The sequence below is a fragment of the Squalius cephalus genome (assembly GCF_949319135.1).
Source record: "Squalius cephalus genome assembly, chromosome: 8".
NCBI lineage: Eukaryota > Metazoa > Chordata > Actinopteri > Cypriniformes > Leuciscidae > Squalius > Squalius cephalus.
In genome coordinates this window covers 18,008,338-18,080,426 of record NC_137129.1, presented here as the reverse complement: position 1 = coordinate 18,080,426, position 72,089 = coordinate 18,008,338, and the positions used below count along the sequence as shown (strand labels likewise).

Below are 72,089 nucleotides of genomic sequence, written 5' to 3'. Positions count from 1 at the left end.
ACCCGTGCGCATTGGAAATACGAACCTGTGGTGACATTTCTACAAAATTAAATTACGTTGCTTCTTGCTCATTTCGTGAAACTTTCAATGTGAAATGTCCAGAGAGTGGCACTAAAAACATGTTTTATCCGAGACAGATGAATGTAAATCTGGCAAAGTTTATTGCGGTGGTTGCATTTTGTACATGGATTTTTGTATAATGCTTAACAGTATATTTGATATTTGTCCATGTCAACATACAAATGTTACTTCCTGTCTTTCTCTTTTCATACCAATTCAAGTTAGAATGGTTAGTCATTGCCATCTTGCAACTGTAATAAAAATGGCATCAAACGGAAAAAAGACACTTTAAGTGAACATAACTTTTTGTTAACAAACCCTCCAGAAACCCTTATTTGTAGGAAGAACGATGAACTAGTATAAGAGACACAATGACCAAATTAGAGAGAACTTCAGATAGAGGCTTCAGATGTTAATTAATATTAATCAGTACTTAAATGCATAATTACAGTATAACAAGGACACCTTAAAATAAAGTGTAACAAAAAGTAGTCTGCAGTAATAGTATCTATAAATTAATATTGTGATATTATTAAAAAATGTTCATGTTGTTTCTTTAAGGATTGTTATCTATGTTGTAATGGACTATGTTTCTTAGCAGAAGCTTAATGCAAATTTTTTTAAATAAGCTAAACACAAATTATTATTGTAACCTGTATATTCTGTTATGTTCAGTTTGAACCCTGTTTGCTTTGCCTTCTCCGTTCTCGCGCATGCGTCGTGGCGCTCTCATGAACTCAAATCAGAGGCCCACACGGAAGAAAATGAATAGTTGAATAAAGTCGTTATTTTTGTTTGTTTTTTGCGCACAAAAAGTATTCTCATCACTTGATAAACTTAAGGTTGAGCCACTGTAGTCACTTGGACTATTTTAACAATGTCTTTACTAACTTTTCTGGGCTGGCAGATGCAATTACCTAGCAGCCTATGAAGGGGTGAGCCAGCTCTCAGATTTCATCAAAAATATCTTAATTTGTGTAAAACGAAAGTCTTACAGGGTTGGAATAACATAAAGGGGTGAGTAATTACTGACAGAATTTTCATTTTTGGGTGAACTAACCCTTTAAGCCCTGAGTTCTGTGCCCGGACTGTGACTGTGGAGATCAGCCTGCCGCAATGGACAAGCCCTCACCTGCAAGGAGGACGGGAAAAGACATCGCCCCGGAGCCTGAGCCATTGAGAGAGTCTGACCAGGTGTGTGAGCCCACAACACCATGCGTCACCTAGGGAGTGCTTGTGGAGTTCGAGGTCTTGGAGGGAAGCCCTGGCCACAACCGTGCCGCTGTGGATGTGAATTATATGGCCTCTGAAAATTATTTGGAAGAATTATTGGAGGTGTTTAAGGAAGATAATTCCCTGTTTCTCACACCCCATGCTGGTCCTGCCAAGCCCTGAATCTCCTGTTGCCCACTGCTTCCACCCAGCCCTGAATCTCCTGTTTCTTTGCTGGTTCCACCCAACCCCATGTCTCCTTTGCTCCTCGTGATGCCTCCCAGCCTCCCTCTCCCACCTCCTCTTCCCAGATCAGCCAGTTTCTCAGCCCCGCCTGCGTTGGTTCCCTTCAGCCCTCTCCGTCTCCAACGCCTTTTTGTGAGGAACTGCCTCGGAGCTTCAGTCCTCCAGCTCCTCCCAGTAGGGAGGTTCCCCTGGCTCCACTTCCAGCCTACGAGCCCGTCAATCCACCGCAGCTTGTTGAACTGTCAGCTCCACCTTGGTGCCTCTTTCCCTCGGCTTCACCAGAAACCATCATCCTGATGGCTCCACTGGGCTCCCTCATCCCACTGGCTTCGCCTTGGTCAGATGTCGTCCTCCCTGCAAATGGATCTGTCGGCTCTGCCTTCCCCCCGGCCCCGCCTTCATCCTTAGTCCCACCAGCTCTGGCTCAGTCTTCAGGCTTCCTGATTCCACCTTTGAAGCCAGTTGCCGCAGATCCACCTCTGTCTCCAGTGCCAGCGATGTTGCGTGGGCTCTTTGGCTCTTCAGCTCCACCTGGGTCTCCATCTCCATCGATGGTCCCCAGGGTGTCTTCAGCCAAGGATCCTCCCTCCCTCGACTCCACCTTGGGGCTTCATCCTGGCTGGTATCTGGGTGACCATTTGGCTCCTCCTTCTCCTGTTTCCCCTCATGGCTCCTCCCACCTTTCACTGTTTGTACTGTTGACGGCCATTGTTATGTTACGCCCCTCTTCAGCTCCACGCCCTCCACCAGAGCACCCTCCTCTGTTGGACTGTTTTCTTTGTTTGTTTGTTTGTTCCATGTATGCAAGCCCTGTGCTCTCCTTATTTCTTTGTCTGTTCTTGTTTGTGTTAGATGTGTTGTATTTTGCCACATTCTCCTGTGTTTGTTATTAAAGACTGTTTATTTTGATTCTCCTTTGTCGTGCGATTTATATACACAACCATCACGTAACACTTATTTTATTCAGTGTGTTTATTTGCTAAGTAGCTGTCTAAGTGGTATAATACACATTCAGACAGTCATTATCACATGGTAAATCTGACGAGGTGATTGAGATCCTTAATTTGAAGCAAAGGCAGGGTCTTTGTCTGGGTTTATTTCATGTTAGCTGACTACATCTCTTTAAATTCTGAGTAGCTTGTATCACTATAAACGATACATTTTCAAAGGCGCTTCCTCAACTCTGTAAAGGATATTAGTCAGTATTTGCAGGGACTATTTAACAAAGGACTGCTTATTTAATGCGTTGCATCTGCAACTCAGTGTTAATGATATATTCCTTTTTTTACCTTTGTCTTTGTCTAGCCTTCCCTGCTTATTTACAGCTGAGTCTCGAGTTGTTCTTTCATTTGTTCATGGACTTTAAATAAAAATTATAATTTTATTATCTATATTTCATCATAAGGATGTCTTATTTACATTCTCTTAAAGATGCGTCCTTTCTTGGATCAATGAGACATGTTTTGTGAAGTGTTTCTAGATTATGAACATAGCTGCATGTTGCTAATGATGCTATTCATTAGGTGGCATGTTGAGCTCATTTATCTTCACTGTGATTTCTGCAGTTAGAATGGCCTTGCCATTCAATAGAATGAGGTAATATATGACTATTCCCAGAATGAATGACCTCTTACACTTTGATGTAGAGTGCACATTTTGCTTACTATTTCCAACATGTGCTCTGTTCATTTGGATGATGCTGATGTTATTGTATATGTGGTTGTTTTGTCAAGAGACTTGTTGTTTAAAGAGTATGTTCTGTGTTTCTTGAATTCATTCAGCTAAATCCTTTGTGTAAACAACCCTAATTTCTATTTGGGTGTCCTCTACCAAATAGAGGAAAGGCCTAATTAATAAGCTAACAGCCACTTTAAAGTGATTCAAGAAAGTAGCCCTCTCAATTAAAAAAGAAGCACTTCAACTATAGCAAAGAAACAATCCTGTGCTTCATCAGTGTCATTTAGAAAAGAGCCACCTGTTATGTGTTTTGATTTGATCATAGCATACAACAACTACAACAAAAAGTTAATTACCAGCCTGGTCTCATTGTTAATACGTAGGTATTAATACGTAATTTTCAAAGATAGAAAACGTACTTTTTTGTACGTTTGGATATATGCTGAAACGTATAATATGGACGTATCTGCAACGTTTAAACGTAACATTATTACGTTTTTTCAGCTAAAAAACGTAAACTATTTACGAATATTTCATATCATAAAGATATCTGTATAATTTCCCTTTTACCATTTTATAGATTATAAATGTAAGATCCCTTAACCCTAACGTTACTCCCACACCTAAACATACCCATTTTATAGACAATATTAAAAGGATAAAACGTAACTGTTAATGGACAGATATGTGTAGGGAAATGGCAGTTTTATTAACAATAGCCTATAGCATTAAAATATAGTTTGAGCCACTAATCCTACCCCTACCCCTAAACCTAACAATTTCTTAAAACTACGTAACATTAGGCTACAATTAAGTTATAAAGAAAAACAACAGACAGACACGTATTCACAATAATGTATTTATTGAGAAAATGTCAAAACCGGTACCAAAAGTCGTTCACATGACGATGTGTCCCAGTCCTCTCTGGCAGTATAATAGTTTTGTATGAGGTAACGTTACAGAGCAGAATTTTAAGTTATTAATCCATGAAAATGTTAATCAGGTTTCGCTTCGCTGTTCGCACTGTGAAGGCGCGCGCACTTCTCTATTTCAAATGTACTGTAGTACACAAACTTAAACACGGCATGTCGCAATCTGTGACGAAGCATGCGAGAGCCAATGAGCGTTTGATAGCACTGCCGTAAAACAAGTCCTAACGCTTCGGGCGCAATTTTTTAATTTGAATTCAACACGAGCGCGGGATTTGACGTTTACGGTCTCTGCTGAGAAATGGAGATGAAGATCACTGGATAAAGGGCTGAATTTGGATCTGTTTCTTATGGATTCTAAAGATCTGGATTACATCAAGCTAATAAAATTTACGTCTTTTGTGAATTTATGTTGTGTTTTAGTGTATTATGGGTCTATAGGAGAAAACGCATTTTGTGTCTCACGGTAAATAAACCAAATATTACAAAATGGTTAAACGATTAAAGAAGGTATTTTAAGGTTTTAAAGTGTATTCTTGTTTAACACCATGAAGGCTAATCCTCCAAAACGAGTTTGTGGGTCATTATACGAAAACGTGCCATTTTGTGTCCCTCAGAAAAAAAAATGCTCTGTAAATCTTAATAAACCATAAAACAAATATAATATTTTATGATTTAGTTTCCATAATATGTAAATTAATTTCTGTTTCTTTTGTTTTTAAAGGATTTTAATCACATTTTTGTGCAAAGCATCTTGCGGAAATGTTGAAAATGGCCTGTCCATTGTATGATGTATGATTTTTCTACTTGCTATGGAGGCCAAAAAAGTCAAACTATCATAAAAAAACATACCGGTATACTTGTATAAAGCCTTAAGTGTCAGTTCATTAGTCATGAATGGATTTTATTCTTAACATTCTTAACAATTTTGAAAAAAAACACAATTTAGTCGGGTCCCTAGGTTCTCGTCAACCCTGTTACTTTTTATGAAAACACCTCTTTAAAGATAATGGACTGTTCCAAAAGTTGCATCAGTTCCAGGCAGTGACATCATCTGCCTTTCATGATGTTGATGGTAGAAGACAAGTAAGTTTTCTCTTCTTTTAATGAATCTTCTTTGAGTTTATGTAATGTCTGAAAGACAGGGACACGCTCATTGTGTCAGCCCTGTTACCAGAAAAGCATACGTTAAAAAGTTATTTGTACATATTTAAAAATGTACATATATGACAACATTTAAGCCTCTCATTAAGGCACATAATGTGGTGTCATTACCTATACCTCATGGCTAGTAATGGCCGCCAATAACATTTTCCATTCCAGGGTAACAGGGTTGACGAAAGTATGCTTTTGTTTGTCTTACCCATGTTGTATACCCAAGAAGGGTTAAATCAAGGGCAACTGGACTTGGTACTTTCATATTTGAAGATGTTTTGCCTCTCATCCAAGGGGTTTCTTCAGTTCTAAATGACTGATGGGGAGTGCCAGGTATTTAACCTCTGTGGGGTTGTCACCCCTGAGCCAACCCTTCTTGGATAACTATGACCTGGATGACTGAGAATTTTCACAGACGTACTTTTCTTACTAATAATATTTACATAATATACAGTGTGGAGAACAAGTATTTGATACACTGCTGATTTTGCAGGTTTTCCCACTTACAAAGCATGTAGTCTGTAATTTTTATCATAGGTACTCTTCAACTGTGAGTGACGGAATCTAAAACAAAAATCCAGAAAATCACATTGTATGATTTTTAAGTAGTTAATTTGCATTTTATTGCATGACATAAGTATTTGATACATCAGAAAAGCAGAACTTAATATTTGGTACAGAAACCTTTGTTTGCAATTACAGAGATGATGCGTTTCCTGTAGTTCTTGACCAGGTTTGCACACACTGGGGCTGTCGCTGGGCAATACGGACTTTCAGCTCCCTCCAAAGATTTTCTATTGGGTTCAGGTCTGGAGACTGGCTAGGTCACTCCAGGACCTTGAGATGCTTCTTACGGAGCCACTCCTTAGTTGCCCGTCTGTGTGTTTCGGGTCGTTGTCATGCTGGAAGACCCAGCCACGACCCATCTTCAATGCTCTTACTGAGGGAAGGAGGTTGTTGGCCAAGATCTCGCGATACATGGCCCCATCCATCCTCCCCTTAATACGGTGCAGTCGTCCTGTCCCCTTTGCAGAAAAGCATCCCCAAAGAATGATGTTTCCACCTCCATGCTTCACGGTTGGGATGGTGTTCTTGGGGTTGTACTCATCCTTCTTCTTCCTCCAAACACGGCGAGTGGAGTTTAGACCAAAAAGCTCTATTTTTGTTTCATCAGACCACATGACCTTCTCCCATTCTTCCTCTGGATCATCCAGATGGTCATTGGCAAACTTCAGATGGCCCTGGACATGCGCTGGCTTGAGCAGGGGGACCTTGCGTGCGCTGCAGGATGTTAATCCTTGACGGCGTAGTGTGTTACTAATGGTTTTCTTTGAGACTGTGGTCCCAGCTCTCTTCAGGTCATTGACCAGGTCCTGCAGTGTAGTTCTGGGCTGATCCCTCACCTTCCTCATGATCATTGATGCCCCACGAGGTGAGATCTTGCATGGTGCCCCAGACCGAGGGAGATTGACCGTCATCTTGAACTTCTTCCATTTTCTAATAATTGCGCCAACAGTTGTTGCCTTCTCACCAAGCTGCTTGCCTATTGTCCTGTAGCCCATCCCAGCCTTATGCAGGTCTACAATTTTATCCCTGATGTCCTTACACAGCTCTCTGGTCTTGGCCATTGACAGGTTAGAATCTGTTTGATTGAGTGTGTGGACAGGTATCTTTTATACAGGTTACGAGTTCAAACAGGTGCAGTTTATACAGGTAATGAGTGGAGAACAGGAGGGCTTCTTAAAGAAAAACTAACAGGTCTGTGAGAGCCGGAATTCTTACTGGTTGGTAGGTGATCAAATACTTATGTCATGCAATAAAATGCAAATTAATTATTTAAAAATCATACAATGTGATTTTCTGTATTTTTGTTTTAGATTCCGTCTCTCACAGTTGAAGAGTACCTATGATATAAATTACATACCTCTACATGCTTTGTAATGCCTGGTTCAGATTACACGATTTTTTTGTCTGTTACGATAGTCACTGTGTCAGATTACACGATTTTGACTCCTAAAAATCTTGTCATGTCGTGGACAAGAAACATGTCAGACTACACGTTGTTTTCCGACCAGTCATCGCGAGCCGTCTCACACACACACATTCACTCGCACATATACACGCACTCACTCACACACACACACGCTTACACACTCGCGCACACACACACACACTCACTCACTTGCACATACACACTCACTCACATACACGCACTCTCTCTCTCTCTCTCTCTCTCTCTCTCTCTCTCTCTCTCTCTCTCTCTCTCTCTCTCTCTCACACACACACACACACACACACACACACACTCACACACACACTCGCTCACTCACTCACTTGCGAACACAGACTCTCACTCACTCTCCCTCACTCACTCGTGCGCCGTCGTCGTGGAGGACCGTTAAAAAATTAAACATGCTAGTCTTTCTGTCGTGATGTCGTGAAGCATCGCAGACGCGACGTAGGTTGTCGCCCACTATGACACACTTTACGAGATGAAACTATCGAATCTTGCGTCCCGACGCCCGTTGTCGTTTGCGAATCCCCACGACACCCTACGTCAAACGGATCGTGCCAAAATCGGGCTAAAATCGTGTAATCTGAACCAGGCATAAGTAGGAAAACCTGCAAAATCTGCAGTGTATCAAATACTTGTTCTCCCCACTGTACATGTTTTTACAGTTTTCATCCCTAAAAATCATGTTTTTTATTTATTTTACTGATAGGTAGGCTAAAATGTGTTGAGGTTACTATCTGGGGCCGTATTCACAAAGCATTTTATCTTACCACTAGGAGTACTCCTAAATCGCACTAAAATATTTTAGCTAGGAGTTTTCTCTTAAAAGTTATTCACAACGCCTTTCAGACCTACTCTTAGTAAAGAAAAATGACAACTCCTAAACTAAGAGTGAGTCTTCGTTGCTATGGATGACGTCATTAATCATGCACGAGCTTGACTGAAGTGACCACCTTGATTGGCTGATGATTGTAACGCGGGAATGATTCCAAACACCTCCCCTACGATGATGTGTGACAGGTGACAGGTCTGAGAATGCGTGCGCTACACAAGTAGTGCGAAGGACGGAAGATGATGAATAACTGAATAAATTAATAAAGAGTAAGGCAAAACAAATAGCCTAGCAGCCTAATGAAACGTATGAATTGATGCAATATCTTTGCAACATTATTGAATTAATCTGTCACTATGCCTCTGCCTACGTTTGCAAAGAGAAGAACATTTTAATTTGATTCACAATGATACGTTACAATTAGTTTACATGCAATGAGTAGCCTAGTTTTGGTTGTTGTTGGTGGCGTTATTGCATCCCTATGCCTACAATGCAAAATTGTTCCCTCGCGATTGGAAGCTCCTGTAGCCGCCGCATACGCATTTCAAAACATCGCAACGTGAAATGCCACAAAAAGCGGTTTGTGAATAGGTCTTAGTGAGTTAGGAGTCCTCTCGACTTATTTTAAGCTGTCCCAGACTTAGGTGCTACTTTTAGGGCTAAAATGCTTCGTGAATTACTCTTAGTGAAAAAAATTCGGAGTCCTAAAGTTAGGAGTGACGCGCCCATTATTTTTAGGAGTTGCTCCTAATTTCGCCAGTTAGGAGCTACTTTTAGCCTTAAAATTCTTTGTGAATACGGCCCCCGATATATACTGATAGACACAAGTGTGATCAGTGGTTTTTGCTTATTCTGTTAAGGCCAAACATGTTCAATTGGTCATTTAATTGCAATGTAATGTTAATGTTTTAATAAAACAATTGCTTTACATTTACATCCGCAGAATCATCATCATTTTTCATAATTTTCATGCGAAAATATCTCAATAGAGCTGTCTCCAAAATATGCTGATTAGTCATGTTGAATTAAAGGTTAATGAATGTCCAATTAAGACTACATTGCACCCATAACTGTAACTCAAACAAGCAGTATAACCAATATGGTACTGTAACTGTTGTCAACCCTGTTACTGATGTGTCAACCCTGTTACTTGTATAATATTCTAATATCATTTAAAAAATGAAAATAAAAATGTAATCAACAAATTGTAAATGTTTAGTAAGAGAGGCTAATAATCCAATCAAAATTGAATTGAGGTGTTTTATTTTTGTTTCCATACATTTTTCTTAAAACAGAAGATGCTGTGAGGGTGTCATTTGGAAATTAACGTGGGGGGGGGGGTTATCTTTCACAGTATATCAGATTTGTTCTATATATGTATTTAAAACCTTTTCAAAAAGTAATGAATATGTCGGTAACAGACCAAACACACACATTTACGTTGGTTATATGAAAATAAATAAATAAATAAGATAGCCTGAGATGGCACGGCACATTTTCCTGAGAGGTAAGGATCTACTTCATCCAAAAAGGGGCTTAAAGATTTTCAAAACAGTACTTTGAAAATCAAACATTAAAAGTGGGAAAGCAGAAGGCACGAACAGAGCGAAATGTTATTATATGAACTTAATGTTAAACCTATAAATAAATGCGACTGAAAAGTTAATTGATAAGACAATTGAATGCAATAGAGTCAAAACATTAATACCACAATTTTAATATGCATAAGTTAAATAGGAATATGTACAAATTTGTACGTCGGTAAAGTTGTTTATACGTAAATAAATTAAGTTTTTTTTGCTGTCAATACGTAAATATTATACGTTTTAGTGCTGTAAATACGTCAGTGTTATATATTTCTGTGTGTATAAAACGTAAATAAATATACGTATGGTAGAACTACACTTTACGTAAAAATACACACGTATTCTCATGAGATCACGTTGAAATTACAGCACCCCTCTGAAAACCTGAAAACATTTTAGTTGGACATTCATCTAAAAATGTTTTAAATGTTAATATTTGTTTCGGAATGTTCAGAGAACAATCAAAAGTAATGATCCCATAATGTTTGCAAAATGCTAAAATGGAATGTTCCCTTATATTCACATTACAAAAAAAAAAAAAAAAAAAAAAAAAAAATTAAAACATAAAAAACTGGACGTTTTGAACGTTCAGAGAACATTTGTAACATTTGTTATGTGGGATATAATTAGTCATAATAACTTACACTCTGAAGCAGGAGCAAGTAAGCAATGTTTGGGTTCATTTATTTCTGTAGTCAATGATTTACACAGAAAGCCTTATTGAAAGAGTTACCAATTATCAATTATTAGCATATGCTTTTATTCAATTGAATATTATCTTTTCAAAGATTTACAGTATAAGCAGTTGTGCAAGCTAATGAGAAATTGTACAATTATGCATTACAGACTGACGCAATTATACACTGAGAACTGCATCACGACCAGTCTAGAGATATGCAAACAACATAAATACCTTCTGTTCTGCCACATAAACAACCAGCAAAGATAACAGGAAGCAGACTCTTTGCTATCTTTTGATCAATAATAAATAATAATGAAAACAACAACAACAACAACTGTGCAGATCATTCCACAAAAGCTTAAAAGTATATTATCCATAATTGAACAAACTCAGAAATAAGACTGAATATTCTGTTAACTGGCATTGTGTAAAGACAAATTAGGGCTTTTCACTCTGTGCTTAAACCTGGGTTATTGTTGTTCCAAACCCTGGGTAAAGTAATGTTTCACACTTGTAATTTAGAAGCGGGGTTAGCACCCTGGGTTGTAAAACCCTTCTCCTGAGCAGTTTTAGTGCCGCTTTTGCACTGTTAACCAGCATTTAAGCGGCATGCCAAACACCTACTGTGTGAACCGATGCAGTGTAAAAATGTTACATGATGCTTAGCAAACAACAACCAATCTTAGGTCATGAATCGTGTGTTGAATGGAGAAAAAAAGCCAAGTAGTGACAGAAAATGCATCAATTGGAGTGAAGAAGAGACCATTTTATTCTTATCTGTATAGTCCAAAACTGTATTTTTTATTTATTTATTTTTATTTATTTTTTTATAAATCTTGACAGTACAGTTGGCAAAGCATAATATGAGAACAATGCCATAGCTTTTATATAAACAGATAGCGTGCTGCATTTGTCCAGTCAATAAGACTGTCACTGCATTTAAGGACATTAAACCAGGGTTTAGGAATGTACAGTGTGAAACTTCAGTTTATGAATACCCAGGATTAATTGTTAACCCAGGGTAAATTATGAACAATGTGAAACATGAAGCAAGATAACTCAGACTTCAGTTTACCTTGGGTTTAGAATGACCCAGGGTTAACTATTTCAAGAGTGAGAAGCTCCAAGTCAAGTATCATTTCAAATACATCACCATTTCATTACTCTTCCAATACAGATTATGCTGTCTTTATGGTTTTATGGTGAGAGTATAGAGCTGTTCAGTTTGTAGTCAAAAAGAAGAAATTTAGCATTGAATTTTGATACATATCAACTTGAAACACAATGCTTCACGAGATATGACTGCAGAACAATTTTTGTAGAACAAAACATGCACATATTTTCTGTTAATGTTAACTACAAACATACAAATTAATGCCTGAACAGGTCTATTGGCAGTTTAAGACCAAATTAAATTTAACATCATGTACAAAACAGATTATCCTGCAGACATTTACAATCTTCTTAAAAAAATAAAAAATAAATAAATAATAATACTAATAATAAAAATCATTATTCTTAAAAATGCAACACAAACACTAAAAAATGCAACAATTTCACTAACATCACTTATCATCAACAAAATTACAGCTCAGTACTATTATCAGTATAATAAGAGTAAAACAAAAATCAAGACTCAGTGAGCTAGTACAACTAGAAAATATCCAGAGGCAAGGCTTCAAAAACACTTAGTCTTGAGTTGTGAGTCATCTAGTAGGCCTATGTTATTTTTGGTAAAAATCAAACTCAATCAATTTAGTCAACTAAATTACTAGGATGTATTGCGATTCAAAATCACCAAGCATTTATGAGGTATGTTCAATTAAAATGGCAGAACCATTTCTTGAAATTTTAAATGGAAATGAACTAAAATGACCTGCTAACAACAATAAAATATCCAAAATAACAGAATGTACTTATCTATGCACATTCTCTTTTACTACACTTTTGACTTGACTGTACAAGCACAGTGATTATAAAAAGCACTTTCAGCTTCTAAAGGAATATAAGACATAACACTGATCAAATTGCTCATTGCATTCATTACACATCAAAATGAAGACATTCAAAAATGATTGTGGGGTCCAAGGGCTATATCATGTTCCACTAATACTCAAAAAAGTCAGTAATATACTTAATGTATATCAGGAACTCCAGTGAAAAACAATACTTGTAAATTTTGATCTTGCTTTGTGGACACAATAAATATTTAAAAGTGAAGCCAAGCCAATCTAATGGAGTTTTTGGCGTGACATTTAATGGATGATTTCTTTCAACAGTCTAAATGGTAATTTTTAGTTTCTCTTTAGTTTGGTTTACTCTTCGTTTAAGTAAACTTTATTGGAAATGTCCAGGAAACTGAATAAATTTGCTATATACACCCCTACACTGTAAATAAAAAATGAATGACAAGTTTTGAAAATAAGTTTGTCTGAAGATGTGTTCATGGACAAATGGAGTAAGTTGGAGAGTTGATACAGAGTATCACAAGGTGGTCTTCAGCAATAATGGCTAATAATAGTTCAATATTATGTCCATAATGTATTTGTCCATATCGTTATGAACAGGTTAAGACCATATACTTTCTGGTCTGCATGTCATATTACTCAACCTTTCTCCATTCTGCTCCAATCTGACAGCTGTCTATTCTGGGGCAAGACATATTTTCCCGTCATTTCTCCAGAGTTTCACTGGGGCTAACAGACATTTGAGGAGAGTTTTACATCTATGTTCAATGTTTGTTTTATTTATTTTTTCCCCAAGGGTCTACAGTCCAATATCTCTGAAAGGTAGAGAAAATGAAATATATAATCAACTGCTGAAAATACTTTTCCTTTTCAGCCAGTGTCCTCCAATTGGACCTCATCTCCACTGTTTGCTTTTGTAGGTTTCAGGTTTCATTTCTTGATGTGTCAGCAATTTATTTTCAGTCACAGAGAGTTTATTCAGACTCCAAAAAATTATTTTTTACAGACTCCATTTCAACGCTTGGTCGTTCATTCACTTTTGGGTCATGTTCTCAGTACCAGTGTGAATTCAGACCCTGAAGGTCCACCAGACCCTGAAAGTCTGATTATACTGATGTAATTTACCCTGTTTTGGACATAACATTGGGCTCAGAAGAGGCTCTGCATTGTGTATGCTAGTTATTTATTCCAAATAATACTGGAGCCAATCCACAATACAAAGTAATAAATGGTGCAGGAGAAGAGCTGCTCAACTCAGTCTCTCTGGTTACGTATTCTTCCCAGGGTGAAGGAAATTCTTCTCCTAGAATTCAGTAGTGGAGATTTGTGTGACCTCTGATTGAAGGTCCTGCTGAACTCTTCTGGACTGGGACCCCCGTGGGATCCTCTCCAGGCCTAGTCATACTGGCTTTTTTCCTGCTTCCGAAGGTGCGCAAACTGACACTGGCTCCCTTGTAGCATTTCTTGCTCGGTTAAGACTATTCTGGGCAGCTCTGGTTCGGAAGGGTGGGCAGAAGTCTCTGAAGCATCTCTTGAAATTCTCATCCAAGAAAGCATAGAGGACAGGATTGAGGCTGCTGTTAGTATAGCCAAGTGCGATACACAGGTGCCAGCTGGCAATCACATAGGGGTTCTTTTGGTTGATGTCTACAAGTGTTTTGACAATGATGAAGATGTGGATTGGTGTCCAGCAGATAATGAAGGCAGCCACCACTACCAAAACCATTCGAGTGATTCGACGCATGTTTCTGTCCTTCTCCTTTGAGCCTGAGAGAATTCGGACACTTTTCAAACGTAGGATCATCAGACCATAGCAGATTGTGATGACTAGCACTGGTACCACAAATGCGAAGATAAACACACAAATCTTTGTCACTGTGTCCCAGTACCAGTCTGGATCAGGGAACTTCAGCATGCAGACAGTTGCACCTGTTATGGAATAAATGTAAACAGTTTTAATCAGATCTTGAAACTTTTAATCAGATCTTTGATTTTCTTGGTTATATCAAGACATCATCCAGCAATTATTTTTTTATATAAATACATGCTCACCTTGGTTTGTCACTTTGGTAACTGCCATGATCATGATTGGCACTCCTACAGCGGAGGAGAGAATCCAGATGCACACGTTGATGATTTTGGCCTTGACCGGGGTACGGAACTCCAGTGCTCTCACAGGGTGGCACACGGCAATGTAACGGTCCACACTCATCATAGTGAGGGTGAAGATACTGGTAAACATGTTATAGTAGTCAATGGCTATGACCACTTTACATAGAAGCTCACCAAAGGGCCAGGTGTTCATTAGATACTTTGCGCTCTGGAATGGAAGTGTACTAGTGGCCAGTGCATCTGCCAGGGCCAAATTGAAGATGTAGATGTTGGTGGCAGTTTTTAGCTTGGTGTATCTGCAGAGACAGAATCGACAGAGCAGTTTGTTAGAAAACATTTATGGGTTGACTAATGTGGTGCTATACTTTTTGTCTATGTGGTTTATGTAAAGTGGCTAAAGGTGGTAGTTTTTTTCTAAAGTGTAGAACTTTAGAGGAATTTGATTAGAAATTTGGAAAATGTATTTAAGTGTCCTGTCCCCAAAACATTCATTCTTATTCTGCAAGACCTGCTGTTTTGAAACATCAGATTCCCTTTGGCCTTGATGACCATCTTAACTATACTAAGATGAACGAGATTAAAAGATCCATCAGGTGTACCTACAGGACTGAGGTGAGTGCACACTACAGGGAAAAGCTTCTGCAAATAATGTTAAGGAAGTGTGGAGAGTAAAAATAACCATCACTGGCCTGACTTTAAGTACCGGTAGACTTGGAGAGGGTGCTAATGAGCTCAGCTGATATACAGTATATATGTATATTTTTTCCTTCAGCAGATTTGTCCCTTTGATATCTGATCAGTATTCCATGCACTACCTCTTCTTCTTCCTGTGACTCGATACCTGGAAACATCAAACATGCAACATCCACTCCCATTCCACTATTCAGCATGTCTGTAATTGCCAGCTAGAAGAAAAGAGAGCTGAGTAAGTTCCACACATGCTAGAACAGTATTTTTCAACACTGTCCCCGAAGGAACACCAATAATACACATTTTAGATTTCTCCCTTATCTGATCCATTAATTCCAGGTCTTGGAGTCCCTACTAATGAGCTTATGAGTTGAATCAGGTGTGTCTGATTAGGATTAAAAGAATATGTACTGTCAGTGTACTTCCAGGAACAGGGTTGGGAAATAGTGGGCTATGTTGTGTGGATGATGTGCTATCTAGCTCTCTGGAGTACTGCATGATCTGTTTACTTTTTTATACCATGTAAAGTGCTCCAGCTATGAAAACTTTTGGTTCCAATGCCAAAGCTGAGGTGTCCCAGAAACCAGTTGCCCTAACTTCGCACATCATGAAGATGTTTGAGAGATTGCTTGTCAAATAACTCCGACCATTGGTTGCACACCATCTGAATGATGTTATAATCTTTTTGACCTTTTTGACCTTTAAGTGTTTTTAGCACTATCACACCCCACTGAATTGAAAACCCCAACAGATTCCCAGATCATCTACCTAGATCATTTCAGTAATATGAAAGACTGTGTCACCGATCCTGTCTCCAGTTTTTTTTTTTTTTTTTGCCCTTTCAGAGCTCGAAATTAACTTTTTTACTTGGTAGCACCAGCAAAAATTTAGGAGCACCCACCAAATTTGACGTTTAGCTCTGCCAGTAGAGCGGAACGACCGGCAGCATCCTGGCGATTAAAAGCCTCAATAATCGAACCTGATGAACCTGATTTGTTTGCCACACATTTTTTGTGCTTGGCACTCTCTCCGTGTTTAACCAAGCTCTTGCGCTTAAAATGTATTGATTCAGTTGCGAACGCTGTGTTACCTGCAAAACTCTGTCCCACAGGCTTTACAGTGAACGCAATGCATTGAACCATCAGCATAGCGGAGCCACTCGAAATCTTTTAGCCACTCTCTCCGAAAGCTGTATGATTTCTTTTCAGCTGGTGGATCCACATTAACCACATCACCAACACCAAATATGCGCGAGGGAGGGAGACCAAGACATTTTGAAATCGGTGTCACTCTCTCTCTCTGCTCGTTCTTTCAGTAACAACACCCCGCCACAAGCGCAGCAGTCAGTCATCTATCACTTACTGATCAAATAAGGCTGTGGTGGTCTAATAAGGCTGTGTGTGGTGCTTTGGTGGCCGCCAAAAAAATTTCAATGCAGGAAAAACCTCGTTTCATCTTCTCTCTTATTCAGCCTTTTAAATTTTGCGCAGTAGTCAGCAGCTCCCTGTCACGTGACAACGGAGCTCAGTGAAAGGAAGTGGGAGTGATTGACAGCTAATATTAACCAATCTAAAATCTGCTTTAAAGTTAAGAACGTAAGGATGAAGTTTGATTGGTTATGTAACGTTGGATAGAATGATGGTCCGGCCACCGCGTATTAGCGCACAAAAGGTACACACTGTGCAGTAATTTGCAAACGTTTTGTAGAGAAATGAAAACAGGTCGCACCACAACCATTATTAACACTTGCACAAATGCTCCCAAATATATTTTTAGGTTGCACAGATTAAATTTCGGGAGTATATGCGACCAAAGTGGTCGCAATTTTGAGCCTTGCCTTTACACATCAGACTTGTACTATAACAGCAGTCCATACCGGTGTTACAGTTTAACTGGTGACCGTGTTAAGTTGTGACTTTACACCAGATGTTTCTCATTACATGATGTTGGTATCATTGTAAAGATAAACCATAAGTGATGTCATTACCTGTAATGGTAGAAGTATGTTTAACAACAACAACAACAACAACAAAACAAAACACTTATAAAGTCATCCTTGTTACGGGATTCGAAATCATCTGTCAAAATACATTCAACACATTGTTGGGACATCCTATTGAGTTCAGAAATGGATCTTGATCTTCAAAGCTTTTCTGTAGCCTAATTTTCATGATGCTGATGTGTCCATGTTATAGTTTTTCACAATTGCTAAGACAGATTTCTTGAAACCTTCACCCATTTTCTCACAACATTAACCTCTTCCACTCTAAGGCATATTTTGGAATTCCGCCTGAATTTAACATACCCAAGTTTAAATATTCACCCTACACACATACATATAAAAAAAAAACTGGTGTCATTGTACAGAAAATCCTTCAAATTTACTAAATCAGATTGCAAAATATAATAAATAGCATTGTATGTGTTTAAAATAGTACGCCAAAAAAAAAAAAAAAAAAAAAAAAATAGGCTATTTTTATTTATTTTTTCCCCAGAATCCTGTCTTTGAAAGTCTGTGATTCAGGTACTATTTTGCTCTGGGGACCTGCTGTTTGAATACACTATGTGGCAGTATCCACCAGAAAAAAAAAAAAAAAAAAAAAAAAAAAGATTCTCTATCACATTCTGAGCAAGAGTTATTCAAATGTAACCGAAGGGAGGCAGTGTGCCATTTTTAGCGCCTATATGTGTCCTTTTGTAGCCTGACGTCGTCATACTCAGATTCTAGTCAGAATATGAGTCTGATACTGCTCCATTAGGTTGTGATTATGAAGCATGTTTCAACCGAACCAGGAAAGAAAATGCCTCAATTGGATAGACCTACAACCAATCAGAGCAACGGAGTAAGTGACATATGTTCTTCATTCATCTTTCCGATCGACAAATGCCGCGATAGTGGTTCTCTGTTTCTCTTTTAAAATTAATGCGCTGTCGATATCGACGCGATGGCGGAATCTACACATGATGTTTCATAAACAAAGTTCGGGAGGAGCATGTTCAAATAATCAATCCAACCAACTTGTCATCAAACAATTACCATGTCTACCCTATCAGCATGAGAGGAAGCATTTATTCACTCTGTCAACTCACCTAACATTCCTTGACAGTTTTCAGCATCCCTCCACTCACTCTTGGCTTGTTCTTCCACAGCCAGGAATATGGGGGAAGTATTTTGGGTTCGGGCCGAATACCGAGCCCGGAGCCCTTTCCTCAGACAGCACGCCAAATATGCATTTATTCTATCTGACTTATTTGTAAGTGTGAACTCGTGAAATCTCAATTCTCCAGCTGCAGTCATCTTTTGGTGCTGCTTAAGAACCACTTTTACTGGTTCAGAGTTGGTGCTTTGGGTGTCGAAAAACAAAGAACCAATTTGAAACTAGGCTCTGGCTCCGTCCGAACCAGCACCAGCACCAGCACTGCATTGGTAGAAAAGGGGTATTTGTTGTAAATGAATGCAACCCAAGCACTCTTTGGTGACGTGGATGATTACGTTACTGTTGATCATCTGTCCATCATCGTATAAAGCCCGTCCTGACAATTTGATTGGTCCAAACAGCTCTGGTTCGAGCATAATTGCTCCACAACGGATCAAGTCCAGACCGAATTTCCCGACCTAAAAATGTTGTGGGCGGGGCTAAGTTCGGCTGGCATCCAGGCTAGTCCTTTGGTGTTTTCAAATACTCAAATGCAATTTTTTTTTTTTTTACAAAGAAATCCTACTTTTAATATGCTAAAGTACTTTACTTGATTATTGATTGATTTTCTTCATTTTCATTCAGGTTTAATCTTTGTATCTGAGAAACACAATAATGCAACATGGCATAAAGGAATGAGACCAAGTAACATTGTTTGTGTTTTCCTTTCAGGAGACACTCATAACTAACAAAACAGTCTTGTTGATTTGATATGGTCTATTAAAACAGACCACTTGTACAAATTGAAAACATAAATAGAAATACGAGGGTGGGGGTCTCAAGCCCATCTCTCGGATGTGTCTCGGCTGTCGGTTTTATTACACACAGACTGGTTGTTTGCAATATATATTGCAATTTATATATATATTTACAGCAAAATTAGCCAAATTACATCATTTTATTCAAGTCTGATTTTTTTCAAATACTGAATACGCAACTCATGTTTGCTAATAAAACATAAATACTAAATCAAGTTTCCACATATTCTGTCAAGAAACAATTAGTTGACTCAATTGCTGTACTTTTCAATTTCAAAATAAAAATGTTAAAATACTTATCAGCATAGGGTCTCTATGTTGGGTCCAGCCTGAGCACTTTGTCCACATCACAGGCAATGTTTAGTACTTTTTATTTTCAGGTAAAAATTAAGCTCTCCACTCAATACTTATTCTCACTCAAAATCTCATTCAATCTTGCTGAAAAACCAAACTTTGACTTTAGACATGACACACAAGCCTTCGAAAACACACACTCTACAACATTAGACACTGGTGAGATCAATAAAAAAATAATAAAATAATAAATACAAATAAAAACTCCCTTTGGCAATCAGGTGTAATTCTACAGCTCAATATCTATTACAGTATAAAACATAAATAGAAGGGTGCAGATACAGTGAAATGCAACAATCAACTAAAGACTGTAAAGAGATATTTCTGTAGATGAAAAGCACTAGAAAAGAACAGTTGAAATACCAAAGACATGAACATGACCTTGGAATTTCAATACAAAACAGCCTATGCTGTCAATTACCAACAAAAAAAAAAAAAAGAAAAAAAAAAAAAAAAAACAGGATCCTTGGCCAAATTGCATTGCAGTACTGATAATGAACATATTTGCCATACTAGAGCAGTTTCTTAGTTTTCTGACACAAGACTTTCTCTCCTTCCCCTAGGCAGTCGTCTCTCAGTTCTGCAAAAATATGAAATGTAAGATGTACTTGGCTACAAATCAGTTTGACAATTACGAGTTTGAGGGTGTACAAAATGTGCTTCAGAATTTTCTGTACATAGAATAGTGAAAGTTCTCCCATCTAAAGTACTGCTACTGTGTTATACTGTATGTGTAAAAACCCTGTAGATGACCCTGTAGACCAACTTTCCTCATGGTCATACCATGCAAAAGAACATGGTCAACTATAGTGCTTTGTATTTCATCAGAAACAAATGTCCTTTGACCCTGTCCCCTTCATTTTTCTTTTCCTTTCCTACTCCTCCTCCTCTTTGTCTCCCACCACTAGGATTCATTGTCCAAAGCACATAATAAACCGTGGCCCTGTTTATATTATCCTGAGATTCTTATTAGTGTGTCATCAGTTTTACTACTTAGTTTTTCTGTAGCAAAATCAAATTAAATTTTCAAACCACATTCAGAGAACCTCTGACACTTCTGGTTAAATCAAACAATTGCCTAAAAACCTGTGACCAAAATCAAACAATGCTTTCAGATCATACATACAGCGAATCAACATTATAAACACTACAGATCATTCATTAGACACTACATCAAATAATGGAGAACACGGAATCCAAAGCATGCAGTTACAGATTGTATATTGTAACTGTATATTGTAACAAAGTAAACAAATTTGTCAATTACGTAACATTTAGTAATGTTATAGTAATGACAACTTACAATAGTGAGGTGAATAAATTGTATACAGTATGCACTGAAAGTATAATATTGTACTGAATATTGTATACTATTGAATGTCTGTATATTCAGCACTTGCATACTGTGAAAATACAGTGACCCAACTGCAAAAGCAAAAAAGGTTACAGTAAAGAACTCTAAATGAAAGGCATGTTACAGTACACTCAAAAGAGTTGTGCAACTGCAAAATAAAGGTCAGTGAGAGATTTTTTTATTCTGTCTTCATGTTTTGTCCGGCCTGAGGACTTTGTCCACATCACAGACAATGTCATCTCTGCAGGCAAAGGGAAAACCCCTAAAGCCAGATCCAGCCTTGACAACATTCTTCACACCTTGCTCTTTCTCATCCTCATCCTCTTCCTCCTCGACCTCCTCCTCTTACTCATACTCTTCCTCCTCTCCCTCTTATATTGTTTTCAACCATTGTTGGTATCAACATTCAGTGCAACATTTTGAGTCAATTTTGGAACTCTGATCTGACTTGTATTATGCACAGTTGGTTTGGACACATCATTAGAAAAAAGTGTAAACAATTTTGAGTCATTGTGTGTTAATGATAACAACCAGAGCCAGCTCTCCCTATGAGCGAACTAAGCGGCTGCTTAGGGCCCCGCCGCCACTAGGGGGCCCCCTAACTACAGATGCTACTCGCCGGTGTCGCCGCGGTTTAACGGTCAACCAACCGTGTAAAATTGTTGTCTTCCCTGGAGTCTGGACTTGGAAATTTGACCGCAATAATGAAATTTGGTGCAGAAAAAAGGAGGGAAAAAATCCCATTATAGTAGAGCTAGGCTACTACTCTAACGAAATCCACATTTTAAGAAGTTTTTACTGTAGAATTATTTTTGCATGCATTTTTGAACTTGGCACATTACACAATGCACAAAGAGCTGCCTATTGCATTTTCTGCGCAATTCGCGGTCCTATTTCACAGCAGCTTCGGAGGGTGCGTTAAATTGGACATTATCCCATTATAGTAGAGCTACTACTCTAACGAAATCCAAATTTTAAGCACTTTTTACTGTAGAATTCTTTTTGTATGAATTTTTGAACTTGGCACATTACACAATGCACAAAGAGCGGCCTATTGCATTTTCTGCACAATTTGCGGCGCTATTTCTCGGCAACCAGAGGGTGCATTAAAGTGGACATAAGCCAATTATAGTAGAGCTACTACTCTAACGAAATCCACATTTTAAGCAGTTTTAACTGTAGAATTATTTTTGTATGAGCTACATATAATGTGCAACAATGACTAAAACCTAGAGTTTTTATTAGATTTATATATATTTTATAACTAAACATTTTATTTACACATTTGGCTAATGATTGTTCGCTGAAGTAGTGTTTTTGTAGTTGGAATATATAAAAAATAAATACCAACTCAAACTAGAATCTTTTGCAGAATTTTTAATCTCTTTGATACATCAATATAGAAGAATATGTTTAAATCAATTTAGAAGGAAGCAAAGCAATTACTGGTCCAACTTCTCCCTCTTTTTAAAGTGTGGAAAAGGGAAAAGAAGTTCAAAGATCGAGACTCCAGCAACACCTGTAGTATATGCCACAACTTTATTGAAGATTTTTTAATACTAAAGGTTTTAAGCTGCCTAGTGGACAAAAACAGTTAGTGCTGTTTTAAAATTTACAAAGCATTCATACAGTAATAAAGTAGATGTAGAAATTTGGCAAATCTGTAATCTTTACTTTTACTGTTTCAGTGAGTGTACTTTAATAAGCAGTAAAATAATTGTGGACAATCATGTTAAAAGAGGTACAGATGAAATGTGTAAGGGTTGCTGTAAATTGTATACAGTTGCTGGTTTGCGGTGGCAATACTCCATTATTCACTGCAAGGCAGGGCCCCAAAATTATCCTGCTTAGGGCCCCCAGATTTACAGAGCCGGCCCTGATGACAACTGTGTTGTAGTTGTGTTTATCTCTTGCCTGTGTTTAGCGGTTTGAAACATAAGTGCATCACAGTGTGAAATGTGCTTAAGTGAGTGAGAATGTGTTTAGAGTTTTGCAAAAAGAGTGCATGAGATTTGCAAACAGTGTTTTAACTACCTGAACTTGATTACAGTTTTTCTGGATTGCTAAAACACTAAACAACATTCTCTGAACCAAATTCTCAATAGCCTAAACCAATTTGTTGAATAAATCACTCTTTCTGTAAAACTTTAAACAAGTTCAGGTAGTTAAAACATCCAAACACCAGGCTTAACTAGTACAAAAAGGCTCAGGTTATTATCAGTAAATAACTGCAAGTGAACATTTTTTTATTCGTCATCTGCTGAACACCTGACCAAACTGTTTAGGAAAGCATACAGTACAAGACTTGGGCCCTTTCACACCAAGGACGATAACTGTAATGATAACAATAAAGATATAGTTCTAAAAAATTTTCTAAATATAAAGGATTAGCAGAGTCCACACCACAACTATAATGATAACGGCACAGAGAAACGATATAGTTTCACTTTCAGAACGTTTTTTTTTTTTTTTTTAAATCTGATGAATGGTAAAAACAGAATTCATCCTGCTTTAAAAAAACTCAAACATTTAAAGCAGGAGACGACATAACTGCAGCGCACACTTAGAATAAACAGAACAATATAATTTGCTGGTGTGGGCACTAATGTAGTTATCATGATAGTTATCTTTATAGTTAGAGTCCTTGGTGTGAAAAGGCCTTTAATCTAGATTCACTGGAGACAGTCTCTCTTTCTCTCATAATACTCTACTCAATAATACTCGAATACACTAATAACTTCACTGAAACAGCCAAAGACGTCTTTGCTAGTTCCAAAGAGACCGTCTCGGTTACTAAGCGTAACCTCGGTTCCCTGAGAGAAGGGAACGAGTATTGCGTAAGGCTAGCTTACGCTATGGGAAAACTCCTTTTCTCGAGAATACTGAAGCCAAAATTATCCTTATAATTTTATATATGTAAAATGCAGTGCAGCTGCACAGCAGACCACAGCAGAGCATTCTATCACACTGATTGGCTGTGCTGCGGCCCTGTCACGTCAGAGCCCGCCAAGATGGGCATGGCTTAAGTCTATAAGAAGCCCATTTCCGCCATAGGAATTTAGGTTAAATTGACTGAAGCGATCGACCCGGTCTAAGCACACTTGCACGGCGGGTTACGCAATACTCGTTCCCTTCTCTCAGGGAACCGAGGTTACATTTAGTAACCGAGACACTTCTCCTGACTTCCTGTTTCGAATGCGCATGCGTCGCGTCTGAACGCGTTGTTGTCTTTGGAGCTCCATCGATTGATTTATAATTCTTGATTTCTCTTTAAACTCACTTACAACGAACGTTTTCTACTTTTCCTCACCTCATAGTTACAACGTGGACTGTTGAGCAGATGCGTCTCAATCCTATTAGTGATCCAACGCTGGATACTCCTATAGGTTACGTCCGCGGATCACGGCTGAACGCGTCTTCTCCACACTCATTTACAAACAAACATTTTTTCGCCTATCGTGCGTCTACTCTACACCCGTACCACTAAAAAGACGGATTATATCCAAGACTTCAGCCATAAATTAGTATTAATATTGATAGCATCACTGGTAGCGTCGTTGCTAACTTAACGTACTGTCCATCTGTTAAAATGGCGAATATATCAGATGTAAGTAGTCTACCTTTTGGTGCAGGTGAGGACACATTTGATCTGCACGCGGTGCAGTCTGAGCTGGAAGCTGTTGAGAAACAGATCCACAACCTTTTAGTGAGAAAAGCCGAGCTGATAGACCGGCGTTTGGCTCTTGAAACATCACGCGCCGATGCACACAAATCGGAGATTAACGTTACTAACCCGCTGACTCCGACCTCGTCTACTCCGTGCGTTTCTCAACATCGGTCCCGAGCGTCGAGGTCGCGATCAGCCATGGTCTCGTTCACTCCGGCTCCAACACGCCACCACGAAGCCTGGATGGTTCCGCAGCGGAAGACGCGAGTCAGGTCTAGACCAAGAAAACTCTCTCCGACCCTCACGGTTTTCGAGATATCCACACAAAACCGCTTCTCCCCTCTTCGCGAAACAGAACGCGATGCTGTGATCATCGGCGATTCCATCGTTCGACACGTACACGCTACGTTAAATAAAAGTAAGGTGCATAGTCACTGCTTTCCTGGTGCTCGTGTTTCTGAAATCGCTGCTCACGTTCCCGAGATTCTGAACGAGCGCGTCGGAACTGTGGTCCTGCACGCGGGAGTGAACGACATCAGGCTGCGCCAGACGGAGGTTCTGAAGAAAGACTTCAGGAATCTGATCGATACGGTTCATGATAACGATCATTGTGTCAGGACCGCTTCCCACGTACCGACTAGGTCATGAAAAGTTTAGTAGATTATTCGCGCTAAATGAATGGTTAATGTCATGGTGCAATGAGCAGAAACTGCTCTTTGTAAATAATTGGAATCTGTTTTGGGAGCGTCCTAGGCTTTACCGTGCTGATGGCTTACACCCAAGTAGATTCGGATCGGATCTTCTGTCAGATAACATCTCCAAAATGTTAAATACCTTTTGACTAGTAACCAAAAGTCCAAATCATAGTCTCTGCTGCACCAATTTAACTGATATAAATACTAGTGTTGAACATTGCATAGAAACTGTGTCTATTCCTCGTTTAGTGAGATCAAATAATAAATCTACTGCAGGATCTAGAAAAAATCTAATTGTTATTAAACCAGAAAATGTTGCTATTAGTAATCAAAAACAATTTGTAAAGCTAGGTCTTCTAAACATTAGATCACTCACACCTAAGGCAGTTATTGTAAATGAAATAGTCACAGATAATAGCTTCGATGTACTTTGCCTTACTGAAACCTGGCTTAAACCAAATGATTATTTCGGTCTAAATGAGTCTACTCCATCAGGATACTCCTATAAGCATGAGCCCCGTCTGATTGGTCGTGGCGGCGGTGTTGCAACAATCTATAGAGATATTCTCAATGTTACTCAGAAAACGGGCTATAAGTTTATTTCATTGAAGTACTTGTACTAAATGTTACGCTCTTAGATGTTCGAAAAACATCCCTATTATCTCTAGCCTTGGCTACCGTATAAAGACCGCCTGGGCCTTACGCTGATTTCCTAAAAGAGTTTGCAGATTTTCTCACAGACCTATTAGTTAATTTCGATAAAGCATTAATTGTTGGAGACTTTAATATCCATGTAGATAATTCAAATGATGCGCTAGGGGCTGCGTTTACAGTTTTATTAAACTCCTTTGGGGTCAAGCAAAACGTTACCGGACAAACTCATCGTTTTAATCATACACTCGATTTAATTATATCACATGGAACCGATCCAACCGATATAGATATCATTCCACAAAGTGACGATGTCACTGACCATTACATGGTAACTTGCATATTACGTACTCCTGTAATATATCATGCTGCGCCGCGTTATCGATTAGGCAGAACAATCCTTCCATCCACCATAGATAATTTTTCAAATTGCTTATCTGATCTGTCTCAGCTGCTCAGTGAACCCAAACAAACAGATGAACTTGAGGAATTAACTAGCATTATGAGCACCATTCTCTCTGGAACATTGGATATTGTTGCACCCATTAGATTAAAAAAGGTCAGAGAGAAAAGTAAAGCACCATGGTACAACAATACTACGCATGTTCTAAAGAGAGAAACCCGTAATTTAGAGCGTAAATGGAAAAAAACTAACTTAGAGGTCTTTAGAATCGCATGGAAAGACAGTATGTCACGTTATAAAAAGGCCCTAAAAGAGGCCAGGGCTGAGCATCTCCGCAAACTAATAGAAAACAACCAAAACAATCCTAGGTTCTTATTTAACACCTTGGCTAGACTAACAAATAAACAGATGTCTCCTGAACAAAATATTCCGTTACAGTTTAGTAGTAATGATTTCATGAAGTTCTTCACTGAGAAAATAGAAAACATCAGAACCACAATTGTAAACGTTCAATCCTCAATCGCGCCTTATAATTCAGCCTCAATTATCACCCCGCAAGAACAATTACAGTGCTTTACAACTATAGAACAAAAAGAGTTAAATAAACTTATCACTTCATCTAAAACAACAACATGTTTACTAGATCCTATACCAACTAAACTATTGAAAGAAGTGTTACCTGTAGTGGAAGAGCCTCTCCTCAATATTATTAACTCATCTTTATCTTTAGGTCATGTTCCAAGAACATTTAAACTGGCAGTTATAAAACCTCTCATTAAGAAACCACAATTAGATCCACATAATCTAGCAAATTATAGACCCATTTCAAATCTACCTTTTATGTCTAAAATACTAGAAAAAGTTGTGTCCGCTCAACTGGGCTCTTTCTTGCAAGAAAATGACATCTATGAAAAGTTTCAGTCTGGTTTCAGGCCGCACCATAGCACTGAAACTGTGCTTGTTAAAATCACAAATTATTTACTTTTAGCTTCTGACCAAGGCTGTATCTCAATATTAGTTTTACTTGATCTTAGTGCTGCGTTCGATACTATAGATCATACAATACTCTTAGATCGACTACAAAATTATACTGGTGTTCAAGGACAAGCATTAAGCTGGTTTAGATCGTATTTATCTGACCGCTACCATTTTGTTTATTTAAATGGAGAAAAATCGATCATAACTCCAGTAAACTATGGAGTGCCGCAGGGATCTATGTTAGGCCCTCTATTATTTTCAATATATATGCTGCCACTTGGAAATATTATAAGGAAACATGGAATTAGTTTCCATTGTTATGCTGATGACACTCAAATCTATATTTCATCACGGCCAGATGAAAACGCTAAATTATCCAAATTGACAGAGTGTGTTAAAGATATAAAAGATTGGATGACACGCAATTTTCTTTTATTAAATCCAGACAAGACAGAGGTACTAATCATCGGTTCAAAAAACCACCCACAAAACCTCTCACAATACAACTTTAACATAGTAGGATGTCCTGTTACTTCATCCTCTACAGTAAAAGACCTGGGTGTTATATTAGACTGCAACCTGTCTTTTGAAAATCATATTTCATATGTTACAAGAACAGCCTTTTTCCACCTTAGAAACATTGCTAAGCTACGTAACATGCTATCAGTTTCTGACGCAGAAAAGTTAGTTCATGCATTCATGACCTCAAGACTAGATTACTGTAATGCTTTATTAGCCGGTTGTCCTGCAACCTCAATAAACAAGATACAGTTAGTCCAAAATGCCGCCGCCAGAGTTCTAAATAGATCAAGAAAATATGATCATATAACACCAATTTTATCATCACTACATTGGTTACCTATGAAGTTCCGTATTAATTACAAGGTATTGCTACTGACTTATAAAGCCCTAAACGGCTTAGCTCCAGTCTATTTAACCGATCTTCTATCGCCCTATTATCCATCACGCTCTTTAAGGTCACTAAATTTGAGGCTTTTGGTCATACCTAGGATATCCAGATCCACCAAAGGAGGGAGAGCATTTTCACATTTAGCTCCAAAACTCTGGAATAGTCTTCCTGATACTGTTCGTTGCTCAGACTCGCTCTCCCAGTTTAAAACTAGATTAAAGACGCATCTCTTCAGCCAGGCATTCATATAATACTTTTAATCTTACAGTTAAATCTGACCTCTAGTTCATAAACGCCAGAGGAGGACTGGCCCCCGACTGAGCCTGGGTTCTCCCAAGGTTGTTTTTTTTTCTCCATTAGGTCACCTGATGGAGTTTTTTAGTTCCTTGCCACTGTTGCCTTTGGCTTGCTCAGTTGGGGATATTTGGGGCTATTTAATTTAATTAATCAATCAACGATACTATTGATCAGCATTACCAAACGTGGATGTTCCACTAGAAACAAACATTGATGTATTGTTTTAATTTAATACTGTGAAGCTGCTTTGATACAACCTATGTTGTGAAAAGCGCTATATAAATAAACTTGACTTGACTTGACGTTCCCTTTCGAGAGTACTCTCGTATTGCGTAAGGCTAGCTTACGCTATGGGAACCCCATTTAAAACGCCGTGCGTGCTTATAACCCACACATACTATGGCCCGGGAAGAAAGAGTAAGTTATGACCCCAAAAAGAGACCAACGTCAGTGGGCCTTATAAGGGGATATGTATAACTAGACCAGACAGCGTCGGGCCTTATAAGTGTTATATAGTGCTTAAACATTTTTCTATATGGAAAGCTTGCAAAGCGGGAACCCCCAAGTTATAGAACTTGATAAACGTGGACGGAGTGGCCCAGCCAGCCGCCGCACAGATATCTTCAAGTGGTATTCCACTGGACCAAGCCCAGCATGAGGCCATGCCTCTAGTGGAATGAGCTCAGACACCCATGGGGCAGCAGAGACCTTTTGACTCATATGCCAGCGAGATAGCATCTACTATCCATCACGGCAATCTCTGCTTCGTGATTGCGCTCCCCCTGGTGCGACCACCAAAGCAAACAAAGAGCTGTTCTGATTGCCTGGATGCAGCAGAACGCTCAAAGTAAACTCTAAGAGCCCTGACAGGACAGAGTAGATTCGCGTCTCCTTCGTCCTCAGACGAAGAAAGAGCAGATAGCGAAATGACCTGTGCTCTGAATGGAGTGGAGAGCATTTTAGGTACATACCCATGCCTTGGTTTAAGGACAACTCTGGAGTCGTTAGGCCCAAAGTCAAGGCAGAAAGCGCTCACTGAGAGCGTGTGCAGATCTCCAACTCGCTTGACTGAAGCCAGTGCAAGGAGGAGAGCAGTCTTAAGAGAGATGTGTTTCAGGCTCGCGGACTGCAACGGCTCAAACGGAGTACCTTTCATGGCCTCTAAGACTGTGGAAAGGTCCCATATAGGAACCGATGGGGTTCGAGGAGGGTTCAGCCTCCTGGCTCCTCTGAGGAAGCGCACGACTAGGTCGGTTCTCCCCAGTGACTGTCCGGCCACATGAGCATGGAACACTGTTATGGCCGCCACATAAACCTTGAGCGTGAACGGGGAGCGGCCCGCGTCCAAAAGCTCTTGGAGAAAAGATAGCACTACTGCCACTTCACATGAATATGGGTCCCAGCTCCGTGCTGTGCACCAGCTGGAGAACACCGCCCATTTCTGGGCATAAAGCCGCCTAGTTGAAGGCGCTCTTGCCTCAGAAATGGTGTTCAGCACCTCTTCAGAGAGTTTCCCGGGTAACAGGTCTGGACGGGGATGCCAGATCATCCCCTTCGCCTGCGTGAGGAGGTCTCTCCTCAGCGGTATCAGCCATGGGGCTATATCCAGCAGCTGAATTAAGTCGGGGAACCATAATTGGTTCCTCCAAAGAGGGGCTATTAAAAGCACTGTGCACCTGCTTTCCCTGATCCGTTTGATGACCTGAGGTAACATCGTGACCGGTGGGAAAGCATATAGCGGGTAGCTGAGCCAGTCGTGGGCCAGCGCATCCCTGCTCTTGGAGAAAAATATTGGGCAATGAGCATTGTCTTCTGAGGCGAAGAGGTTGACCTCTGCCTTGCCGAAGATGCTCCATAGCGACTGAACCGTTTGTGGGTGAAGAGACAAGTCCCCTGGGGCAACTTTGTCTCTGGATAGCATATCCGGGCTCTGATTCAGAATACCTGGCACATGCGCTGCCCTTAGCGAGCGCAGATTGTGCTGAGTCCAAAGGAGGAGGCGTTTGGCCATGGTGTGCAGGTTGCGTGACCTGAGCCCACCCTGGCGATTTATGTAGGACACCACCGACATGTTGTCCGTTCGGACCAGGACGTGTTGGTCATTTATGTATGGGAGGAAAGCCTTTAGCGACAGTTCGACCGCTTTCATCTCTAGACAGTTTATGTGCAGCCGTTTCTCTGGGCCTGTCCAGAGGCCGGAGGTGGGTCTGCCATCGTGTAGGGTGCCCCAACCTAGGTTGAATGCGTCTGTCGAGATCACTTTCCATTTTGAGATTGAGCCCATACTCACGCCTGACTGAAACCAGTCAGCTATTTTCCACGGAGCCAGGGCTCTGATGCAGCCGTGGTTCACTTTGATGCGCAACCGGCCCGATCGCCATGCGTGCGCTGGGACCTGGTTGTTCAGCCAGCACTGAAGGGGACGCATGTTCAGCAGGCCTAGTTTGAGAACTGATGATGCCGAGGCCATCAGGCCTAACATCCTCTGAAATCGTTTGAGAGGGGTGTATGAGCCGGCTTTGAACGAAACCGCTAAGCGCTGGTTACAGAGCGCTCACTGTGACGTCAGGCACGCTTTCATCTGTACTGAGTCTATGACTGTCCCCAGAAAAGAAATAGTCTGGCTGGGAGACAGTGCACTCTTGACAGTATTGATCCTGAGACCCAGACATTCTAGATGGCTGAGGAGCCAGGACCTGTGAGATATTACCCGAGCCTCTGACTGGGCTATAACTAGCCAGTCGTCGAGGTAGTTCAGAATTCGCACACCATGAAGTTTCAGGGGAGCGAGAGCGGCATCCATGAACCTCGTAAATGTTTGAGGTGCCAGGGATAGACCGAATGGTAGGACTTTGTATTGATAAGCCTGCCCCTCGAAGACGAATCTCAAGAATGGCCTGTGGCGAGGTGCTATCTGGATGTGAAAATAAGCATCTTTCAGATCCACTGAGAAAAACCAATCCACTGGGCGAATTTGCGCGAGGATTTGTTTCGTTGTCAGCATCCTGAACGAGCGCGTCATAAGTGCTTTGTTCAGATGCCTGAGATCTAGAATGGGTCTGAGACCACCATCCTTTTTGCGAACGAGGAAGCAGCGGTTGTAAAAGCCTGACATGCTTATTGTCAAGAGAACAGCTTCTATAGCACCCTTCATTAACAGTTTCGAAACTTCGGCGGGAAGCACATGACTCACACTGCTTTTCACAGATGTCTCAACCACGGCGCGAAAACGCGGGGGTCTGCAGACAAACTGTAGCGAGTAAACTCGTTCTATTATGTTCAACACCCAATCTGAAATACCGGGGATGGCCTGCCAGGCCTCGGCCCACATAGCGAGGGGTTGAATTATATCTGGGGTCGGGTCGCTTTGTGATAGGGACCTGGTTGCCCAGTTGTTTTGTGCTTGTGACACTGTAGGGACAGCGCTTATGTGTAGCGGCATGCACTGAATAGTGGGCGCGCGCGCTTTACATTCAGAGCGCGCTCGGCGTGATCCGTGGAGCGGGCTAACAGGGGAAAATCTGTATGATTTTGTGACGCTGTGTGAACAGTGCTTATGTGCAGGGGTGCAAACTGTGTAGTTGTCAGGTTTGCATACACAAAGCAGACAAGATGGTAGGTTTGATATTTTAATAGCAGAATGGATTGGACACAGCGTGAAAGGTGAGTAAACAGGAAGTAGATAATCAGATGAAGCTTAACTGAATGATAACCAAGTCTATCTCTCTCTTGCAGATGAAGATGATGAAGTTTCTCTTAAGACGGAATGAAGACAGGCTGAAGAAGATCGGGATCGACGGTGAGTATGCAGGTAGCTAATGTAGTGTCTGGGTCTGGGTGTCATGAATCGACATGAATAGACGAGACCAGATGAGGAGTGAAGGGAGAGTGCTGAATATATAGGGCTTGTTAACGAGGGAGTGCAGGTGATGATGATGATGGCTGATAGAGTGCAGGTGTGCCAAGGAGGATGATGGGAAGTGTAGTGCACACACAGATGAGGAAGACAGACGGTGGATGTGACATTACTCCCCCCTCCCGCTAGGCGCGACCTGCGCCGCAGAAGGTAGAACACAGGAGGGGGGGGTGGGCATCCTGGAGTCTGTGACCGGAGGGTGGACAGGAAGATGACAGACAGGAGACTCCAGGATGGTATCGCCGCCACGGCGGTGCATGACGAGGAGGAGACCATGGCGGTGCAGGCTGAGGAGGTGGCCATGGCGAAGCAGGCTGAGGAGGTGACCATGGCGAAGACCCTTCGGGCGGCCACGGCGGTGAAGATCCTTCGGGCGACCACGGCGGTGAAGACCCTTAGGGTGGCCACGGCGGTGAAGACTCCTCGGGTGGCCACGGCGGAGAGGACCCTTCGGGCGGCCACGGCGGAGAGAACCCTTCGGGCGGCCACGGCGGAGAGGACCCTTCGGGCGGCCACGGCAGAGAGGACCCTTCGGGCGGCCACGGCGGAGAGGACCCTTCGGGTGGCCATGGCGGAGATGACCCTTCGGGTGGCCAGGACGGCATTGGGAACCGTGTCGGTTAGACCTCCACGGTCCCCCTAGAGGACTTATAGCCCCCCCCCAAAACATTTTCTTGGGGAAATTATCAGGCTCTGGTTCAAAGCTGGATGAGACAGGGGGCGAAGGCGGCTCTGGGCTGGACAGGACCAGGGGCGAAGAAGTCTCTGAGCTGGGCAGGACCAGCGGCGAAGAGGGCTCTGAGCTGGGCAGGACCAGCGGCGAAGAGGGCAGGACCAGCGGCGAAGAGGGCAGGACCAGCGGCGAAGAGGGCTCTGAGCTGGACGGGACCAGAGGTGAAGAGGGCTCTGTGCTGGACAGGACCAGAGGTGAAGAGGGCTCAGTGCTGGACGGGACCAGCGGTGAAGAGGGCTCTATACTGGACGGGACCAGCGGTGAAGAGGGCTCTGTGCTGGGCAGGACCAGCAACGAAGAGGGTTTTAAGCTGGGCGGGACCAGTGGCGAAGAAGACTCTGAGCTGGAAGGAACCAGCGGTGAAGGCTCTGTGCTGGACGGGACCAGCGGTGAAGAAGGCTCAGTGCTGGACGGGACCAGCGGTGAAGAGGGCTCAGTGCTGGACGGTACCAACGGTGAAGAGGGCTCTGTGCTGGACGGGACCAGAGGTGAAGAGGGCTCTGTGCTGGACGGGACCAGAGGTGAAGAGGGCTCAGTGCTGGACGGGACCAGAGGTGAAGAGGGCTCTGTGCTGGACGGGACCAGAGGTGAAGAGGGCTCAGTGCTGGACGGGACCAGCGGTGAAGAGGGCTCAGTGCTGGACGGGACCAGCGGTGAAGAGGGCTCAGTGCTGGACGGGACCAGCGGTGAAGAGGGCTCAGTGCTGGACGGGACCAGCGGCGAAGAGGGATTTGAGCTGGACGGAACCAGCGATGAGGGCTTTGTGCTGGACGGGACCAGCGGTGAAGAGGGCTCTGAGCTGGACAGGACCAGCGGTGAAGAGGGCTCTGAGCTGGACAGGACCAGCGATGAAGAGGGTTTTGAGCTGGGCGGAACCAGCGGCGAAGAGGGCTCTGAGCTGGGTGGAACCAGCGATGAAGAGGGCTTTGAGCTGGGCGGAACCAGCAATGAAGAGGGCTCTGAGCTGGGCGGAACCAGCGATGAAGAGGGCTTTGAGCTGGACGGGACCAGCGGCGAAGGAAGCTCTGAAAAAAGGTCAATTAAGTCCTTCTCGTCCGGACTCTGGCTGAGGACAGGAACAGGAGATACTGGGCGGACAGTCTCTGACTTGACGGGCACGACGCTGTCAGTCACAGGCGCGGCGGGCATGACGCTCACAGTCTCAGGGGCGGCGGGCACGACGCATACTGCCTTGGTCTCGGCAGCTCTGGCGTGAAGTGCGGGCTCGGCTGGACTGGCGTTAAGTGCAGACTCGGCTGGACTGGCGTGAAGTGCAGGCTCGGCTGGACTGTGGATGAGGATGGATGGCGTGGCGAAGATTCCTGGAGATGGTGGCGTTCTGGACCCGAACTGGAATGCTGGCTCGGCAGGAACCAACCGGATGATAAACGGGGCTGCGTCGAATAGGGACAACAGGTTAGCTCTGTAATCCAAAGGATTCTGCATCTTTGGTTCTGGTCTTCTGTCAGGTTTGCATACACAAAGCAGACAAGATGGTAGGTTTGATATTTTAATAGCAGAATGGATTGGACACAGCGTGAAAGGTGAGTAAACAGGAAGTAGATAATCAGATGAAGCTTAACTGAATGATAACCAAGTCTATCTCTCTCTTGCAGATGAAGATGATGAAGTTTCTCTGAAGACGGAATGAAGACAGGCTGAAGAAGATCGGGATCGACGGTGAGTATGCAGGTAGGTAATATAGAGGGTCTGGGTGTCATGAATCGACATGAATAGACGAGACCAGATGAGGAGTGAAGGGAGAGTGCTGAATATATAGGGCTTGCTAACGAGGGAGTGCAGGTGATGATGATGATGGCTGATAGAGTGCAGGTGTGCAGGTGTGCCAAGGAGGATGATGGGAAGTGTAGTGCACACACAGATGAGGAAGACAGACGGTGGATGTGACAGTAGTGGACACACTGCCTACACTGGGGAATAGAGAAAATGCTCTTTTTGTGTTTTATTATGGTCGCCGTTAAAACGGCGTTTGTGTGCAGGCGTGCATGTTTTATGACAGGCTCGTTTGCTGCAGTGTTGAAATCCCCAGCCGCCTGAATAGAGTTTAGCCTACTAAAATTCAGTTCGCGTATCTACCCCAAAGTGATACAATTCTATATCAAAATGTTAAGGCCAGACAAGTAGTTTTTTAAGGCTTGGTTTGTAGGAAATTACAAACCTGCGCACATATATTCAAACGCGCATACCAATAGACTGAACTCGTAATACGCATGTGCACGCCATCAGCGTTCTCACAGGTTTCGCGTTTAAAGTCTGTGTAGATTTTCATGTTAAAACGTTGTTGTGTTAGCGGCCCCTAAGTTAATAACACATGATCGTTGCGACCAAAGTGAATCAATCAAAATAACTTTATTCAATAACTGCTATAAAGCCAAAACAATCTCTGTTACTTTAAACTATCCTTGTATCTCTGTAAAGCCGCTTTGGAACAATCTACATTGTTAAAAGCGCTATGTAAATGAAGATGACTTGACTTGACTTGACTGGGCCGGAGAGGCTGGTGGTGGAAATGGTCAGCGTCCTTCATCTCCGTGAGGGTAAGCCAGAGGTGGCGCTCTAGCACAGTCAAATTCGCCATGTTCCTGCCGATCACCTGGGCGGTAACCTTCGTAATGCGTAGCGCTGTCAGTGGCGCTACGCAGGTCCTTAAAAGTCTCAGGATCAGGGCCGGACTCATCCATGGAGTGGAGAAGTTTCGCCTGAAGCACCTGGAGGACGGCCATCGTGTGAAGCGCCGACGCAGCCTGCCCGGCGGAGGCGTATGCTCGACCGGTGAGAGCTGACGTGGTACGGCAGGGCTTCGATGGGTGTGTCGCCTTTGACTGCCATCCTCTAGCGGAGAGCGGGCAAAGGCGCGCGGCGACAGCTTCTTCCAGAGGTGGAATGCTGTCATAACCCTTCTCCTTCACGCCATTGAGTGTCGAGAGTGTCGAAGAAGCTGAGGATTTGAGACGAGCTGAAAAAGGAGCCTTCAATGACTTTGTCAGCTCGTCATGAACTTCAGGGAAGAAGGGGGCGGGTCTTTGCGGAGGAGCTTGACGGCGACCTTGCAGGAACCACTCATCCAGCCTGCTTCGCGAAGGTTCTGCGGGCTGAGACCGGTCCAGCCCGAGGTCCTCCATGGCCTTCGTCAGGAGTCTCATAAGCTCAGCGTCAAGGGAAGGCCTGACGCCACCGGAGCAGTCCTGAATCGAAGACGCGGGGTCCGCGATAGAGCCCGGCCACTCCTTACTCTGTGACGCAACAATAGAGAAGCTGTCGTCTTCGTCATCCTCCTCTTCCAGTCCGCCGTAGGAAACACACAAGATGTTTTTTTTTAGACTCTCTTTAGTTTTTCCTTATTTAGATACGTCTTCCGTCAAACTGTCGTATAAACACAATATCATACCTGCATTCATACGATGTGGCTCTATATCAGCACATCTGTGATATAGAGCCATAATGCACTCCTGCTCAAGTCATATTGCGCATATATTATAGATATGTCAGTAGTGCAAATTGTTTGTTGGATGTTTCCCATCCATCCATCACAGCACTTCATATGTCCTTGTGGTAAATTATTTTGCTGTATTACTCTTATCTTAACATTAACTTTTAAATAAGTAAAAGCATCTACTAACTGAGCACATTTATGTAAATGTATTCTAAAATACATCTTATTAACAATCGCTCATGGTTATGGAGACATGCTAATAGATTGCACCACTCAAACATGGTTATGGAGACATGCTAATACATCCCTTCATCATTATTAACCTTTCTTTATTATTAACCATTTTGCTGTCATTTTATATGCATCATGTGCTTGCAAAGTGAAAAATGAGTTTATCCCAAGGTAACAACATGGAAGAAACTGTTTGTTTGTTTGTTTTTGTTCCAAATATGTATTCACAGAATAATTTGGTCTTAATTAAGTAGATTTATTAGCATGCTCTGCTAAAAGTGTAACTGTAAATGTAAATTGTTAATTATTTTTGGACCACAGCTCTCACAGCACTCTATCACCATTTGCATACTATGCATGTTGCATTTATCAGACGATGGAACAAAATAAACAAAACACTACAATAGAAAAGAAAGCACCACCTGTGCAGATATAGTCTATTGTTTTTGAAAAGCAATTTATGTTCCTCTATAAAACAAATAAAATAATAATAATAATAATAATAATAATAATAATAATAAAACAATATACATGCAATTAACATGTGACTCAAAAAACAGTAAAGAGATTTTTCATCTTGAAGGTCTATGAAGAAGGACTATAATGCTATAATAAAAGAGCTCGCTCAAGTACTGGGGAGCTAAACCATTAAGTGCTTTGTAAGTAATCAGCAATATTAAAAAATGTATACAATGTTTAATAGGGAGCTAATGCAGTGTTGACAGAACCGGGCTAATATGGTCATACTTCCTGGTTCTGGTAAGAACTCGAGCTGCTGCATTTTGGACCAGCTGCAGTTTGTTTATTAAGCATGCAGGACAACTACCCATAATAGCATTGCAATAATCTAGCCTTGATGTCATGAACGCATGAAGTAATTGTTCTGCATTTTTCATTGAGAGCATATGATGTAATTTAAATATATTTGTAATATGAAAAAAGGCGGTTTTACTGATACTAGACACGTGACTTTCAAATGAAAGATTGGTATCAAAGAGCACACCCAACCGAGGACGAGGACTTGACAGAGCAGCCATCAAGTGTTAAACAGTATTCTAAGTTATTACGTGAGGACGTTTTTTGTCCAATAATTAGAATCTCTGTTTTTTCAGAATTAAGTTGTAGGAAATTGCTAGTCATCCAGTTTTTTATATCAGCTATGCATTCCGTTAATTTTGTGAATTGGTAAGTTTAGTCAGGGTGTGAAGAAATATAGAGCTGCGTATCATCAGCATAACAGTGAAAACTAATGCCATGCTTCCTAATGATATCTCCCAAAGGTAGCATGTACAGAGTGAACAACAACAGTCCTAGTACTGAGCCTTGTGGTACACCATACTGAACTTTTGATCGATAAGACATCTCTTCATTTACTGCTACAAACTGATAACGGTCAGATAAGTATGATTTAAACCATACTAATGCAGTTCCACTAATTCCAACATAATTTCTGAGTCTATTTAAAAAAAATGTTGTGGTCGATAGTGTCAAATGCAGCACTAAGATCGAGTAACACTAATAGAGAGATACAACCACAATTGGATGATAAGAGCAAATCATTTGTGACTCTAATGAGAGCTGTCTCAGTACTATGGTACGGTCTAAATCCTGATTGAAAATCCTTGCAGATATCATTTCTTTCTAAAAAGGAACATAGTTGTGAAGATATTGCCTTTTCTAGTATCTTTAACAGAAAAGGTAGATTCGAGATCAGCCTGTAATTGACTAATTCTGTAGGATCAAGTTGCGTTTTTTTAACAAGAATGAAGTGAAGTGAAATGAAGTCTTGTGTAAATTAAGTTTACACAAGACTAGATAGTGATCTGAGATGTCATCGCTCTGCTGAAGAATTTCAACGGCATTAACATCAACATTGATTCCAAGTGATAATATTAGATCTAGAGTATGATTACGACAATGAGTAGGTCCTAGGGGTGTAACGATTCGTTTTAACAACGATTCGATTCATATCGCGATTCGTGGTTGTCGATATGATTCAAGGACGATATTGGTTCATTTAGAACGATATGGTCCGAAACGATTCAGTGACTTGAAATCGATTCAGTGACTTTTTAGCCAAAAATTCTTGTAAGAGAATCAGGTATCAATTAACTATGGATATAAACAAACAAGTAAACAACAATTAATGTCAAATGCATTCACATTTTATTTGAATAAAGTAGGGCTGCACGATTATGACAAAAATCATAATTGTCGATTATTCCCTTGAAATTGTCATTGTGATTATTAATTACAATTATCACAACATTGAATGATGTTTTGAATAGTTTGGCCATGGGGCCCACATTTCCCCATGGTCATCAAGCCACGACTCACCTTTTTTAGGAATTATATAGGCCTATTATAATACATTTGTTTACACAAAAATAGTTGACACACAAGTTCTGTCACCCTTTACTTAACATACAAAAAAAAATTGTAAGAATATGACAAATACTGATAAACAGTAGGCACTGCGAGGTTAAGCTATTAAATAGCAGTACCAAACTAGTTTTTGTTAATACAATCTTGGTATGAGCCACCACAGTCATATAAAAATATACAAAATAACCAATAAGTGGCATTTTGTTATGGAAACAAGCAACAATTAGGCTACTATGGTGATACACAATACTTAGAAGAACTGGTAAAGAAACATGGAAACTGCTGATAAATAGCAACACACATGACGTAGACCTACCAATAACGTAATTTATTGGTATTTTACTTTTATTTTGTAATTTACTAATTTACGACCTTGCATGCTCGTATTTCTTTTGCGCTTTAGTGAAGTGATACAGTGCGCACCGGCTCATTTGCGCGTGCAATTAAAGAGTGCACGCTACGAGCACAGTATAACGATGACAGGACATGAAATTTCGTTATTCTGAAGTAAGAGACTTTATTTCGTTACAAGTTATGAAAATAATGCTAGAATAATGACACGGACATATAGCCTGACAACATCATCTGACCGCAGATACTGAATCTGGACAACACGTTTTTTTTTTTCTAATTTAAAACGTAACGACGTTGCATGCTTGTAGTTTATTTTGTGCTTTATATATAGTGAAGCGATATAGGCCTAGCGCGCGCCACTGCATTTGTGCGTGCAATTGAAGAGTGCGGCTGAGAGGACAGGAAAGTCCGTTTTTCTGAGGTGAGAGACTTTGCTCTGCTTGTTGTCTTTGCGCTGCTGCTGGCACGTCACGCATGGTGATGAATCGAGTAACGTTTAACGCCTTTATCATTTAAAGTGCTAAGAAAAAACATCCATATAAAGTCTGACGTGCTTAAATCCAATGCGTTATTTCCTAGTATCAATACAATCGATTGATTACCTTTTAAAACGATGTTAGATCGATATATGTCGTCCAGAAGGCCAACTTGCCGAGCACAGATCGATGTAGTTGGATCATAGGAATATAAATCGATACATCGATGTAGTTGATGAATCGTTACACCCCTAGTAGGTCCTGACACATGTTGTCTAACTCCAATAGAGTTAAGAATGTTTTTAAATGCCAATCCCAATGTATCTTTTTTGTTATCTACATGTATATTACAATCACCAACAATTAGGACTTTATCTGCAGCCAGTACTAACTCTGATAGAAAGTTAGCAAATTCTTTGATAAAGTCTGTTTGGTGCCCTGGTGGCCTGTATACTGTAGCCAGCACAAATCTCAAATGTGATTTATCATTTACACTAGATATTGTTACATTAAACACCAACACTTGCTGGGTGGACTCATTTAAAGTAATATAATCGTTTGGTTGTAGCCAGGTTTCTGTCAAACACAGCACATCTAGGTTATAGTCTGTAATCATATCATTAACAATAAGTGATTTTGAAGTAAGGGATCAAATATTCAGCAACCCAAGCTTTATCATTTGCTCATTTGTATTATATTTGTTTTTTATTTGTTGAACATCAATCAAAATTTTACCCTTAGATGGGTTTGGAAGTTTTTTGTATTTCCTAATTCGGGGATCAGACACAGTCTCTATATGATGATATCTAGGTGAAAGAGTCTCTGTGTGATGGGATTTATCTGACCTCAGTGACGTGAGACAGCTATAAGATGGTCGGTTTAGCCAGTCTGTCTGCTTCCTGACCTGAGTCCCAATTCATGTTTGAGCTCTAAGACAATGTGCCATATTACTAGAGAGAAGAACAGCACCATTCCAGGAGGGATGAATACCATCTCTTTTCAACAGGTCAGGTCTGCCCCAAAAACTTTTCCAATTGTCTATGAATTCTATATTATTTTGCGGACACCACTTAGACAGCCAGACATTGAGTGAGGACAGTCTATTAAGTATCTCATCACTCCTGCGAACAGGAAGGGGGCCAGAGCAAATTACAGTGCCTGACATCGTACTTGCGAGTTCACACACCTCTTTAACGTTAAATTTAGTGATCTCCGACTGGCGGAGTCGATCATCATTAGTGCTGACATGAATAATCTTAGAGAATTTATGATTAGCATTAGCCAGCACTTTTAAATTTGAACCTGAACCTGTTTGATGTTGTAATCGGAATGGAAGAGCGGTGTTTTGTCCCGCGACTACAGCGTCTCACCGTCACCCAATTGCCCAGCTGCACTGGCACTACAGCCGGAACCGAACAATGTACAGAGTTCACTAAGCTAGTCGCATCCAAAGCAGTATCTAAAGCCCTTGCACTCTTACAATTAACCTTGATTAAAGTTTGGATGCGTGTCTCTAGTTCTGAAATCTTCTCTGTCAACCTGACTATCTCCCTGCATTTATCACATGTAAATCCTGTGCTGACAGTGAAGGCTATGCTATACAGGTTACATGAAGAGCAAGTGACAATAAGAGGAGAAGATGACATGACTCACTGTGTTTGTTGACTGATCCTACTCACCACAGTTGTTTGAATGAACTCGTAAAAAGGCGTGAGTGCGCGAGAGAGAAAAAAAAATGCACGGATGGAACGCTAACAGGCTAGCGAATTACTAGCGTGTTGTGCTAGCAATAACGATTTAGATTGAAGCTAGTGATGTCAGGTTAATGTGTGATGTAGAATAAGTTATATTTAGCAGTATAAACAAGGAATGATAGTAAATAATGATTAAAAACAGAAAGATATACGAAGCTTACAGACACAAACCAACTCAACAGCAGCAGCAAGGCAGACAGGAGGAATCGATGCAATCAAGCAAGTGTGGAATAGTTATGCAAGTGTGGATCTCATATCTTGCTGATCAGTAAATTGCAGTCCAGACCACAGGTTGTGAGTGGGGGTGTTTTTGTGGAATGCAGGAGTGATGTGATTTCCCAAAGGAGAGGAGCATTTTCATGGACTATATTACAGCTCCATTTATTTCTCCCAGTCGTACGTCTGGTTGACATGAATCTTAACCTCAAATCACTGGAGATTAAGACCCCCAGTGAAGTCTTTTATTCATACATAATATTTGAGAATGTAATTGCAGAGCTTTTTTTAATTTATTGTGTGTGTGTTCATTGACATGTTCAAGTTAATGGCCACACAAGAGCAGTATCAATATTGAATTAAGTTCTTCCTTTAGCCCAATAACAAAATATTACTTTGAAATGTGCTTCAGAAAGAAAGGGGAAAAACACTCATTTAAATAAATTTATGTCATCCTCAAGGCATGCGATTGGATCTTCATTTTCCCAGGTAATTGGCAGCTATGTAAATGTATATGAATCATATTTAGTCCGAGGAGAGCTGTAGAGAAAAAACATATCATATCATGCCTATTCCCAGAGCAATTTTCCAGAACACAAGCCTACTCACTGCTCAGTGAGATCTAAAGCATTTACAGTATTGAAGGTGTCTGGAAGGATAGGAGTATATATGAGAACAATACATGGATGGAAAAGATAACTTGGTAACACTTTAGAATACTGTTCCTTCATTAATGAATAACTACACAGGAACAAATGAGTAATGCATTAGTAACACTCTAGTAACTACTATTAACTAACAATAAACTCTGATTAACGAATTAGTAAGTAATAGCGCTCAGTCGGATGTGGTAGTTCACTATTAGCTAATCAATAACTACTATTTTTCATACCTCACTGAAGACTATAAGAACTACTATATACAGGTTAATAAATATTTATAATGCACAATGTTTAATATAAGGTAATGGTAGCCCATTAGTAATGAATCAAGTGTTACTACATCATTCTAAAGGAACTACTAATAATTTGGATCAGTATTCTAAAGTGAAAAACATGATAACAACCTAATATTGACTGAAGTCACTGTAAGCTGTTAAGGCTTTTGTAAGGTTTTGGATAGTAATGAATCAAGTGTTACTACATCTTTCTAAAGGAACTACTAATTATTTGGATCAGTATTCTAAAGTGAAGATCATGGGAACACACTAGTAATGACTAAAGTGTTACCAAATCCATTGGAAGGAATTGCTATTCAAAATCTTACAAAAATCTCAAAAGCTTACAATGACTTCAGTCAATATTAGGTAGTTATCAGGTTTTTCACTTTACAATACTGATCCAAATAATTAGTAGTTCCTTTAGAATGATGTAGTAATACTTGAGTCATTACTAGTGGGTTACCATTACGTTTTATTATAAATTATGCATTATTCATGTTAATTATGAACCTGTAGATAGTAGTTCTCTGGGAGGTATGAAAAAAATAGTAGTTCTTGATTAGCTAATAGTGAACTACTACATTCATCTGAGCGCTATTACTTACTAATTTGTTAATCAGAGTTTCTTGTTAGTTAATAGTAGTTACTAGAATGTTAATAATTCGTTACTCGTTTGTTCCTGTGTAATTATTCATTAATGAAGGAACAGCATTCTAAAGTGTTACCGATAACTTTGCTTAAAAAACAAAAACAAATAAAAAAACAGATTACCTTGCGTTAATAATGTTTTTTATTACGTACGCCTTTATCCTTTCAAAGTCAATAAAGCTGAACTGCATGTGCTCTGTTTAGTTTTCTCTTGTTAACCATCACTTTGAATCCCTAACAACAGCAGAAATTGTCCTCACTTTGTGCCATCCCAGCAGCCAAGCATGTTAATCCATGGTCAAGAAAGCATTCATCTCTAGACATCTCCGACATTCAACTGAGTTGAGCAGTTCCTCTAAACGCCCGTGGGATGAAGAGATTTGGATGACCTGTGTTCTGAGGACACAGTCTGAGGAGGATTCACTGAAAAGCTGCAGAACTTTATTGTGTGATGTGCCAGTACAAAAAAAGAAAAAACAAGGTGTGGTCACATCTACAATTGTCTTTTCAATAGGAATCCATGCAATTTGGAATTTTGTGTGAAGGTGAAAAATTTCCCCATGAAGATTTTGCAAGGTGTTCAAGTTGTTCACAGATTCGTAGCTTTGACCAACAGAAAGCTGCTTGGTTTGAAAATGACTTCTGTGTGAGTTGTGTTTTATACTGTACTGTATATAATGTATTTTTTTACATAGCAGCAAAATCTACTCCACCATTTATGATCGTACAGATAAACGCAATACATCACTCGAAACTTTAAAGGGTTTACTTTTATTTGTGTCAACTTACAATCAAAACAAAACAATGTGCTTTTGTAAAATAAAGTAAACAAACAGGTTGTGATTTCTGCCGTCTCAGTCTCCGTGAACATTTTTCTGGAGCTTGTCACAAAAATAAAAATAAAACTCAGCGAATATTTGTCACACAGACATGAGCAATATATCTATAAAACATGCAAGTGCTTCTTTTAAATTATCTAATTCAAAATGAAAATAAATATTCTCTGTTTATGTAAGCTGTATGAAAAGAGAGAAATGTACAGTCCTTCCAGTATGAGCTCATAACACCCACATCAACTCGATGAAAAGCATCAAGTTTCATCAGATTAATTTATTTTGCATTGTTTTGGGATGCGGTGAGGAATAATCAGAATAATTTACCTCATAAGAAGAGTGCGACTGTGGTTTCAGTTTTATTTTGAGGAGTGATTTGATCCAGCCGAGGATATAATTAGACAGTGTGTGTTTTTTTTACATTAAAGTACATTTTTTACAAATTTGGCTTTTCCCAAAATATATTTCTTCACTGAATTGAGTGAAATCGGCTAAATATTTAGAAATAAAATGTATTTGATATAAGCCATGTATTAAACTAGGATGAACATTTATATGTTCTATACTATAATATAAATATGATATATAATTGTCACCTTTCTGTTCAGTTTAGTTCAGACTTTCAGTTTGTTTTCATTTGTCATGTGTATTCTTTGTTCATTAGGTTCCTAGGATATAAAAATATTGTACTGTTTACAGTGCGATAATTCATGCATGCATGTGACATGCACCCCTCCGCGTGGGCCCCGGCCTAAGATTGAGATAAAGCCCGAGGCCTCAAAGTCTTCCTAGCCCACCTAGGAAAACGACGGTGTTCAAGTCCCGCTGCGGCCAGACTTCCACCAAAACATCTCGCTCGTTCAGTTCCAGAAAATGCGACTGTTCCAGTGTATTTTGCAGAAAACAAGCCGGTACTACAGCCTGTTTGCCTTCACACAAACGCTGTTTTTACGGCGACCCAGATAAATCTCAGAAAGAGTGTATTTTCTGGTATTCCGGCCATGGCCGATGGTGTTATGAGTGTAGTAAAAATGCCCACGGCCCAGTGCTCATTCCTACACACAAGCACAGCCTGCCACATTCCAGGGCTCGCACACATAAAAACGACTCATGTCGATTGTGCATTAAATGTAGTGAATGTGCCCACAACCCAGTGCCCACAAACACTACACACTGCATGTCTCACGGTTTCTGTAAAAACGAAACCAACGCACATTCAGTCAGCTCAGGCTGACGGTGTTTTCAGTGTAGTAAATGTGCCCGCTGTCCCGCGCCCACATTCACTCACAGACATGACAAGCCCCCACGGGGCTCGCCCCGCTCGCTCTCTCTCAGCAAGCCACCATAGGAGAGTCGAGCGCAGGCAGGCTGCGATCCGCTGCCACCATGTCGCGACCAGAGCCCAGATCTCATTCAACCCCTAGCTAATCATGCAAGTGCATGGGCAAAGCTTCCCGGGGTATCAGAATGGGTGCTGAACGTTATAAAGAGAGGCTATTCACTACAGTTTGCTCGACATCCCCACCGTTACGCGGCGCGAATCGAAACTACAGTAGAAAAGGAGGTAGCACATCTACTTCGAGCCGAAATAGCGAAACTGTTGAGCAAAGGGGCCATAGAGCCTTTATCTCAAGCTCAGAGCGAAAGGGGCCTATACAGCAGATATTTTCTGGTAGCAAAAAAAGACGGGGGTCTCAGGCCCATTCTAGATCTAAGACAGCTGAACAAAGTGCTTTCGAAACGCCGGTTCAGAATGCTCACAACCAGGAAAATCCTCACGCAAATTCGCCAATGGGACTGGTTTATGTCAATAGATCTGAAGGACGCGTATTTCCAAATACAAATAGCGTCACGTCACAGGCGATTTTTGAGATTCGCCTTCGAGGGCCAGGCATATCAATACACAGTCCTGCTGTTTGGCCTGTCCCTAGCACCCCGTACATTTACAATGTGCATGGACGCGGCGCTTGCACCCCTGAAACTTCGGGGCATGCGAGTTCTGAACTACTTGGACGATTGGCTGATTCTAGCTCGATCACACGCAGAGCTCATAGAACACAGGACCATATTACTCGAACATCTCGAGAATCTGGGTCTCAAAGTCAATTGGGCAAAGAGTTCACTGTCTCCCAGTCAGAGAATATCTTTTCTGGGCACAGAACTGGACTCGCTGTCTATGACAGCACAACTATCGCCACAGCGCAGACTGAATATTCAGCGCATGATGAAATCCTTCCACTGTGGCACTATATTCCCGCTCAGAAAGTGCCCTGCACGCTTAATAAACAAACTACAGCTAGTTCAAACTGCAGCAGCTCCAGTTCTTACCAGAACCAGGAAGTATGACCATATTAGCCCGGTTCTGTCAACACTGCTCTGCCCTATTAAATGTCGCATAGATTTTAAAATATTGCTGATTACTTACAAAGCACTACAGATGGTACCCAACCAGAATGCCTATTACCGCCGCGGCGAAATCACCGCGGCGAAAATAAACCAGCCGCATTTCAAAGTCGTTCCCGAAATGACCGCCAGGTGGCGCAAAGGGACATTGTGCAAAACAGCAGCAATAGCCGTATTTTAAAATGTAAGTGGGTTAAATATAAAACCCTAAGCCTGATAGGCATATTTTTCATATATATATAAATAGGCCTATTAGGCTACAACAGAATAGAACCAAAGATAGAATCAATTTTAGAACTGAAAAAATAGAATCAAAAGTTAAAAATAGAGACGATATTAGGAGCAATGACGCTGAATATTTTTACTATTCTATTGAGGAATTAGATAAATGAAGAGCTCTCGTGAGCGATACAATTGCATAGTAATTTATAGTGATTTCAAAAGCAGTCCTTAAAAAAAATACATGGAGTAGTGTGGTATAATTTTTCAGAGATTACGCGGAACGGGTTTTAGTTAAGATCCTGGTTTCAATGCCCTTAATGTATAGGCTAGGCTACTGCTTTAAAAAAATGTCACAACGCGTTTCGAGATTGTTTTGAATTAAACATTGAAGTTTAAAATGTAGTGTTTTGGCACACCAGGCCGAGTGGCGTTACGCATCGTTCAAAAATCAAGTTTTATTCTGACATGTTGAATTGGCGTTAGAATTTTTTTTTTTAGATTTATTAGATTTAGATTTTAATTTCGTTAGATTTATTTTTCTCATAACAGCTAAAATAACTTAATATATGCCTTGTCTTAATATGACCTACTTAATATAGGCAATAGGCATATACTAGCCTATATAATAGCCTAAATTAGCAAAACTTGGCCACTAAATATTTAATTTTCAATTATTTTAATTATCACAATTAAAGTTTTAATTTTATTAAATTGAACAAGCGCAACAATTAGCATTTAATCAAATATTCTAAAAGATGTATTATTAATAATAATGTTATTTCAACATAATATTTCGTTTTTTCGACATAATATGTGTGCGTGCAACAAGCAAGATGTGTATTTGTAAATCCGGTGATGCGTGCATTGATTTTTATCAATAAACTAGTGTTTTCTGACAGTGTCGACTGCAACGATGAAGTTGACGATCGCCATATTTGTAGTGAACGCACCTAGAGAGAAATGCACATAAAGACATAATCAGAGAGTAGCCTTTTTCTTTTCGTTTTGAATTATTTCGTTTGAAGACATTTCAAGCTTTGTGTATTTGATGTATTTATCATGTCTGTGTGAGGCATACGCTGAGTTTCGTTAAGTTAGGAGGATGAGATGCGCTCCAGCTGACGTGCAACGCAAGTGACCGCGCGGCGCCTCCATGATTAGTGTCTGTTATATTTGCTTCTCTTACTTATTAAATACAGGCAATTGGTTGATGAAAAATTTATTCAAATTAAGATACAATTTATAGAAAACGAAATTCACTTTAAATAAAGGTTTTATACTAAACAAAATTTAATGAAGTGGTCAAAATCATGTCTGACCCACTCCATATCCATCTCTCGATATAATGCATCCTATCTTACTCGTGCTGTTCACTTTTCATATTCAACATAGATGGAAAAAAATAACATTATAATATTTTAACAAATATGATACTAAATGAGATTATTTAATGGCTACAACAGTATAGTAGGCCTATAGACTCTATTTGTACAAATTGCTGCACATTAATTTAATTAAATAAAACCTTGTAACGAATTCACACTGTATGGTAGACTGTGTACAGTTGAGACACCTTAAATAACTTGCGTTCGCAGCAAGCACAAGTTGTGATTTTTTTGTGTCAGCTGGGAAGGAAATATATACCAGACCTCTTGGAACTTTAATTGAATACATAGCGTTGGTGAAGCATACTGAAATTACATCCCTACAAATTTATTAAGCCCTACTGAAAATAAATGTATCGAATTTAAGCAAAGTAGCCTAAATATTAAGACTGTAAGCCCTTTGCTTTTTACTTAGCCTATAAAGGACTCTTGTAGTTAATTGTGTTAATTTAATTTGTAGAGGATTTTTTTAACTCAAACATTAACACTGAAATAAATTAAACTAAACTATTGTAATTTTTTTGGCACACGACGACGAGTGGCGCTATGCATTGTTCCAAAGCCAGGTTTTTTTCTGGCATGTTGAATTAGTGTTCGACAAACGCGGCGGCGCGTTCATTTGAATGAAGACACACTGGAACGTTAGGGCATGTCGCAACTTACGAACTTACGTGAACTTACGTTACGATCATTTAGATGACACGGTTTCGAATCCCGAACTAACTTGGACTACTGATATTTTTATATTAGCCTATTAATGCATTTTATAGTCTATTGTTGATGCAGAGAGATTTGTCTAGTTCTAAAACATAGTTTTTTGCTTATAGCCTATTTACAAAATAAAATCACCATGCATTTCCATTTTACAATAAGCAACAAATAGCCTATTATACAATGACTTTACTTCTGTAACCTATAATGATTCCAATCGTAATTTCAAAAGCAGTTCTGTTAATATATATATATATATATATATATATATATATATATATATATATATATATATATATATATATATATATATGACTTTTAAACGACAAACAATAAAATCAGAACCAGTATTTGCGTCCATGGTTCCAGTGGCAGTAATGCATCCACAGCTTTTCAAAATGTCACAAAGCGTTTTGAGATTGTTTTGAATGAAATATTGAAGTTTATAATGAAGTGTTTTGGCAAACCACGACGAGTGGCAAACTCTTTGTTTTGTTTTGCAAACTCAGCTAGCCTGTGGGGGGTTTGGAGAAGGCAATAGTTGCTTTATCGTGGGGGTGCAGGACAGAGGTGTTAATGTTCCGTCTTTCATATGGAGAGTGTCGGAGCCAGCCTGATGAGCAGGCAAAGGCAAAATTATTTTAAGGATTAATCTCAAAATCTCCAAAAGTCCATAGCCTATGTACAGTAGGCCCTATATCTTATTAAATTATATATTGTAGTTTTATTGATTGTATTTAAAGGTTTTCCACACACAATTTCAATTTAGCAGATACAGAGCTCTTTAATTCGCGACCCACCTCGTTTTATTGTGAGGTGAATTCAGCAAGGCATGTTGTAGGCTATCTTTGAAGGAACAAAAGCTATTTGTTACAGTTTTTTCTTTCGTGATTTGTGTGGATGACACACAGCGACATATACAGTATTATCAGCTGTATGGTGTTTTTTTACGCTGAAATGCTTAATTTCGAGAAAGACCCGCCGCGCGCAGTGAGGGAGACCAAACTTACTAAAAAAATATCCAGAGCGAGAGAGACAAAGAAAAACGCCTGTTCTTAATTTATGTTGCTTTGAACTTTTTTCGTTTTGTACCGTTTTAATTTTTTAATTTAGCTGCAATTTCTTTGACAATAGAAATTTAAAATGTTGCAAGAATAAGATTGTGTTTCTTATTTTGCATCACAAAGGGAATAAACTCTATCGATGCAACCCTGTTTAAATAAATAAACTGTTCCGACACTTTATTCATACCTTGAAATGTGCGATGGGTTTTCAAACTTAATTAATTTTCTTTTTCTTTTACATTTTCATTGTTTATTTTTTAATTGAAAGCAATACTGTATTGAAAGTATTTTTCTGATTTGTTCGATCTGTTTTGAAAAATGTCTTCCGTTGCTATGGCCGGGTATCACTGTCAGTCATCTCAATCTCGTGAATGATTCACACACAAATTTATTTTTAGCAGATTAAAGACGAGCTTCATCATCTTAATTTTCTGGTGCAATCGGCTGACAGTCTTCCTCATCAGATGTGTCGTCTTTGCAGCGGCTCAACTGGAATGTAGCAAATTTATGTTGTAAATTGATAATTAAACAAGATGATTGACTTTAATAAACAGATGCATATTTAAGCATCAAGAATGGAAAAACACAAACACTGTCGGCTACACTGAGATTCGATCTCAGATCGTTTGAAGCTCCGAGAGACTATTGTTAATGCATTGACCACAGAGCTATCGTCTGAATAGCCTAGGTCTACTATTTTCTCTGTTTTAAAAGTTTGTTATATTCTTTTTTTTATTTGCTTATGTTTTTTAACATTAGCAATTTACTGTCTCGAAATTATGTGTCGAAAAAATTATTTAAAAAAGTGTTTTTACAAGACCTTGTGCTGTTTATTTATTTATTATTATTATTATTATTATTATGCAGATGTTAATTCAGCCATTCTGTTGGATAAAAATTGTCCCTAATGTAAAATGGAAATTAATGGTAATTTTATTTTATAAATATAAAATATTTGATATAGGCTATAGGAGAAAAAAAACAATATGGTGTAGCAATATTTTAGAACTATCAAATCTCTCTGCATTAATAATAAAAAAGTAGCCCATGTTTATTCGGGATTAGAACCCGTGTCATCTGAATTATTGAAACGTAAGTTATAGCCTCCACTCGGCCACGAATTTGTTTTGTTTTAATTTGTTTGAAATGTATTTTTACATATTTTGCTTTCCTTAATGTTAACCAATTCTGTTGTAGCATAATAGGCCTATATTTTTTCCCTAAAAGTTTGTTTTATTCTCTGCTTTGTTTGTTTATATTTTTACATATTCAATCAGTCTCATTTTTGTTCAAATAATGAAAAATGGTTGTTGTTTTTTTACAAGATCTTGCGCCATGTGTTTTTTTTTTTTTTTTTTTAAATAAACAGATTTAAATTTACCTTTTAAAGGAAAGGAAATTTACCTTTTAAAATACCGCAGTTGCTGCTGTTTTGCCCTGTCACTTGCGGCACCCGGTATAGCCTAGTCATTTCGCGAACGACTTTGAAATTCGACTGGTTTATTTTTGCTGCGGCAGTAATAGGCATTGTGGTTGATTATTTATTAAAGAATTCAATTGATACAACATGTAAGCCTATTTAATTCTGAATATAACAAAGAATGCTTAAACCGACTAACGTCGGTTAGTAACTGCAAGTCCTGAAAATGTTTTAATTTTACGGTAAATTATTTTAATTTATTTCACTGTTATGTTTCAGTTAATAAATCTACAAACACATTAAAATAACACAAAGTAAATGACAAGTAACCTATTGACATAACCTTTCTAAATTATAGAAAAACTGGGCACACAATGTTACCGTGTGTCTACTTTGTTTAAATTTAATGAATTTGAATTCGTTTAACCACAATATTTATCTTGAATTTATCTGTGACCTCAGCTCAGATTACTGCCGCGGCAGATTACGTCATAAAGAGAATAAACTGACACTTTTCAAAGTCTGTGATTACAGCGCCACTCAGCGGTAAAAGGCAGCAAATACACATCCCAATTTTGCCGCCGCGGGAACGGCGGCGGTAAAAGTCTCATTCTGGTTGGGCACCATCTGTAAATGGTTTTCCTCCGCAGTACTTGAGCGAGCTCTTAACGCATTATAGTCCTTCACATCTATTGCAATCTCAAAATTCCGGCCAGTTGATAATACCTAGAATATCAAAATCGACTGCTGGCGGTAGATCCTTCTCCTCTTTAGCACCAAAACTTTTGAACAGTCTTCCTAACATTGTCCGGGAAGCAGACACACTCTGTCAGTTCAAAGCTAGACTAAAAACACATCTCTTTGACCTAGCATACACATAACACATTATAGACTTCTATAATTCAATGTTAGGCTGCATAGATTAGGTCAGCCGGAACCGGGAACACTTCCCATAAATACTGATGTACTCGTTACATCATAAGAAGAATGGCATCTACGCTAATTTTAGTGTCTTTGTTTATCCCAATGTTTTCCCGCAGCCTGCCGGATCCAGGCCGTATCCAGATCTGACGAAGGACCTTCGCCTGGACCCGATGACAACGCAGTGCTGAAGTGCCAACTAGTCTCTCCCAATGGAGGATCCCTTTACCACTCCAGATAAAGCATTGTCGGGAAAACTCGTTTCGCGTACCTACCCCGAAGTGACAAAATAAAATTCTGTATCAAAATTTATAAGGAAAGACCAGTACTTTCCTTAGGCTTGGTTTGTAGGGAATTACAAACCTGCGCACATATATTCAAACGCACATAACTATAGATGTCAAGTGTATTTTAACTGTGAGGTGCCCACACTTGAAAAGGACCAGACTTGGGATTTCACTCAGAATAATATTTATTGTTATCAGTTGATGTAGCAATGTAGTAGGATCAGATGTAACAGGTGAAAAACCTTTAAATAAATAAAAGAAAAAATAAATCACAAAACATTTTAAATAAACAGGTATTTTCCCAACACAGGAAAGGTCAAATGCATTTTACAGGCAACACAGCTTGGTCTTTTACTCTGCATGTTACAAGCAACACTATACCAATCTAAGCATTTGGTCTTCTCAGTTATCAGTATCTCTTTAAACCATGCAGTAATAATTACTTTCAAACTTAACCTGTAACATTAACACATTTACCACATTAAATACCAAACAGACAAAACAAACAAAGGATTCAAACGAGAGTGTCCACGTGAGCTTACCGATAGCCCGTCATAATCAAAAAGTCCCAGTTCCTCACAGTGAATGAGTTTGTGCCTCTGCCGACCTCTTTGTCCGTCGCACTCCAGTCAAATGACTAATGCGCGTATTTGAAACACTGAATTAGGCGCGAGCTTCTAATTTCCCCAATTCAATTCACCTGGTTGAGCCTGCACCAGAGCGCGCACACAATCACGTGCGGGCTGGCATGCAGAGCGCGCGCAGGGGAGGCGGCATGCAGGAGAAAGAAATGACGGGTACACGGAAGACAGCCACCTGGTGAGGAACGTGTAGACCAAGTCCACCTCCAAACCGGAAAAGAGATCCTCAGTCCGCGGAGGAGTTTACTCCTCTCCAGTTGACCTGAAGACACAACTGGCTATGTAGCACTCGAAGGGAGGGACTTGTACTGAGACTTCGAACCCTCAACGAAAGGGCACAGGCATGGCCTGCGTTGCGGAAGGGTAGAGATCTGAAGTACGCATCCTTCAGGTCAAATGCTGCAGACCAATCTTGGGGACGGAGCATTGGGAATGCGTTTCTCTGTTTGTAACTTGAACAGAAGCTTGAAAAAGGGCCCGAATCAAGAGACACAGATCCAAGATGGCCTTTACTTGAGTACAATGAAGTACAGGCAACTTTTTTCAGAAGCCGGTCTTCATATCGTCTGGAGGGACGGCTCAACTGCATCCTTTGCCAGTAGGAATGCGATGACCGCGCACACGACAGACGCACATTCAGAAACACCGAAGTGTAACGAACAGCACTGAACATGGGCGGGCGCCGGGCGAACTGAATCGTCTAGCCGAGTCTGCTGGCACAGAGGAACCGGCTGGAATGGTCTGGAGCAGCATCTAGTGTTTCAACGGACCGACGCAGAGGGACCAAGGGTACCACAGACGTATTCAGAGTGAGGCAACAAGGTAGAGAGCAGGGACCCAGCTCGGAAGGCCCGAAGGCGACCCGAAGCGGGGTCTGAGTGTGTATTGCAGCTCTTACCTGTCTCTGGCAGCAGAGAGTGCGTGCGAAAGCGTGACCAGGTCCTCGAACTGCACCCAACTGCTGGCTGACGATACAAGAGGTAGCTGAGGGGTGCGATGCTTTACAGGGTCACACACCACCAGACTGGCCCTCTTGGGACCCAGGAACAGAGGAAACTGCTCTTTCTTTGAAGTGTGGTGTCATGCCAGTCTGCAATGTGGGCACAGCAGATAGTCTCTATGAGAAGCTGGCAACCTCATTGAGGTGAGTGTATTTATACAATGAGTACTGAGGACTTAAGGCTCAGTTGAATGTGTCAGTATGTATGTTTACAACAAATTATTTTGTCTGATTATCACAGTAATAGAGGAATCCCATGGGATAACCTGTTGGCCTTCAACTCTGACTACTGCAGCGTAATGCAGCGTCTACATTTCCCTTAATTCCTTTATCCCTATTTATTGTCATTGTTTGTGTTTCCTTGTACAGTGCAAAAAGATGTGAGCTGTATAAGGAGTTTGTTGAGTTTACAGACACAGACACACTGAAGCTGCTCAGATACTGCAGTACACGATGGCTCAGCCTCCACACCTGCATTGAAAGAGTGCTGAATCAATGGGCTGATCAGCAGGCTTACTTCAACAGTCATGAGGATGAGAGGAGTGTTAAAATCAGGAACCTGGCGGGCTACCTTGATAATCTGGAGATAAAATTCTATTTTCTCTTTCTGAGTGCCGCTCTTAAGCCATTGGTTGCATTCAACACTGCCTTCCAGGTAGGTAGGATGAAAGGTGGAGACATTACACAAAGTGTAAATGTCTATTTTTTTTATTCACATTTAATTTTTACCCATATTTTAGGCAGAGGAAGGGGTGATCCATAAGCTACACAGTGAGACGACAAGACATTGTTCCAGCTAGATTGATTGTGGATACTCCTGAGTCCTGTCAGTGAGGTATCCTACAGACAAGAGCACCAGCTGACAAATGAGGATCTCTTCATTGGAGCTGAGGCCAGAGCATTCCTCGAAAATGAAGAATTCTCCTCCATGTCAGTGACAAGGATATATCAGTAAGTTGTAGCTTGTGTAATAATCATACCTAGATGCTTAATTTGTCTACCTTCATAGTTCCTGGTTAATATAGTATGTGATTATGTGGCAATTGTGCTCTTAGGACAGTGAGAGCTTTCTATGTGGAAGTCATTGGGAAGATGCTGAAGGCCTTTCCCTTACAATCTCAGCTGCTTAAAGACTTGGAGGTACTGGACCCAGCATCTCGCCTGGATATCTCTCCTGAAACAGATAAAAAGTATTGTAGGAATACTCATTCAGTACTTTCACGTGACCTAAATGAATATTTGTTGGAAATTTGTTCATTCTACATAGTGGCAAGGCTGTGTCGCATTTTTCCCCAATTAAATTTTGAGAATCCAGATAAATTGAGAGGGGAGTTCACAGACTACCAGGTCACAGACAGCAAAAGGTTGCCCCAGGAGCAGAGAGTTGACAGATTCTGGGGCCTTATAGGGAGGAATGAGACCAGGTTCAGTGAGCTGCTAGACTGATGAAAGCATTGCTCTGCATTCCCCATAGCAATACCTCCTCAGAGAGGAGTTTCAGCATGGTGAAAAAGATAGTTACAGAAAATCGCATGAGCATGGATAACAGCACTCTTTGCGCTCTCCTATCCTGCAAAATAAACCACACCGGTTTGGTTTCAAAATACACTCCGTCCAAGAGGGCACTGAGAGCAGCTAAATCTGCCACATACAATTACAACACTTCAAAAAAAAAAAAGTGAGCACATATTCATGTTTACAAAACATACTGTACTTATGTTTACAAAAGAGAGACACAGTTATTGATGCTCAAGGAATGACCTGTAAATAAATGGGTTAAATGAGTTTGTACCACAGTGTTATATGTGTTTGTACCAGTGTTAAAAACTGTGATGTTTTGTTGTAATAAAATTACAAATAAAAAAATATAAAGAAATATTAATAAATTAAGTTATGTTTTCATTTATGGGTATTGCAATGTAAATAATACACTTAACACATGCAGTACACTTAACAGCATGAGCCTTCCTCTTGCTATTCTCCAAACCAGCTGCTATAAAAATATCATTTTTGTTTTTACAAACACGTGATACAACTATTGTGACTGTCCATTTGGGGGGACAGGGAACGATCGCATCTAGAAACGCACGGATGGAATTGCATCTTGAAATAGACGCAAACGCACCTGTGTTGCTCTTTCAGGAAATGGGTCCCATCACCAGTGCCGGAGCACACAGGGGAATGACCGCAGCAACACTGAACAGTGAACTGAAACAGTGAAGCACTCACTTTTCCGCCCTCTAACCAGCCGTTAACAAACACAGAAATTTGATGCTGTTAAAACAGCAGTTGAGAGCTCAAAGCTTGCGATCACTGATGCTCTCACGCTGTTAAACCATCAGCACTGGGAGAGTCTTCCTAGAAGAACACCGACACACTCGCTCGTTGTAAACTACAGCACTCTTCAGAGACATCGACACAGATCGGCTCCGAAGAGAAAGACAACTGGTACGTGCATCCACTTCCGTATTTATACCCGTGCTGCGGGGCGGAGCATGTGATGCAATTCACGCACCCCAATGTACATTGGCTCGTTTTAACAATACTCAAAGATGACAGGCTCCCTAAGCGTGATCCCAATCAGTCGACACGTCGACTACGTCAAATGTGAACGACTGAAAGGGAACCATGGTTTCCTGAGAGGGGAACGAGACGATGTGTCGATGACGACATTTTGGTGTATGCAAGCGTCTGAAGCACGTGCAACTAATCCAATCTTGATTGATGTTACGCCAATCCATGACGTGTGAAGGCGTACAAGGGAGCTATAAAGGTAAGCCGGCAACACAGCAAAAGTAACTTGTGATAGGATGATGCAAGCCACTCTCAGGGATGCCGGTATTATGGCAAAGGGACACAATGTCTCATTCCCCTCTCAGGGAACCATGGTTACTTGCGTAAGATCTGGAAAGAATGGCAAACCCCGATATGGAGACTGTGATTTTGCCTGCAGGGAGCGTACATCTGTCTTTCCTCGAACGCTTCCCCCTTCTCAGCCAACCAGTTTATATTAAACACGGCATGAGTAAAAATCTCCACAGGCTCCTCATACTGTGGGGAAAAAGCTGGCGAGTCAATCAAGTCACCTGCATCGATGCTTGGGGTGTCCACCAGATCCCGAAAACGAGCACTGGAGTTAGAGGTTGAGAGCTGAGAAAGGGCCGAAGCCATCTCAAACTCTCTCCTAGCTCCATTTGTGAACCCCACGAGTAAAGCCACCTGGCTGCCCATTTATAATAGATATATATCGTGGCCATAATCTACACGCTGCCTTGGCAACACGATTGCCATTAAAAAACGTTATTCCCTCGAGAAGAGAGTCAACCGGAGCGGAGCTAAAACTCCTAATAGTGCACACTCTTCTCTCTTCTCACACTAGTTGCACATGTGCTTCAGATGCTTGCACGCCAAAGGCATTCGGCAAAGTGTCGTCATCGACGCAGCGTGAGTTACCTCGAAAGGAGTTTTTCCTTGCAAAATTCATTTTCTGTGAATTTCCCATTCTTTTTAATTGATTTCTTGTAACGATTGCTTATGACTATACTCAAGAGCTCAAATAAATTGGCTTACAATTTTACATCAGTGCTTTGTTTATGAATCAATAATAATGTGCATTGATAATCATGGATTTCCAAGTTTTTAGATTAGCATCCTTTGGCGAACAATTCAGCTTGAATTTTAGCCCCAACCAGGCAGTGTCAGATGAAAATGACGACTGATGTCTGTCTTCATGCTAAATTTTTGAAGATGAATAATATAATTTTTTTTTTTTTTTCAGAATTAGCTTACGTGAAGTATGTTCGGCTTGACTCTCCTGTGAACATATCCGTCAGCATACAGTTAATTACTGCACAAACACAGACTCATGTCTTATTATCACAGAGGACCAGCACAAATCCTGAGAGCATAGGAAATTTGTGTTTATTGGATGGATTGAGAAAAGTATGTATTTATTTGTATTTGTGCATTTCAAGGGTTTAGAGGTAGAACTGCATCATAGCAAGTAGGTCCCCAGTTCAAGTCCTGACTGAACCAGGATGCCTTTTAGATGGATCACTATTATATATACTATTTGTCTGTTCTGACAGTCTGGATGACTAAACTGTGGATCATTAAATCACTTCTTTGATTTACAATGCATTCAATGAGCACATCTTTCAAATTAGAAAATAAGTAATGTCAATTGCTTTGCAAAACTCTTCTATGCATGGCCTATGTATGTTTGCATTATGTTTAAAAAATAACAGTACATTAATCTAAATAATACAGTGATGTACATTATTTGTACAAAAAAAAAAAAGTTCCTTATTGAATATAAAAATAATAATCTACTCAAAAGAGTCCGTCTTTATAATGTAAAAGTACACGGGTCAATGACGTGACGGGTCATTTTTTTGTCCAAAGGCCTTAATAATAATAAAAAAACAAATATATAACATCCAAAGTATGTAAGGTAGTACAACTTGATCTCTTTTACTGAATCCAAAAGGTTGTAATTATATTTTACTACATATAAAGGTATTTTAAAGATTTTGAAGTGTCAAAAGGTCATTCGGTTTAACTGTCCGAAGGCCAATACAGCAATTTCATTTGTGATTAAAATATCTTAAAATTTAATTAATTTATATATTTTTTATTCTGGCATGATTTTATAACATTATATATCAACATAGTGCAAAATGGTATTAAAATTATGTGTAGAAGTCGTTGCTTTGTTATGAGAAAGAATGTCCGGAAAAATGATTTTCATTGATGTCATTCGAAGTAACCAATATAAAGGGCTCCATTTTGGATCAAGTCATGTGGTCAATATTATGTGACAGGATGTGACATCATTCAGACACCTGCAAAGGACTGCATGGTTGTGAAGCAAAGTAACTAACTCTCTCTTAACTATTAGAAAAATTCATGTTTTCACTTGCTCATACGTATGTCCCCAAATATCAGGTCATCGGTACAACCGCTATAAAACATGGATAATGTTGTAATATTTTAAAAACTTTTACTAAATATAAAATGTTTGATTGTCCTTTTGGTAGCTAGCTAGCTAACTAACAAGCTAGGCAGCTAGATATCAGCCTGTTAGCATTTTGTCATTCGTTATAACCAAAAGAGTCATTCGGTTAAACCAAAATTTTGGTTAGAACGAATGACTTACTGGTTGTATCAAATGACAGCAATGTATGTTGGTCATATTTGTAAATATCTGGAATAAATAAATACAACATTTTATGAATAGAAAATGTGCAGAGTATATTATTATATAATTTTGACTTAATTTTAACTTTGCAGATGCCTTTATCAAATAAGGAAAAAGCCGCTCACTTCTGGGCAAGGATCAATGCTGATCCTGTTAAAAAAGAACAGATGCTCGTCAAAAGAAGTGTTTTTATTATTTATATTATTATATTCAATAATATAGGTGCCTGAAAGTACCCCATAGACATACTATGGTGAAGGCAATGCCCAAAAAACCTGGATTGTGCATGTTTATCCTACTATGGTAAATTGCATAGGGATTTTGTATGATTTTGCAGCACAGTGTCATAGAGACAAGGGCTCATTTTACTCAGGCAATCAATCAGTCTTTCAAGATCATCATGAAGCTATTAAGCCACACCCTAGCGACCATTAAGACCACCCTAGCAACTGTTTACATAGACTGCCATTATAAAAGGCCCAGAAGGATATTTTTGCAGCATATTGTCATAGAGACAAGGAGGTGGGCTCATTTTACTCAGACAACCAATCAGTCTCTCAGGATCATCTATCAAGCCACGCCCTAGCAACCATTAAGAGCACCCTAGCAACCCAAACAGAGAGGGATATCTTCAAATCCGAATGTCAGGCATTGGGGTTGGTTTATTTCATACTGGCAAGCAGCCTTTGGTGTATAGCATCATTGACAGCTGCCAAGCCACTTCTTAGCAAACAAGCAGAGTACCCTAGCAACCACCCAGAGTACGTTAGAAACCACATAGCAACATCCTAACAACCACCCCAAATACTTTAGCAACTGCATAGCAACAACCTAGCAACCACGCTGAATACCCTAGATAAAACTATCAACTACCCTTAAAAAATAAAACTAACCTTGATAAAACTATCAAAATGTTTTAATGTTTGAAGTACTTTTTACATTAGTAGCCTATTATATTAACAATAAAATGTGCTTTTGAAGCTATTTGTGTCTGTTTATTGTCTTAAATATTCATAATGTCAAGGGCAGCAGACATGGTCATTCGGTATAACCGGCCTTGGTCATTCGGTAAAACCGATATAGTAAATATTTAAATGGAATAATAATGTTTTTAATAACTAAAGGAACTACAATAATACAAATATAAAGCAGATAAGGCTTCTTTTTTTTTTTGCATTTCCCCTTTTCTCCTTTCCCTGTGCAATGTTTTACTTGAATATGTTGGAGTGTTTAGAGTAGTCCAATAAAATGATTACATTTATGAGATCAGTGATGATTTTATTTAATATTTATTCTGTGGTACACACTATATACTATCTCAACATCAATGTCAAATCAGTTTTTTTCATGAATAATTATCTGCAAATTAATAATTTTAGATATATTCATGGTTAAACCGAATGACTTTTTTGGTGACAAATTTTGTCCATCTTGTAAAAAATGACAAAAACAGTGTTAATTGATTGTACAAACCACAAAATCTTATTGTTAACACCTAGGTAAACTAAAAAATTGTTTCAAATATAGTTATATCTCCATTCTATTTGTTTACACTTTTAAAAACCTTATTCGTCAATGACCCACACATGTGTAACGATCACCAGTGAGAGTGCCCCGTGATTATCACCAGAGGGCACTCCACCCTGGACAATTACCCCACATCCACAGACTCCATTCCCCATTATCCTTTGCTCAGACTAATCATCCATTATCACATTCACCTGTGTCTTATCATCTTGTTTACTCACCCTATATAAGCCTGGTTCTTTCTGTCATTCCCTGTGAAGTCTTGTTTAGTGTTTCTACTGTAATTCCGAGCATTCTCTCTGTTGTTCCCGTGTTCTTGGTTTTTGATCTTTGCCTGTTTCTTGGATTCCCCTTTTTGCCTGTGTCCCCTGCCTGTTTGTTTGTTTGTTTGTTTGGAATGCTTACTTTGTGTTTATGACCTCTTGCTTGTTATCTGGATTACATTTTTGGATTAACCGTTCAAAATTATCTGCATTTGGATCCTCAACCTTCGTGTCTCAGAGCAGTACGTGACAACATGGCTGACTGGGATGAATCAAAGATGCCAAGAGATTTTCCTTCAGGTGTATCACCAGAGGGGACAAATAACAAGATGTAAATGAGCAACACACTCAACATCAGGAAACATCATTCCAGTGACTTTTGTTCTGCACCTTAAAAAACACTTTTGTAACAAATGTCTGGCTTTGGATGATTTCATCACTTTGCCAGAGATTAAAGCAAAAAATGTTACAAAGAATGGGAATTCTGCCATCAATTAATTATCACTTGCAGTAATTATTTAATGTTTAATTTGTTTGCCCAGGGACAATAAAGGAGTTTCCTGAATATCAGAGTATGGAAAGTACAAATCATTTTGTGCACTATATTCCAGGTCTTCAGAAGCCATATTCAATAATTATGCACTGATAATCATCACCACCACACTCACATTTCACCATTTTGCACATTCAGAAATTGTCACAAGCAGCATTATTAAACCGGATGATCTTTTTTAATGAGACAAGATTTGCTTTCATGGAGGGAATCAAGGGAAGGATTAGAGGGGATGATTAACAAAATAAATGTTACTCTACCTCAACCACAGTTATGTCTTTGCTTTGAACAACCAGCACCTTGGTCATTTGATGATTTTTGTCCTTTTTGGGAATAAGTTATTGTGACAGTTATTAGCATTTACTGTATATTTGAGTTTATATATAAACAGTAAAATTACAGTTAGTTGCATGTTAAGTTAATGATCATTCAGTACACTTTGTTATTTGTTCATTCTGAGTTCATCTGTTCCAACCAATTTATTTTCTGCTTACAAAATGAATCCAATTAATTCTGCTATGTGCACAATAAAATTGAACAGGCAGATAAATCAGTTATTAGCATCAGTGCAGTACAGTACAAAACAGTAGTGAAGCATTTTAAGCCTTGATAAGGCAAGCTGTTTGAATAGCCTGGAAATTATTCAAAATGATTCAAATAACAGGATCATTAATTTGCTCAAATAAATTCCCAATTGTTTTTTTTTTTTTTGCTAATTTGTTCATAAGATTCTCATTATATCACAGGCAAACTGACATTATGTAATTGGGAGTACATTTTGGAAGTAAAACACTGCACACTGGTGTATCACTACAAGAGACACTACACTGACAGCATCTGCTGGTATTTGTCAAAGTCAAACTTTGTTAAATTTCATTATGTGTTTAGTGCTTTTGTTTTTTTGAAATCCGAAGTATAACTCATGCACCCCTTTCATTAAACATTACGCTCATTATGACTCACATGAAAAACATTTTATGGTTAATGACACATCACCATAAGCTGATCTCTTTAAATCTGTTGTATGATTGTGCTGCATTATAGACCACTAACAAATATATAACATATTCATTTATGTTGGTTTAATTTTTGTCAATTTAATAGTATGGTGAGCAACAGAAAACAATGCCTCAAAAAAAAAAAAAAAAAAAAAACACAGCTGGTGTGGATGATTTTGACGTCATGAGCAGGATGTTATGTTTGGACCGTCTGCCTGGACTGGAACTCATACAAACTGCACTAAAGAGGGAAACATGCTGCGAGAGTGCTTCTGTGAGTCAGACCAAAGCACGAACATGCACAAATATGTGAAATGAAGACATTATGTCTCTCAACTGCATGTAAACACATGCATGTATCTACAGTCTTCAATTCATAGGATTATTTCTACAAAATATCTAACCAACAAAAATTACACATCTTAAAATATATACTTTGTTCTTACAGAGGTACAATATTTTGGCTCTCACAAAGATATATTACACACAAAATCTGTGATTTTCTCACCTCAGTCCAGGTTGTTCCAAATTGCCATTTTTTTCTAATTGATTGATTGATTGATTGATTGATTGACTGATTGATTTTTTTGAGGAACAAATTCTTAAGAATGTACTTGCTCCTTTTTATAGCCAGGCACAACACATCATTCTATATTTGAAGTGAATTTGTGCGCTCTGGTGGAGGTAAGATTGTAAAGAGAATTGTGTACATTCTTCAAAAACGTTCACTGAATAAAATAGCGGCATACAGGTTTGGACAACATAGGAAAAATGTGCCTCTACTACATGCACAACTCCAAAAACTTAACTATACATTCAATTCACTGCTGTTTTCAGATTAAATGCACATTATGATTACAGGAGCAGATTATCAATTAATGAAGACTTATTTTCAAGCTGTTCCTGCATAATACTGTTATGACCCCTCAAAACACCTTTACTACAGTGCATGACTTGCAAACCAACACATTTTGATGTCTGAATCACATAACCAGCTCCATATGACTTTTCTGATGTATTAAACTTGCTTGAAAGCTCACCTGGTACAGAATTGCACTTGCAGTGTGGTGTTTTTGCATAAATCTCGCCACAGGCATGTTTTTCAATGAGCCTGGGTTGGGTTTGGAACAACATCAGGGAGACTGAATAATAACAGAATTTTCATTCCTCTTCCTTTAAAAAAAAAAAGTCACCCATTATGTTTCTAGCAAAATTTTAATAATAATTTAAATGTTTCTCCTTGTCTTAGAAAATGGTATTTGAAAAAAAAAAAAAAAAAAAAAAAAAAAAAACAGAGCATAAATATGTTGTGGATGTAGATGTAGTTAATGGCCACCACTATATGGGAGAACAACAACACAAGGCAATTTCAGACATATATAACATGAACACCAATTACAGTCAAGACTCTTTCCATCACAAAGCCACCCCATTCCACTGTATATTACAACCTATAACCTGTGTAGTGATGATGTACTTTTACCAGACAGACTCACATGCTGGACAGAATGATGTTGATGTTGTTTTAAAATTATAAACAGGCTTTCTTCAGCTCAATAATCAGACACAGTGCTCCTCATTTGCAGAGCTCTCAGTGACAGGTGATGAAAAGACCGTCAGACAGACCACTGACAAGTGCCTTGAGCTTCAACTCAATTGTGTTATCCAACATCATTATCAGCCTTATAGCACTGACGCCCACCATCTTCTGATGACAGACTGTATTAGGGTATAACCTGGTTGTACTCCAATATGTTTTCCCTTCATTACAAAATGAGCACATTTTGTTCTCTTCCTACCCCCACAATCTATCATTTCCTGTGTTCAGCTTTCCTCAAAAAATAATGCCTAGAAGATTGAATTTTTACAGCTGCAATTTCAGCACATTTCGTCCACTCAGTTGCTAGTGGCCACTACTGCTCAATGATTTATTTATTTCTTCTTTATCTTTCTTTTTTTTTCCTTTTTTTTTTTTTTTACAGTGAGGTACTGCTTGTATGAGAGGAGAGGCTTCGAATCTTGAGAACATTTTGAAGCCGGGTTGAGAATAATTTAAGGCTCTTGTAAATTGAAGTTGCTGCACCGCAGAAGGTGTTGAAATTGAATTAGAGGAAGATAAATTTACAGAATTGGAATGAAAAAAGAATCCCCAAATCTAGTCCCACTAACAAGAAATATTACAAGAAATATATGTGTGTGTGTGTTATGGACTATTATTTTGATCTTCAGTTTTGTTTCCTTTAATTCATGATTCCCCGGTCTGTTTACTTTTGGTTTCCTTGATTACTGATTATATCTTTGTTTGTTCCTGTGGTTACGTATTATTTTCACCTGTCTGTCATTATATTTGCCTGGTATTTATACTCCCTGTTATGTTATGTTCAGTTCACTTGTTGGGTTCTCGTGTATGATTTAATGTGTGGTTTATTCTCCTGTGTACTCCTAACATATGCATAAGAATACAATTACCCTGTCTCATTGTTCGACATATACTAATATATTATGTTTAATGCTCAATTTAGTTTTATTTCCTAAAAAAGCCATTATGGGCAATGATTTAACTGTTACATATCATCACCTTCCTAAAATAATTGCCCAAGTCATATTTTCAGGTTTCTTAGAAAACACAAAAAACTGAACCAATAATTGAGGTTGAGTAGATTTTCGTTCTTCTTGATGCAGATGCCATCTTGAAAAGCTTGTAAAATTGCCTAAGTCTCATTGTCTTTTGACTTAGGCAAAATAAAACGGCCTAAGTCACACTCTTGACATAGGCTATTATACTACAGGGGTAGAATTGCATGATCTGTTCAACTGAGGATGTGGGCGATTTTACCAGAGGTGGCCAGCATCATGAGGAGATGACTTATGCAAAAAAAGCATTTTTGTCAAATTATTATTTAGGAAGGTATGTATATGTATTTTATTTATAATACAATGAATGTAACATTTGCATGATGTGTTATGGTATTCACTAAGTAGTGCTGTGAGTGTTAGATTGGCGAGCGTTGCATAGTTATATGTGTGTGCAGAAGCAGCTGTCCAGAGTTAAATCTGAGGTCAAAGAGATAAGGATGAAACTGCTCTACATATAACTCTACAGATTACTTATTTATGCTCAAAGTAGAAAAGATAAATGGTTTTGTGGCACTGTTCTTTTTACCCAATATTTTTTGTTAAAGTAACACACATATATTTATTTTACCACCAAAACATTATTGTTTTGCGTTTAATTAACTTAACCTGTATAATTATCCACTATACTTAACTATCAATTGTTAAACCAATGTAAAGGGTTTAATTTCGCGAAAAAAAAAAGAAAAAAAGAAAAAAAATGGATGTGACAATTTCCAATGTATTGGATGAAGGTGCATGGTGTCAGAGCTAGAAGAATCAGCCAGGTAAGAAAATATAAAGTTAATCTAAAAGCAAAGTCTTTAATTTCAGTTAGTATTTCGGAAAGTCTGTTCTGGGATGCTTTTAATATATTGCACTGAATTTTTATTTTTATTTTGGCTGCTTGTTCAAATTGCTTCATTAAAATGAGCTTAAGCCACACAATTGCTATACATTTTGTCCAAACTTAATTTGATTGTTTTTAATCTGCTTAAAATTTAAGTTTACTTAATCCGTTTGTGTTGGATTACATGAATGATTTGTGTTGCATTAACTGAAACTGGACGGTGCTTGTTAGTTCCCAGCATGCTTTGCATATAGCTGAATTAAGAGAGAATAAATGTTGACATTAAAAGTTATTTTATGTGTTTTTGAGAAAATGATAAAAGGGGAAGACTTGATAGTGTGTAATTGTGTTTAATGTTCAATTACATTGGAATTATTAGAACCATTTAAATTACAGTGGGTTACCATTGTGGATAATTTGGTTAGGCTGTGGACTGATAAATAAGTTTAACACCTATAGCTGAAGGAGCATATAAATCTTAGCATTTAAGATGTTAATAAATGCTATTATTAGCTAATAGCAAGCTATAGTCTAGAAATTCAATTGAGAGACCTAAAGTGACTGATGTACACTATCAAATCATGTAAATCCTACAAACTTTTTTTTCAGTGCAGTTTTAAATAAACTAAAGCATGTTCACTAAACTTAAATGGTTTAAGTTACAGGGAAGCAATTCCATTGATTTGGTTGGACATTACTATTTACATTACATAACAACCTCCTTCCCTCAGTAAGAGCATTGAAGATGGGTCGTGGCTGGGTCTTCCACCATGACAACGACCCGAAACACACAGCCAGGGCAACTAAGGAGTGGCTCCGTAAGAAACATCACAAGGTCCTGGAGTGGCCTAGCCAGTGTCCAGACCTGAACTCAATAGAAAATCTTTGGAGGGAGCTGAAAGTCCATATTGCCCAGTGACAGCCCCGAAACCTGAAGGATCTGGAGAAGGTCTGTATGGAGGAGTGGGCCAAAATCCCTGCTGCAGTGTGTGCAAACCTGGTCAAGAACTACAAGAAATGTATGATCTCTGCAATTGCAAACAAAGGTTTCTGTACCAAATATTAAGTTCTACTTTTCTGATGTATCAAATACTTATGTCATGCAATAAAATGCAAATTAATTACTTAAAAATCATACATTGTGATTTTCTGGATTTTTGTTTTAGATTCCGTCACTCACAGTTGAAGAGTACCTACAGTATGATAAAAATTACAGACTTCTACATGCTTTGTAAGTGGGAAAACCTGCAAAATCGGCAGTGTATCAAATACTTGTTCTCCCCACTGCAAGTGTGTATGTGTGCAGTGCTGTAAAGCAATTCGTTACATCACAAGACCTGATATCACGCGTTACTTCCTGATGCTGAGGCCCAAAGTTGCAAGGGTGGTTTTTCCGCTCACAGGCGCTAGGGGGAATCGAGACGGCCACCATTCAACCCGAAAAAAGTCAAATAACCATTCCAATGACACTGAAGCTGTTCAGGGTAAATTGAGCTAAAAAAACTGCATAGTTCCCCTTTAAAAAACTATTTATTTAAAAGCAAATATCTCCCCTTATTTGAACTTTGAGCATTGTAACTTTGCAGATGTTGTTTATGCTCAAACAGCAACATTGAAATCATAATCAACCTTTTAAAGAATATATTTTTTAGTGTATTAGAGAGGCTTTATAACTATTATGTGTAAAGTATGTTGCTGTGGATGAAAAGTGATGCAGACAAGAGGAGATGAGCTTGCCAAATGTGGAGGAGAACACATAAAACAGGCCTTTTAAAAGGAGGTCTAGTCTGGATTACCTCATTTGGGGAGGTTATTAATTTATTGTTAAATATCTGTGACAACGACAGTGACATCAGTGAAATTGCCTTGATTCAAAATCTTTTTGATGTTTGTACTTTTAACTTATATAGAGTATTTGTAGAATACTTATACTGCTAGATAAACTAATCAATAAATTTATTTCTATTTTTATAACAATTTCTGCCTCCTGAAGCATTGATTTATGACGTTGAGCTAGAACAGACCATTAAGAAGTCTTTTGTTTGACTGTATATTAAAGTACATATAAGTCTGTTAAAAGGTATTCTCCATTTTTTATTCAGTTTTGCACATTCATTTGTCTTGAAGTAAACAATGATTTGACTATACCACAAAACATGGTTTGTGGTATGTTTTTTCATAGTTTTTCATACCTTTAATCTTCATTTCGATTGAGATGTAGATTACAGGGTTAATCTTTGTAAACCAAAAACCTTTGTAAAAAAAATGTTGCTTATGTTTTCCCTGCACTCCTAATATATCTTTATCAGTGTGCAACTTATAATTTTCTAATTATCCAAAGTGAAAGAACCTTGTGTTAAAGCTAAGCTCAACTTTACTCTTAAGCAGAGTATAATTAGCACTCAATTAGTATGTTGATTAAAGCTGTCTGTGTAGAAGCACCTCAGTACCAGGGGAACAGAACAATTACTGTCATTTTGAAAATGCACAGCTGGTGCAGTTCCTTTTTACACAATGTCATTTACCAGACAACCCAGCGACTTGGAAGACTCTCACTGTGGTTGTCAACCACAAAAGCTGATAAATTAAAAAGATATTCTGCCTTGCATACAAAAAAAACTGTGCTTTTTGTAATAGAATGAAAACCAATAAAAAATGGTTAATCATGGCCCACAGTAATGTTTGATAGATCTTTATTTTAAAAGGGTGCAGTAAGAAATGTCATTTGAGCACCACCTCTTCAACTCCCCTCACAGGGAGAATATATTTCCTCACAGAGTGATATTCATCACATCTAAATGCCATAGTCTGCAATGAAATGGAACAGGGTGCACAAACGGATGAGCCGTCTCTTGAGATATCCATGGTTGTGCCCCATAATGCTATTTCCATCAGATGATCCCAAAATGAGGTAATTTCCTGTCCTAGCTCTCCTTTACCGATGGGTTCATCAAACCCTGAGCATACACTGAGTGTATCCTTTCTCAAGACATGAAACCTCCTAAATTAGAAAACCATAGCATAATTAGCCATAAGCAAAATCATGCATACAACCAGTTAACTACCAGTCAACATCAGTTCTACTCCTCTACAGCCTCTCTACAATTTTTTTTCATGAAAAAGCCAATGGAAAACACCCTGTTCTAAGACATGAAACAAAATAAGTAGGCTATTGCATGACCTGCATCCTGTGGTTTCACAGTATGTGATTTTGAAAATGGTTAGGAATTTGCTCTAATTATTCATTTGTACAATGTGCACTTGCTGCTTTACATAGGCTATCTGATTCACATATTAATTTTAATATGCTCATTCCAACACACAATGTAAAATAGAGACTAGGGGCAAGTAGGCACAGTGGCTTCATCTCAGTAAATGTGTACAGTGCTCTCTAATATTTTTTTTTTTTTTTTTTTTTTTTTTATGTCGCAAAGGCAGTGTGTGTAGGCTATCGGATTAAACCTAGATAGATAGATAGATAGATAGATAGATAGATAGATAGATAGATAGATAGATAGATAGATAGATAGATAGATAGATAGATAGATAGATAGATAGATAAAAAATATTTATGTTTTGCCTTGCTTACCTGACCACCCCGTACATCACTAGGATGTTTCCCAGGAGTCCCACCACGCAGATAACGGAATATAGAGCAGTGATGGAAATTGCGATGATGATTCCCGAGGGGGTCTTTACCGGGTTAGGCTCGGTGTAGTTCCTTCCGTCAGGAACGAAACCCATAACGTCGTCCGGAAAAGTAACATTAAACGGGTTAATGGAGTAAAGGTCGGGCATGTCGCCACCGGGGATGACGGACGGCTCCATCGCTTCAGTGTCGCTGTACGCTCACTGAGGGGATGGAGAGTTGCGCTTGGCGATTTGAACTTCTCGATCTCAGAGCGGGGGGAAAATGTAGAAGTATAATATATGCTCGGTTTGTGCAAGAATCGCCACGCGATTAATAAAAGCTGAAGTCCACCAAGGGTGAGAAACAGTAGCCTAAGAATAAAAGCTTCCCTCTGTTCAGCTTCCGTCTACAGGTGTGAGATGAGCTCTCTCTGAAGGGATCTGCTAGAAGGCTCAAACTTGTGCTTTTTTATGTGAGGGGAGTGAGTGAGTCGGAGGGAGAGCTTTGCTACGTCAACCTGCTATGCTGTATTCGGATTCCTGACATACTTGATTACTTATATAATAACCCCAGCAAGGCTGAATAAGCGGAGAACTAGAGGGTGAAACTGCTCATAATAAAACGATGCCAGAATGAGCCTATTCTTCTGAGAATGTCCCCTGTTAGCTGGGATTATAAACAAGTTCCATTTGTTTTACAACTTATTTTATGTTTTGTTATGTTATGTCTTATGTTTATTTATTTTCTTATACTTTTTTTATTTCATGACTTATTCATTGACAATGTAAGTATGATGTTGCATGCTCGTAATTTTATATACCGTGTGATTTATAAGCGGTCATCCTCATGGGAACCAAAAAATGTTTCCTATAAGATCAAAATTTACTTGTATTACGATCCTCATTTGATCCACATATGGAATTTCAGACACACACACACACCTTCTGGGTCATGTATTATGGGGACTTTGCATAGGCATAATTATTTTGTTACTGTACACTGTAACTGTATGTAATACCTAACCCTAAACATATACCCCTAAACCTACTAATCACAAAAGACTATCTGCATTTTTTAGATTTTCAAAAAAACATCACTTACCAGTAGTGTGATTTTTAAACTGTTTTCTTCATGGGGACCAACAAATGTGCAAATAGATTTTTTCTTTTTCTTTTTTTTTCCTCCTGCACAATTATTCAATCAAAACCAGCCTATATATCGGGTAAGGAAACCCACCCAATACTGCAACACTGTCTTGGATATATAAAAAAAAATATTTTAACATTGAAAACATAATTGTCAGGGGTCGGTTGTGTATAAACACACGAAGACAAAGGAGAATCAATATAATGTCTTTAATGACAACACTCTTGAGATCAGACAGAATAGCTCGACTTACACAAACATAAACAAGAACGGACAGAGAATTAGGGTAAACACAGGGTATGAATACATGGTGCAAACAATAGGAACTAAAGAGACGACAGGTGAACATAATGATTAATCATACAACTCAGGGAAACAATTTCACAGGGAAATACAATGAAACAGAACATAACTCTGTAATATTTTTAAATTGTAATCAGTGAAGAATGGGAAATGTGAAGATGTTATTTTAATTTTTAATTCAATGTGTCATTATTATGACATTATTTCATCATCCTGAAAAAAAAATCCAACTGTCATTCAACCACCACAATTCATGGTTTGCTGAAGCACTGTGGCTCTGTCGCAGATGAGAGATAATCCTACTGATGGTATTCTGCACCTTTGCCAGGCTTTATTGCCAGTTTCACGCAGACATACACCTCTTGAGTGGGCCACCATCTGGAGTCCACAGAGAACCAATCCAGAATGCAATCTCTAGAGGAAAAGAGAGAAAAAAATAAAGAGATATTGCATAAAACTGTACATCATGCATTTCTCGAATGATTATGACAATAGTTGCAAGATACTCAGCAATGCTTCATCACTCCTTTACTCTGCATGCTCATTTTGAAGAGAGAGAAAGATTTGAATGAAAAATTTGATGTT

The 72,089-nt window shown here is 39.3% G+C and overlaps 1 protein-coding gene across 1 annotated transcript; it reads right to left on the bottom strand.

The window, feature by feature from the left end:
• Positions 1-13,365: 13,365 nt before the first annotated feature.
• Positions 13,366-70,537, bottom strand: oprd1a (opioid receptor, delta 1a). The gene is made up of 3 exons (XM_079878067.1): positions 70,014-70,537; positions 14,413-14,768; positions 13,366-14,289 (listed from the first exon to the last, which is right to left on the bottom strand). Exons 1-3 carry the CDS (start codon positions 70,250-70,252, stop codon positions 13,760-13,762), a joined length of 1,125 nt encoding a protein of 374 aa, XP_079734193.1. The 5' UTR covers positions 70,253-70,537; the 3' UTR covers positions 13,366-13,759.
• Between the last annotated feature and the right edge of the window lie 1,552 nt (positions 70,538-72,089).

Bases quoted from the DNA above. Each gene is read 5' to 3' on its own strand.
- oprd1a (XM_079878067.1), bottom strand. From the start codon at position 70,252: ATGGAGCCGTCCGTCATCCCCGGTGGCGACATGCCCGACCTTTACTCC. The intron at 14,769-70,013 runs GTAAGCAAGGCA...CTGTCTCTGCAG, and splicing joins GTGATGTACGGGGTGGTCAG to ATACACCAAGCTAAAAACTG. The intron at 14,290-14,412 runs GTGAGCATGTAT...ATTCCATAACAG, and splicing joins TACCAAAGTGACAAACCAAG to GTGCAACTGTCTGCATGCTG.